This window comes from Strix uralensis, chromosome 2 (assembly GCF_047716275.1).
Source record: "Strix uralensis isolate ZFMK-TIS-50842 chromosome 2, bStrUra1, whole genome shotgun sequence".
Classification (NCBI taxonomy): Eukaryota; Metazoa; Chordata; class Aves; order Strigiformes; family Strigidae; genus Strix; species Strix uralensis.
In genome coordinates, this window is record NC_133973.1 from 115,210,985 (window position 1) to 115,283,073 (window position 72,089).

At 39.4% G+C, this 72,089-nt stretch overlaps 1 protein-coding gene across 1 annotated transcript; it reads left to right on the forward strand.

Annotated features, from left to right (window-relative positions):
* The first annotated feature begins 12,450 nt into the window (after positions 1-12,450).
* On the forward strand, positions 12,451-49,253 carry USP12 (ubiquitin specific peptidase 12). Its single transcript, XM_074859927.1, has 9 exons — positions 12,451-12,705; positions 24,023-24,103; positions 29,800-30,013; positions 33,729-33,955; positions 39,105-39,181; positions 39,385-39,468; positions 41,854-42,051; positions 44,484-44,562; positions 46,620-49,253. Exons 1-9 carry the CDS (start codon positions 12,658-12,660, stop codon positions 46,719-46,721), a joined length of 1,110 nt encoding a protein of 369 aa, XP_074716028.1. The 5' UTR covers positions 12,451-12,657; the 3' UTR covers positions 46,722-49,253.
* Positions 49,254-72,089: the final 22,836 nt, after the last annotated feature.

Genomic DNA, 72,089 nt, shown 5'->3' on the forward strand with positions numbered 1-72,089 from the left:
AGGTCCCAGGCTGGTGCTCCACCCATTAATGTATTCTGGAAATCTTACTACACCATGGTAGACTGTGTTTCCCTCCTACTCTCCCTTGCTTGGAGGTAGAGCAAGACAGGGAAAGCAGCTTCAATGGGAGCCAATTCAAAAGTTGCTTGGGAAAGGAGCTTGAAAGGGAGGGCTCATTAGAAGTCAGGGGAGTGGGGACTAGATAAACATCACTTTGTTTTTCAGAATGGAAAGTACCATGCCAAAAGAAAATATTTCCAGTCCCCAAGCTCCCAGAGTCAGGGTTCTGGTATCTTCTTTGGGAGAGCCACATTTTTTTTTCTGACACTTCTCTGCAGCATCTGTCTGGACGACAGCTCTCTCTAAAGAATAAATGTGCTATGACGATTCTGCACATGGGGTTGTCAGGAATCCTTCACTGAAATTTTAATGCTCAGTGGGATCTGGCTTGCTCCTACGCTCAGAGGACTAAGTGATACACACAGAGATCTCGAGTGTGACATTCCATTTGTGTTAGGTTATTCAGCAGGGGTGTGGAGGGAATTTAAATTAATGAGAGTTTGTAAAGGGCTTTGAGGTGAAAAATGAAAAATATTCCCCTTCAGTAGGGTGTAGGTCTCCTGTGTCTCACATAATGCATTCATTACAGGAAAAAAAAAAAAGATAGCTGATTATGACTGGAGAAAAACTTGAACAGAAATAACTGAGAATAGGTGTTAAATAAAGAGGATTGAAATCTGCAGTTCCTCAGATGATAATGCTGCAAACCCAAGGGTCTAAATTGAAAATCAAAACTCTGAAGTTAATGGTTACCCCATGGCAAGCTCCCATCCATAGAAGCACAGCATCTATCCTGTGCTTTTGATCAAAAAGTTACTGACCAAAGTCATCTGTGTCGCCTCCTGAGTTGACCTTGTTGTTCCATTGTTCATGCTTTCCAAAAGCATCATGTTATGTGGCATCTCAGAGTCGTGCTTCTGTCCCCTTTCATGGTCTCTTTAGCTCGCCAATGATTCTAGCTCTAACAACCTTTTTACTTCTGAGAGCCAGTTCAACTTCTCATTCAGAAAGCCCATTCTGTAAATATAAGCTTGAGCCTAGTTTCATGGGAGTTAAAATCAATAAGATTTGTGTCTAAGCAACCAATCACCTTCCAAAAATGACTACAGACAAACTCCTTGAATGGGCTCACAGTGGAATCGCAAAAGTGCCAGTACAGGTGGCTGATGCTGATGCCAGTGAGGTGTTCCATGGAGAGAGGAATGGAAAATAATGACTGTGTGCCTCTGAGAGAAATGAAAAGGCAAAAACTGTATAGACCAAGAATTGTGATGGGGCCCAGCACATCACACATGGGTGAAAGTTTTTGTTATACTAATGTTACTTATATATTAATTCCTAATTCAAAATGTTGCTAGATGCAGGTAGATTGATACTGAAGCCAAACAAATGGCCTTTTTTCCATCATTATCTCAACTGCCACATAAAATCTGAAATACTGAACAAGTTCTGTCATTCAACTACTTATTTGAATAACATGGCATTCTACTTGTATATGTACCTCAGTGAATACTGCATTACTGACCATACAGAAATCATCATGAACTTTCAAGGAAGGTGTTATGTAACTGTGAGCAGCTTCTCACGTGTACAAAATAATACAATCCATTTATCAAACTTCATTTTTGAAATGAATTAATGCCCCTTAATGCAATTAATGTCCCTTTCCTCCCTTACTAACTAAGTGGCTTCTCAGGAAACTGGTTTCAATAATGCAGTTTTCTCAAACTTCTTATAAGTGTTACTACTTTTTTGAGGTCACCTGTCCCCGTGTAACCTCCCCTGAGTCCAACCCATCTAGCCAGGAACAAGCAACTCCTCATATTGTTAGCATCAGCTTCCCTGTATATTTAATTGTTTTGACTAAAGGTGATTAGCCACTCGTTGGCTGACACAGCTGGTAATTACAGATACTTTTTGCTCCTTTGTCATGGAGGAACTGAGCTGCTGCCAGCAGTAAATCTGCATAATCTGGGGATTTGGGAGGGGAAATTTTCTTTTGATAATGTATTGAATATAAGTATAGAACTAGTATTAAAATATATTTTACAAGAATCCAATCTCTCACAATTCCCCTTAAGCCCTTTGCTAGCCCTCTTGGGAGCTATCAGCTACAGTTTAAGAAATAACTGTCTTAATGATTAGGAACATACTGCTATTTTCATTTGTTTACATCTGATCTTATGTGTACTTATAGCTGGAAGAGCAACAATGCTTGCCCTTTTCCTGTAATTATTTACACAGACAAATATCTGTTTTACACTTTCATTTTACTAAGCTAAATAATCCAGGCTCCTGGAGCCTCCAGACACATAGCAGGCTCTGTGCATTTGCTCCCATCCCACGCATCTCACAAGTATCAGTGATCGGATTTGTACACAACAGTCCCAGTTAGCTTATTTACTGTGCACCAATTATTCCTGAGATACTTCCTGTTACTACTGAAGGTGATCACAGTTCACACAACATGAATCTCCTGGGGTTGAATTTTTTTTGCTGGCTGTAAATGTTTCAGTGCTTGTCCATAACCTGCTAGCTGGGAACTAGGAGACAATTTTTTAATCTAACACTCATGCAATGGCAGGCATCTCGGTGATTTCACTGGCACAAAGTCAGTTCTTATGTAGTGATGATTTTGCTCAGCCAAAACTTCCAGTGTTTTCAAATTTTTGTCTATAAGGAATAAACAGGACAGAATTTGCCTTTAATCACTTTAAAATAGATTGGCCAAAACAAATACACTCTAGGAGAAACTGCAGACTGGTGAGGGCCAGACTTAGCTGACCTTTTCCTTAACTGATTTCGAGCATGTGACTATTTTATTCACTATAAAGTATAATTTTAACAGAAGCTCCACCTATGCCAATTGGTTTTTCAAGACAGGCTTAACTTTGGAGGGCGAAGAGATTAGCTTTAAGTGGATCTGAATAGAAGTTTTGCTGCTGAAATGTAATACCTGATGTAAAGTATCATATGTAAGAAAAGTTTATTGTAATGGCACACTGGGTTTGAACTGATGAAATCTCACTGTAACTATATTAGAAAACAATTTCTTTGGTGCAAATTCTCAGGTGAGTTTGCAGATGATACCTAATTGTTGGGAGCGGTCAAATCACTGGAGGGCAGGGCTGCTACTTAGAGGGACTGAGACAGGCTGGAGAAATGGGCTGACAGGAACCTCGAAGTTCAGGACGGGCAAACACCAAGTCCTGCACTTGGGTTGGAATAACTCCGTGCAGCAGGACAGGCTGAGGGTTGGCTGTATGGAAAGGGGCTTTGCTGAAAAGGAACTGAGGGTCCTGGTGGACGACAGCAACATGCTCTCGTTGCAAAGTCAGCTACATCCAGGACTGTATTAGCAAGAGGTTAGCCAGCAGGGCAAGGGATTCTTCCTCTTCATTTGGTACTTGTGAGGCCACATGTGGAGTATGCATCCTGTTCTGGGCTCCCCAGGACACAAAAGACATGGACATACTGGAGCAAGCCCAGTGGACGGCCACCAAGATGGTCATGGGGCTGAAGCGCTGGGACATATGAGAAGAAGGTGAAAGAGCTGAATTTGCTCAACTGGCAGACAAAAAGGAAGTCTTGTACCTCTCTTCCACTGTCTCATGGGAGGGTGCAGAGAAAGTGGAGACAGACACTTCTCAGGAGTACACAGTAGAAGGACAAGAGGCAATGGACAGAAGTTAGAACATGGGAAACTTCTGCTTCAAGATAATGAAAAAGTTTTTAAAGTAAAGGTGGTCAAAAACTCAACCAGGTTGCTCAGAGATGGTGGAATTCACATCCTTGCAGCTATTTTAAAACATGGCCCTGAGCAACCTGATCCTGAGCAACCTGATCTAGCTGGACCTGCTTTGAGCAGGGGATTGGACTAAAGACCTCTATAGGTGCCAGAGATTGTTTTAAGTCTGTGATTCCAACTTCTCAACACCAGGTGCTATAGTTTAAAAAGGCATCATGCCTGATGGATGCAACAGCCTACGTGTGTGGAATCATTCTCTATTCTATAAATACTCTATGGCATTGCATTAGCATATTGGCATCTGAGGTAGCCATTTGCATTTCTCATTAATTGTTCTAATCAGAGCCATTAACATAATTGTTTTAAATTGCTTATAAAATGGTAAAGAACCTTGCTGGAAGGAATGCGCTATATAAAATTCTGCTAGTTTTATTTCAAGTATAGGAATGTTTTCTACTTAGTTGAATTCCAGTAAGAATATCTTCAAACTACCCCAAATTAAATTTGTTTTTCTGTATGAATACATGAAGACAAAGTAGAATGTTTATTATTTTAATAGTGCTATAAAATGCTCTTTTTAATAATGCATGAAGTAAGCAGTTATTGCAAACTCAAGTACTGAGCAGATTGTAACCATCTTTCAGGAAACATTATTGTCTTACTCTAGTTCTACATATCTTCTGGATGCTAAAAGAAAATCCTATCCTGTCTTCATAGCCTCTTCTTGAACAAAAAAGAAGGCAGAATCACATACAGAAACTACAGGAGCAAAAAGCACACTGTTCTCTGCATTAAAGCACTTCACATGAGATTATCATTCCAATTATACATGCTTTCCTAGGTGCTTTAGCAGAGTTTGAATTTGTGGTCAGAACACGTCGACCTTCACTGCGTGATTTGGTTTTTGCAGGCCAGCCTCTTTTCCAAAATGGGAAATGGTCTGTAGCTTCTCCAGTGTTACACATACCAGTATCTTAAATGAACCCGAGACAGACCCTATGACATCACAAGGTACACATGCTTTAAAATAGTAATATTTTTCAAAAATATGTGTTTTTATTTTCACCCTGTTTTGAACATTTTCAGTCCTGCCATCACATTTTTCAGTTTTCTAGCTTACTGAGACATAAACTTGTCAGAATAAGCAAAAGGTGAATTTCTCAAGTAATCCTCATCACCTGAACCCAGGAACTGTGGTTGCAAGGGAACTATCAAATATCACAAGGCTTGTGATAAAATAATGAGAGTTGGCTGTGCTCTGACAACCCCTGTCAATGAGACAACGGCTGCTCTGAACAAATACTACAGCCAGAAAAGAACAAATTAATGGTCAGTCAAGGAGAAATGAAATGGAGAATTAACAAAGGATAAACTTGACCAAGCTATGACCAAACAAGGATAAATTAGACAAACTTTCCCATATGTATAATAGGAATAATAACGCATGTTTATGGAGCAGGGTTATTGTTAAGAATCAATTCATTAATATTTGTGAAATGTTGTGGAGTTCTTCATGGAATATGCAAAATAGTAATGTGAGCTAATTAGCATGTGTGCTGCTCCAAGGCAGCCATAGCTTATCCAAGGGAGAGAGGCAGTGCAGGTGAAGGGGCAAAACAGAGAAAAACAAATAGAGGGCAAGTGGCAAGAAGTAGTGCTGCAGGGGGAGAAGAGGAAATGAAATCGCAGGGGAAATGGAAGGAGGAAATGAGGCCATATGGGACCAAGGGGTAATGCCTGCGTTACTGCAGTGTAAAGACACAGGGCACAAATCCATATGAAATTGAGCTTTGTTAGTTCTGCTGCTCATGCAATAACCTGTGGTTGGTTGTTTTGGGTTGTTGGGTTTTTTAATCTTTTTTTTAGAAAAAAAAAAGTATAACCAGATGGGAATATTTAACTGACCACCTGCAAGTACAGAGGGGAACTGTGAGTTTTCCAGAATATAAATCTTTCAAGAGAAGAAACCAAAATCATTCTACTTCTGTATTGCTGACAAAGACAGCATTGTTTGAGAACTGATTGCAACATGCACTGGAACAATAGCTTTAGATCAGCGGAAGCACAAAATATTGCTGTGACATACGTTTCAATTAAAACAAAAATAATTAACCACCCATTAGTGTCATGAAAAACACAGGCTATTAACAGTAAATGCTCTTTAGCAATTTTATTATCTCCACAAAGCTGCTTCCAGTATTTTTTTCTACCTCTTATTGATAATTTTTTCCACTGCGTAGCTATCTGCATGTGTTTTACATATTGCTTCTCAGCTTCCTTTATATCTTGGTACAGTAGAGAACTGATTAGTGGGGGAGTCTGTAATGATACAAAGACTCTTCACCTGGAGGCTGCCTGTTGTCATATTGTGCGTCACTGTTGTTATTACACGACAGCTAATCCTGCTTTTGGAGAACTGCTGTGAAGATCACAAAAATACTATCTTGCTGACTGCAGTGGGAAGCTTTGCTTGGTATTCTGGTAGAGAACACAGAGGCTGAAGAAGCGTCTTGCGCTTCTCACCCCTAGTAATGGATTTTCCAACTTAGCGTTAGAGCACTGTCACTGACTCCTGAGGTTTTCATAATAAGGAGAAACTGGAGTTACTGAGACACTGGTTTCCCTTGTGCCTGTATGAAGGATCAAAGCCATTCATTTTTTAACAAAAGTTTTTATGATTGAAAGTATTTCATTACAATATTAAAAAACCTTATTTCTAAATACACTTGTGGCATTATTTTTCCAAAAGATTCTGTTCAGAACAATGTTTAAAAGCACAGTTAGTATATTTGTGCCTCGCTCATGTCCTTTCATATCAAGATCACTGAGACCCAAACTATACACATTTCTCTTGCAGAATACAATATCTTTCAAAAGAATTAGCATTTTGAAAATGGACTATTTTTTTTAAGAACTGTAACTTTATTTTCAGTTAGAATTCCACCTGCTTTTAGGAGTCTAAAGACTCAAACAGTGATAACAGTTTAGAAATCTATTGTTATTTTCAACTCAAACAGTGATAAGAGTTTAGAAATCTATTTTTATTTTCAACACAACTGATTTCTTATATTTTACAGTCTTATTGGACAGCTCTCTTCACTGATGTATATTTTCAGTGCTGTTGGTAGCAATTTCTATTCAGTTTAGTAGCATAAAACTTTTTATTTTCTCTTTTAACTTTTCAGATGCTGGTAATCCTTTGTATAATAACAGGTTAATTGTTTGCCAGCTATATATATGTGGCAAGACGCCCAGTATCAGCTGAGCTGTGAAAATGAAAGTATCAAAATATCCCCATGTGTGAACTCTGCAAGAAACAAATATAATCCTCTGCTTTACAAAAAACAACACAAACCAACAAAAACCAACACCCTTACTGAGAAAAGCTTTGGTCTTCCAAAATGGTGTAAGGGAAAAATAACCATGAGCAAATTTCACCCTATCAGAGAACTCACCTAATTTACTCTGTTTACAGATTTGGTCTAATAATGATTATTTCTCACACCTCTTTGTAAAATATTCTGAGATTTACTGATGAAAAGTGCTAAGGAATAACATAATATTTATCTGTTGTACAGTTACAGTATCATCACTTTTACAGTTTGTATAGTTTTCTGCGATAATAATTTATTAATGTCTTGCTTATGATTACAACTAAGAGAGAATTTATTCTTTTGAACCTATGAATAAAATCTATCACTTGTTTAACTACTTGCTCAGACCCTCCCATATCCAGTTAGTCTACCATCACCCCCTTGTCATGGCTCCCAGAGAGCATGCACAATTGTTTTGAAAATAGTTGTATTTTCTGAAAATGTACCATCAACATAATATGCAAAGATTAATCTACCAATATAGATGTTTAACTACCTGTCAGTCAGTACAAGATGGTTTGATATAACATGACTTGCCCAATATATTTCCTGTTTATCTCTTCTGTTCCCCAGAAGGATCCAATTTCACTCCAGTGATGTGTTAAGATTCCAGTTCTGTATAATTGGATGCAGCTTCAGGTTTTCTTGGAATTACAAAATACAAGTTGGGGAAAATTTCTTTTATGTCTTATTCTCTATTACGTCTTAGCACAAATCTTGCAATGCCTGTTGCCCACAAAGTAAGATGCATTTCCATAGCAAGGCCGGTTAATATATCGTGAGAATGGTGGATGACCTTCACTGGGCTATGTGTCAATTAAAATACAGATGGTGACATCAGATGGTTTTCTTGCAAACCGCCCGCTACCATGTCTGGATCTAAATTTAAGAATTTCCTGAACAAGTAAAGAGGTGTATATATACACAAAGCAACATTTCTGACCTCAGATCTGACTCTGCTATGAGCAGAAGGTTGGACTGGAGACCTCCAGAGGTCCCATCCAACCTGAATTATCATCCTATGTATACTAGTCCAACAACAGATGTGATACCTCTGCATTCAGATACTGCAGCAATAGTCCAACCAGTGAGTGGTTTGACTGGTTAGCGGAGGGGTAAATAGATTCATGGGATCAATTCTGTTGTCAAGCAACATTAATAAAAACCTGACATGCCCCAGACTCAGCAAAACCATCTGTAGTCACAGATAGATGATACAGGCACAAACACACCTGTACCATGCCTACTCTTCAATTTCTAAAGCCAACCTACCCACACACCCCAGAGTAAGCTGGGCGCCTGCCAAACCACAAGATTATGAAACAAGGAGAGGCACAGGATGAGCAGCAGCAGCTTACACTTGTTATATTTTCTCTTTGCTTCTATGTGTCTATTGGTGCCTCTGTACTTTTGGAGTATAAGTTCTTCAGAAGACGGAATGGGGTTTTCTCGTAATGTCTTAAGTAGCAACTAAGGAGGTGAAGCACTCTGGCCTCTGACTTGTGCTTCTAGGTGTTACGGTAATTCAAATACTATGTAATAACAATAACTACACTCTCTGAGAGACTTTCAGGGCAGGGAATTAATTCTATCTGTTCAACTAATGTACTTCTGTGAGAAAAGCATCTATTCTTTAAAGCCCTTAGGAGATACCAGATATGCCACTTCTCTTGGCAGCATATTCCAACCATTAATAACTTCCACTGCTAAAGAATGTGCATAATTTCTAATTTTAATTTGTCTGATTTCAGTTTATAGGTATTTTTCTTGTTACACCTCTCACTGTGCAAATTAAAGATCATTGTAACCACCTTCCAGCCTTCTTTTTGATAAGCCAGATTGTCTCTCCACGCAAAGAATTTTCTCCAGCCTCAGATAATTTCTCAGCATTCTTTTGACAAGAACACCAGAAGCTAGTGCAGGATTACCAAAACTCTCCCTAATGCCATATGTAGAAGGAAAATAACATCTCTTCCTATTTGCCACATCCCTGGTTATAGTCAAGGATTCTATTATTTGCTTATACAATAGCATTAGACTGGAAATTAATTTTTGCTATCCTGTTAGCTCTTGATTTCTTTTCAGTCACTGCTCTCCACAACACAGCCCCTCTGCAGATGTGATCTGCTCATTGTATTTTTAAGTGACTCTACTTATGCCTGTATTAAAACACACTGTACCTGAGTGGGATGAATCTACCAAACTATATAGATCTTATGATAACCCCAGCCTGAATTTAATTTCCCATTTAGCCACTCTTTTTCTCTTCACAGTACATCGGTCATTGCTGAAAAGACAAATACATCTATTTGGTTTTCTCTGTATGAAGATCCTTGTGCTCTCCTGCCAGCTTTCCTGAGCAACTTAACCCTTTGGAGCTGCTGCTAAGTAGATCCCACCTACAGTTTCCTGAATAAACTGGTCTGTTCCCCTAAAGCCAGGGTCTGTAGTCTGCTGCTCTCCTTCCTCAGCCCTCACAGGATCATGAACTCCACTCCTCAGTCACTACAGCCCAGGCTTTGATAACCAAGCCATTGATTACCATATGCCCCAGTTCTTCCTTGTTAGTGAGGAGCAGATCCAGCTGCAAATCACACCTGGTTGGCCCGGCCAGTATCAAGAAGTTATCCTTGATGTCTCAGAAGTCTCCCTGACTGCTGGTGTTCTGATGTGTGGTGCTTGTAGCAGATATCAGGCAGGCTGAAATTTCCCCAAAATCCAGGGTCTGAGATCAAGAGACTTCCTTATTCCTAGTTAAAGTTCTCCTCATCGCGTTGGCTGGCCAGTTGGCAAAGACGGTCTTGTCGCATTTTGTCAGGTGGATCTTGTCTCTCCCCAGTGAATCAAGATATGACTGATACCTTCTCTCAGACAGGGCTAGTTACCATGCTGAGCTATATGCATTACAGTCACTCTGTAACTGCTTTCAAAGCTCTGTCTCCTCAAGTGTACACAAACACATGCACAATTCTGGTCTACCCACCCTTTTTCCTCAGCTGGTCAAATACCTGGAATACTTAATTTGTGAACAATTCCAATCACCCCAAGGGGCTTAATGATGACAATTAAGTGATAATTTCCAATTCTCTTGTTTCCTCATATTTTACCTCATTTTAATGGTTGATGGTATAGAAAGTGTTTCTGTATTTCCTCATTCTATGTGGCATGAGTTCAGTTCGCTCATAACACAGCACCTCAGTTTACATGGCATTTAAAAAAAAAAAAATCAGTCTCTCGGTATGTTACTAATTTAGCATCTTCCCAGCTCCTCTGCTTAGTCTCCAGCCATGATTAGCCCACACCTGTCAGATGCAGGCCATCATAGCCATACATCCCCCACTCTTTTTGAAATATGGCCCAATACTCCACTATACCTAAATTTTCCCTCAGAACTACAGACAGAAAGAGCACTTCACACTACATATATTTTGCCTTCTTCCTCCAATTTAGGGGCAGGAAGAAACTTCAATGCGATCCTGACTTTCCATTTGAGTGCCTTTTAAGATTCCTGCAGTTTCTATGGCCTGTACTGTTCCACTTGATGCCATGTTATTGGTTCCAAGCTGAATTATCTCCCTGAGAATCTCATAAGCTTCTGCAATAGTGCAATTCCTTTTTGTGTTTTTGCTTCGGGGAGACAGCATGCTATCGTATTTTCCTCGTGTCATTTTTTGAACACTGTCCACTCTGGATTATACAGGGCTATCTCTGGTAGCATGTCTGATTAATACTGTAAAGAGTCATATTGCAGATGTATCTTGCAGCATTGCATTTCAGTAGATGGACTGCTGGATATCTGAAGGTTTGACTCTTCTAGCTGGCCAAATACCCGTTCTTGCTTTTTTGCACATAAATGGCCAATCTACTTCTTTTGTTTCTATTCTTTCTCATTCCCCTGATACTGTCCTCCCCCATGGTTTCTGTGGCAACAGTTTCTGAATGTAGTCATCCAAGAGGCATTCATTTTCTCAAATACTATACTTTTGAAATATACACTTCTAGACCACAGATATTATATAAAAGAATTGCTTGAGGATATTTCAGGTTGCAATAGAGTTCGGTTATAAAACTTTCTAAAGTCATATTCTATATGTTTTAGTTGAAGGAAAAACTTACCATTTCCATTAATTGCTCGAGAATGTTTACTTCTGAAGATCATAGAAAGTATCATGATTTAACATTATAGATACTAAAATATCTTTTTTACAGTGAAAGGATGTGTTTATGATCTAGGCCTTATGTGCGTAGACATTATTCTTAATAATAACGCATCTCAATCTGCTAGATGCTTCCCATATATGAAAAAAAAGAGGGTGGGACATATGTTAGCTAGCTTTAGGCTTCTTTAATGCAGACATCAACATCTCAAACGAGTCATCCAAATTTCCGTTATAGTCTGCAGACAAACAGGCATATTAGGTGATTCATCTCATTCTCAAGTAGACACCTCAAGTAGTTGACATGACTACTCAACAGGTCAGCTTTATTTTCAAGATGTCTGAGGCAGGCACATCCCAGACTCACCAAACCCAAAGAGCTGATAATCTAGAGACAAAGCAAGAAAAAAGGAAAGACAGGAGGAATTCATAGGTGTGTGCCTCTCCACATCCCCCTCTTCCTGGGAGGGACCCTAGAGGAACAGCTTTGACAAGACAACCACTGTTCAGATGTCAGAAGTCCCTTCGGAGTTAGCGTGGCATTAGAGCAATTAAGTTGATAGGAGGCAGAAGTTTTCTTAGTTCTGTTTTTTAGTTTGCCTTTATTGTTTAGCTACAAGTTATGCCAATCCACTTGCACCTCTCCTGGCTGCCAGGGAACTCTTTCCCTGGAAGCAGCTCAGCACTCGCATTAAGGAGATGCGTATCCTCCCGCCAATTCTTCCATTGCCAGCACGCACCCAGTGACCGCCCGTTAGATTTCAACCCTGCGGCCACAGAAAAAACAAAAGAAAAGCAAAGCCTGAGTGCAGCCTACCACCTCCCTCACCGCCCGCCACCATGCCGGCGCGCGACGGCCCAGCCCCTTCAAGCGGCCCTGCGCGCGCCCCCGCCCCGCCCCGCCGCGCCGCGCCGCGCAGGCCCGTTCGGCGGAGCCCTGCGCCGCGGGAGGCAGCGGGAGGCGGAGCCAGGCCCGGGGCGCGAGGCGGTGCCGAGGGGCGGGACGGGCCGGGGGGGCGGTGCGGCGGCGCGGCGCGGCCGGTGACCCGGCGGCGCTAGGGCCCGGCGGGAGGCGGGGCCGGGCGGGGCGGGCGCGCGGGGTGCTGGCCGCGCGCGGGGCGAGGGGGAGCGAGCCTCTGTGGCGCCGGCGGGGAGCCGCGCGCCCGGCCGTTGGGGCCCGCGTGCGCCCCGCGGCTGGCGGGGCGGTGGGGTCTGCCCCGTCGCCTGCCTGCCCTGCCCTTCCCTCCTACTCCCGCCCGGCCCAGCCCGGCTCCGCTCGGCTCGGCGCTGTGATTGGGCGGAAGATGGCGCTGGGCGGATGGAAATCCTAATGACAGTCTCCAAAATCGCCTCGATCTGTACCATGGTGAGCGAGGGGCCGGGGCCGGGCCGGGCCGGGGCGGCCCCCTCCTGCCCGGCTCCCCGGGGGTGGGGACGCGGGGTGGTGGAAGGGGTCCGGCGGGGCGTGCGAGGGGCGGGCTGCAGCGGGGGGCCGGGTTTGCGCAGCGCCCGGCGGCGGGGGGCCGGGGCGGCGCGGAGGCGTCCCCGGCCGGGGAGCGGGAGCGGAGCGGGGTTAATCGGCTTTGGAGACTCAACCTTGCTGCAGACGCTGAGGGGATTGGGCTGGCCGGGGGCGAGGGAGGAACGCTGGCAGGGACGGGATAGAGGCGCGTGGGGTTCGAGCGCAGCTTTTCCCCAAAGTGTGCCGAAAGCTGGGAGGGGGAGCTTTAGGACACGGCCTCGAGTTCGAGGTTGCTTATTGCAGGTGTATTGGGTTTAGGGCAGGGTTTCTAGAAGCGCCCGCCTTCTCCCGATGGTGCCCAGCTCTGCGAGCACTTGACTCGTGTGGCGGGGCTGTGACTGCCTCGGCTCTGCAGGCGGGGGCTCCTCTGGTTACCCGGAAAAGTGTGTGCATCCCGCGTGATCTGTGCGGCCGAGCGCGCTCCACGCCTTGGCATCTAATTTGACTTGTTTGCATCGATCCAAGTCCTGATAGGAGGCATCTTACAGGGATTGCTTTATCATTACCCTCTCTCTTGATAAATCAGAGCTATAAGCAGATCCACAGATGTGATAAGGCTCTCTTGGGGTTTTTTTAAAGTGGGGTGGGGAGCTCAGTAGATTCACTGATGGAAGAATGCTGAATTTAAGGAAGGAAATATCCCTTAGTCAGTAGAAGTTACTACTTGTCATGGAAGAGATGTGTTGATGATTTGTAGCTGAAGATCTTGCATGTGTGCTCTTTTCTACCTATTCCAAGGCCAAATGAAAGTTCTTGTTCCCAAATCTCTTTCCAGGGGAAGGGAAGAGATGGTTAAGGGGCAAAATGGACTCTTGTCATCTCGTTTGCTGGTTTGCGATTACAATGTCTCATAACGTCAAGCAGTGGGAAATGCTTATGTTTTATATTATTGGAAACTGATTTATGGTTTTCATAAATTTTGCTGTGAAAAGGCTTTAACATCTCAAACAGGCATTGCAGAGGTGGCCCATGAGAATTTTGAATGGATGTCTGTAAGCCCATGGGGTGAGATTGCTCAGGTGGTTGCTGATCAGCTGGACTAATGTTTTTTGTGATATGGGAGATCACATCTTTTCATTTGGACTTGTAGAGTCTGGCTTCTTGAATTCATGAGCTGTATACCAGCATCTTCATATGGCCAAATGTTGTAGGACGTATATCATGTACTTCAGAAGTTTTCATTCTCTGAAGTAGTTAGATTTTAGGTTAGACTGTTGAGGACTGTCATTGGTCCTGCAGCTAGGATGATCTCATTTCATTGCAGTTCTAGCTAACATCTTTTCACCTATGGTTGACTACCACTAGCCTTTTTGCAACATAAATTTAGTCCTGGCCTCTTGATTTAGGTCCAGTTTAGGACCTCACTTTTCTGTTTCTGGACAGCATAGAAGTTGTAGGTCTGGACTGGCCAAGCAGTTAAGATTTTTTCTGTATGTATGTTTATTAGAAATGACATTATGTCATTCACATTATGTCATTGACAGGTCAATCCCAAAACAGTTTTTTCAACTAAAAATCTTCTTATGATTAACTAAAGTGTCTATATTCATGAAGCTGAAATTTCGATGGCAATTAGGTATTATTCATTCAATCATAATCGTGTGTGCTGAGATGGATAAACTCCAGGAGTAAGATCTTTCCTGTGCCTTTCTGATGCATGAGCTTCAATAGAACTGTGAGATGGGACAGCTAGCATAGGATACCTGCTGTGAAAGTTTTTTCAACACTTAACAGGTAATACAAGATTATGCTTATAAACATTTCAGTAAAGACAATGTGAAGAAACACTTGGTATTTACTTTGGAGTTGTTTAGAACACTGTGGTTACGGTCAGGCAGATCTTTTTCATTTTAACAAGAGTCTTGTTTTAACAGTTTTAACAGTACTCTTGTTTTAACAAGAGTATGTTTAAGCATATATTTTTGCAAAACCAAAAAGGAATATAATTGCTGAGTAATACTATTTTTTTTTTTTTTCTGGCAATTCTTCTCTGTGTCAACCCACTGTTTGATAAACTGCCAGACAGCTTCCTAAAAATTCTCACGAGTTTTTCTTGCCTTTCCCCATGCCTTTTACAAGAACTCTCAGGCTGTTCCTTCTCATGTTTGGTTAGTACCAAACCAGTAACAAGCAATTTTTGTCAAGAGACAGTTTGTGCCTACACAAACCTAACATGCACATACACTTTTTATTTGTAACAGAGCAGCCTGGAACTATATTGAAGACGCTCTTTCATTGCAGTCCTGCATTTCACGACTTCCTTTTTTATATCCAAATTCAAGTTTCACTTCTGCTGACTCACTTAGATTTTATGCATCTTATCCTTGTTGTTCAAGCTCTGAATACTAGAAAGCTATATATTACATTTTACAGTACTGGCAGGTTGTGTGGGTACAGTGAAGAGTGATATCTAGTATTTTTAGTTTGTTAGCCATGGTGCCTTTTGAGATGATCTTACAAGAGCACATTCTGTCTACAAATGGTTGGTTCTTTTGTATGCTTTACTAGTTCATTGATCTATGCTCAGTATAGATATTGTTTGGTTGTTTGGCCAAACAATATTGCTTTGGCCTCAATATTGTTCATACCAGTGATGGCAGAGCTCTTCCTGTAGTACTGTCTCCTAGTGTTGTATCCCTTTGAGCTTCCTTGGACTTCTTTGCTCTACAGCACCACTCCTATGGTTCCTTGTCCTGTAGTAAGTCGTAATTACAAGGCTGGAGTTTGTGGAAAAGCACTGGAAAATACCTTTGGCCTTGAGTGCTTTAGCTACTGTTCTTGTTGCAAAATGCATGAAGTTAAAACTGTATGATTGTATGATCTTTTTTTTTTTTTTTTAATGTTTTTTGCAGTAAAAGCAGAACTTGGTCTCTTACCCTCATCCACGCGTTAAACTGCAGTCAAAGTCTTACCTGACTGAATTATAGGGGGGTTTTATGCATGGCTGAGAAATGGTAAAGTAACCCATGCTAACTGCGATGAAGATGTGCCCCAAACTATACTCACCATAAAATAGAGATTGAATCTAGTACTTCTGACTTTTGCTTCTGTTGTCTAGAATCCAGCAAACACTTGCCAGCAGTTGAAAGGTATCAAGTTTTATAGTAGCTGAAGCAAAGAGAAGATAGAAATTATCTTTGTAGCTTAAAAGCTACAAAGATGTCAGTCTCATACAGGAAGCTGAAATGGTAGTAGCGCTTGTTTTTCAGTGTTTCGTCTAGAAACTGGTTGATTATGTTAGCACAACCTGAAAAAGTTTAATGAACTTTAAAAATGATGCTAATCTAGAAACTGTAGCATTAGACATGAAAATCTTTTCTTTGTGTTTCAGGTATTTGTCTACACGTTCCCTTCTCTGTCTGCCAGTTTAGCATCTTATATACAGGGTCAGTGACACTGAATGTCTTCAGTGATCGGTTCAGCTCCCCAACACTGACATCAAATACGTAGTTTGTAGGTAGATGGTGATTGTATGATGTAACAGTGTGTTCTGCATGAGGAGTCTGTGCATACCTTACAATCCAAATTTTTGTTTTGTTTTTGGAAGGATTAAGACTTGAGTCATACTGAATGGCTGGTTATTGTCCTTTTCCTGCTTGTCTCCTGTCTAAGGGTACTGTCAGCAGTACCCTTTTGCCTGTTTGAGTCGCATTTGACAAGGGTGAAGAGGTCTCGGGTACTTAAGTTCAAACAAGCATGTGGGGGGAAAAAAAAGGCAGATTAGGGGAAACAGACCCTGGAAGTGCCCAGCTGAAGGAAGGTTGCAGTGCACCTACTTCAAATGTCAGAGCAGAGGCTTTATACAGACATTTCATTGCAGGAAAATTTTATAACTAACTGTGAGATAGGTATACATATATGGACTTCATTACTGCTTAAAGAATTATTTGTTTACAACAGGGTTTTCAAACCTGATTGTGAAATCTGCACTTAATGTAAACTGATGTTTGCCAGAGTTTGCAGTCAGCCAGAAATGGCTATGGTGTACTCACTCCTGTTCCTTCTAATTGCAGTGTCTCCTCTGAAGCACAAATTATAATACTTAAACATTAATTGATGATCAAGTTAACAGATTCCACAGGAAGGTGTACAGAAGACACATGCTGGAAGAAGTGAGAATTGAGAGTTACAGCAAGGAGGGAAAAGTTGTGAAAAAACATAGCTTCAAAGTGAGGACGTGATAGAAAAGAAAGCAAAAGAGGAGAGGACTAAAGTAACACAGACAAAATAGCCATGTTATGGTATTCCTTTATCCAGTTGTCTGACTTGCTTGTGTAGCAGGGTTGGCAAGAAGGAACATGTGCTGTGTCTCAGCCACTGCGTTTCACTCTGGCATCATGACCTGAATCCGCCTTGATCAGTGGACTGGGGTGTTCAGGCACGTGTTTTGTTGCGGTGATTCTGTTGCAAGCACATTAGATTTTGGAGTATTTGTTAGACAGTTTGGGTAAGAGCTTAAACCACAGTAGGGAGGTTCACTGATCTGCTGGAGTTCTTATCAGGAGAATATTTCATGATAAATATGACATTAAGATTCAAACATGATTGTAGCATTTGTCATCATCATTTTTGTAGATGTAACATGCTACAGTATGGTAATAAAAGATGAGTCTGTACATTTGCTCTTTAAAATACTGGGTTTGTGATGCTGCTTAGTATACTAATTAATTTAGACAAATTTGTTTTAAATTTACATCAAAATATGAATTTGACTAAATATAAAACAAATGTCAGATATGAGACACGAAGAAAAAAATCCCTGAAGTTGTGTAGCTGTAAAGCAATATTTATACCAGCACAGAGAATTATTTGGTTGGCATATTACTTAGTTGGATAATTCCAATTATGTAAATGTTCCTTTTTCCTTCTACCAGTATGTATACATATATTCACCTTGCAAGTTCTGAGCATGAAGAAACAATGAAATACAAACTTGGACTGTAGTCTGGCTGACAGAATTTTTAGCTGTGTCAATGGGAAAAACTGATCCTAGACAAAGCTTGGATATTTAGATTGGTCATTTATATAGTCTTTGTATTTACTGTTTAAAGTACTGAAGCAACTAATTTGCATTGAAACTTCTAGGAATGATTCTGTAAAAATGTGGTAGAAGGATGTCTGTCCATTAATTGATATTGTCTACTTTTCTCTTTCAAATTTGTTGAAGGAAAGACGTATATGAAAGCCCTGCATAGGGGGTAACTTTTGTTTTCCTAGCTTAGGAAGTTTGCTAAAGTTGAATGCTTTTAACAAATTACTTATTTCAAAAAAGGTCTATCTGATCTTTCAGTTGAGGGCAAAAAAAAAAAAAATCTAGATCATTTTGTAGTGTAGAACCAGAATGATGTATTAACATAAGTAGACCAGAACTGGAAAACATTTTAACCATTTTTCGTAAACTCAAATTCTTTTTATAATTCCATGAAAATTAGAAATTATAAAAGCAACATACTTGTTCTTACGAAACAGGAATTATGTGGGTTAAAAAAGCATGTGAAACACACCACAGTGTGCAGTTTATCAACAAAAGCGATTGAGCAAACGTGTTCTTTTTTTCTTCCCCGCACATTTTGGGTGATTAGGTTAGTCTGATTTTTCTAAAAGGTTAATATAATGCAAATAAATGAACAACGAATCCCACTCAGCATATTTCACTTCTGCTTCCTGGGCTAGAAACAATATGAAAAACGCATTCCCATTTTGTTTGCAGTAGAAACAACAGATAAGAACTGATTTAATATAGCTATTCTGTTTGCTCTTAATCCTGATTCATATAAATACATGGAAAAGTATGAATTCACCTATTCTGATAAAACATAACTGGAAGAGTAGAATTTTGTATTTCTTCTTTAACAAAAGATTCCATCAGTCAGTGCATTAATTAGTGTAGACTATGACATTCTGTATACCTTCACTAACGGCACAGACAAGGAAGAATCTTCTAATACATTGCAAAAAATATAGCACTAGTAAATAAGTGCTTCTATATCGAGCTTTATTTTTATGAAATTAATTTTACACTTTTAATGTTTTATTCTTGTTCAGGAAAACATTGCTCTTCCCAGTTACTGAGTTTCCCTTGTAATGTCTTTCTGTCGCTAGGAAGAACAGAAGTTCTGTTTTGTGGGTGTTGACGGTGGTGTTGTTCACTTACCTATAGCTAAGGTCATGTTTAAAAAATTGGGCTTACATAGACCTATGCAACACGGTTTAGTTATGTGAGTCACCTTTTATCTTTATCGTTCCTTGTTTCTCGAGGGAGGTGGAGAGCATTGTAGTATCTAGCATAGTGCATGTGTGAAGGGAGAAATGGATCTTCAGAATTTTGACAGCAAATGCAAGTTTTGAGATAAGAAATTTCTTTTAAAGGGGACATTTTTGGTTTTACTCAGGAAATTTACAACTCAAGCCAGAGGATAAAGCTGTTACAGCAAAATACTGAAAAGGTGACCCACCAAGTTATCAACTAATTCTAGAAAGGGATAGATCAAAGCCCCTATCCCACACCAGTAAGACTAATGCCAGTGTAATCTTCAAGGCACATTAGGCTGGTTATGAATCAAGTCTTTGTAAGAGAAGTGCTGCCTACTAGGTTGGATGATAACAACAAGGTAAGACACTTAAAACTGAAATTGTTTGCCTGCTTGCTGACATTTTTTTAGACAGTATTTTTAATATGGGGTGACATGTATTTTTTTTCTTTAGACGAAGTGCCAGGTTAATTTTTGTTAGTGTTTTAGTTCAGGTAAGGTGTATGCAGTTCTGAAGTGATTCTCCCCGGCATCCCAATTTACCATACTTTGGTTTGCATCTTGAAGTAGTAGAGTGCACAAACTAGATACCTTTTGGAGGAAACTAAATCAAGCAATATAGTTCAGCTGCAGCTGGGTGTTCAGTCACAAAGCCAGCCTAGAACTAATCTAGCAAAAAACCTCTGAAACCCAGAGTGTGTATGTCAGGATCAGAAGCAGCTGATTTGCTTGACAGATTGGCTCCAGTTAGATTATCCATATGTTAGCTGTCAGGGTGTCTCAGGAGTACTAGTTCAACATGTAGCACCACAATAGCATGACCTCTGAGGCAGTGAGAAAAGGCAATAATAAAAGTGGAAATGGCATTTAACGATATTATTACTTTAGCAAGTGAAAAACTAAACAAACAAAAAACCCCATCAGGTGTCTGCACTTTATATTTTTCCCCTTTTCTGTTGAAATGTACAATATCAGAACTTTTTTTAGTTTGTTTTAGAACTTTGGGAGAATGTATATCTGTAAAACTTGAAAATCAGGAAAATTCAACTGTACTTAATTAAAAGATACTACACTTTTCTCTCCTGCTGTGTTTTCTGGGCTTTTATTCCACTAAACTGAAATAAAACAGTCATTTGGTTTATGTTAAATGTGTTAATTTATAGAAACCTCAAGCTCTTTTGGAAATAAAAGTTGATTAAGGGCCTTCCGTGGTAAACACGGATTCTCATCCCTTCATTAAGAACTTAGCATCTAAGGGGATCTTTGAAAAATCCAGCAGCGTAGCGTTTTTCTTTAACTTGGTGGGGGAAGTAAGCAGTAAATGTTCAAATGATTTGAACATGGTTAAACTAAGGTTACGTATGATTTATCTCATATCAGTTTGAAGTTAAACCCAGGATGAAGTGTACAGCAGTTCAGCTTTACACTTAACTTTTCATTATGTGTGAGGACTCTTTTGTAATCATTGATACTTTGTTTCCAGGATCGTTTTCATTAACAAATAAAAGTTAAGCAAATCTTGATTTCATATTGTGTTCGAACTTGATAAAGCTGTATTACATTAACTATGACAAACATGCGTTCTGTATGCTCGTATAATTATCTCTGTGCTGGAAGTGGGGTTATGTCAGGCAGTGTTTGGTGATTTATAGGTTTTATACTAATATGATGCAGAAACTGATAAATGCCAGTATTATTGCAGTATTAGTTTTTTTAGACTTCTGTTGTGCCTCTGTTCCTTCCCACTTTGGGGTAATGACCTCGTGTACTTCTGCTCAGAAGGGTGGGGGAAACTGGAGGTGGGTGTACTAACCAACGTTGATGATGTTCCTTTCTGTCCCCTGCACAATGTCAAAACCAAGTTGCTGTGTGGGGACTGAGCACCTATTGTATGGCTTGTTGAGTAAGCCCTCAAAAAAACCAGAGATTCATTTTGGGATCCTCCCACATCCCGATTAAGTGGCAGAGGAAGAAATTCCATACTTTGCAGCATACAGCACAGACTGAAATCTCCCAAGTCTAGATCCCAAGCCCAGTAAGTCTGTCTTGGCTGATGGAAAGAGATAAACTCCACTTAGGCCTTAAACCTCTGCTGTCCTCTTGTCCAAAAGATGATATGGTACCGTAATAGTTGGTGGTGTTGCAGTGCTTCGCCTCTGCACCTGTATTTGCATAATGGAAGGGTCAGCTGGGATGGATAATGTGTACTGTAATAATGAATGGGAAATGTTTTGCAGTGAGGAATAGTTAGGTTTAAAAATATCTTTTTTGGGACAGATGTGAACATGCATTTTAGCATACTCTTTAAAGCCCCTGCTGCATACTGTGTTCTCACTCTCTGAACCAACACACCGTGCACAGTATAAATGATTACTTTGGGTGGAGGAATAACATCCTTTATGACAGACAAAAAAGAGAGCTGTAGAGGGAAGTCTGAAGTAGCTGGAGGGTTTTTATAATGGTGTAAAACATCCATGCTGGTTTGTAGTAATAAAACATTCATAAACAACTGCATTCAAACATAGATAATGCAGTTGCTTTGAAATCATGTGAAAGTCTAAGCCTTGAATGAAACAGCCTTTAATAATCAGAAAACCAAAACAATATTGGAGTATCTTAACATGTCTTTCTTACTGCTAAGTCAGGATCTTTACTGTGCTAGAAGACTAAATACAGTGTTCAGGTCTGTACAAAGCAGAAACATCAAAGTTTATACCATAATATTCTTCCTTCCAAAGATAGAATAAAGCAGCTACTCCACCCTAGCTTCGAAAAGAGAAAGAATTTCCTAAAAGCCTGCTCTTGAATTTATTTATTTTTAAAGAAGTAGAGATTTTAACAACAGAATAAAAAGGCCTCCACAGTTCTTTTTTGTCTAGTTTATTTGTAAATAGCATCCACCTCGCCAGAGCTCGTGGGTGTATTTCATAAGGCTGCAAAACTAAATATTCAGAAGTTGTGGAGTGCTTTAATCTTAAATGAGGGTTTATACCCCTTTTCCTTACCACCAACATTGATATTTGAGAACTGCTTCTAACGTAGTAAGCCCTGCAGCCAAATCCCTAGTAAAGGAGAGGCTTTCTCATACTGGATAATTGCAGGGGATATGACTGATGAAAAAGCAGCTGGGGCTGTGTTGTGAATGGAGCAAAGCTGTACTGTCTCAAGTGTGGAGTTTTGCTGTCTTTTGCTCTATTCTGATTAAAGTTGTTACTTCCTAATGGGCCTTTGACCATGTGTTTCCAGTTTCAGAACTACTAAGCTAGATCGCGTAACCACTCTTAAGTTCTGCAGTACCACAATCACGTCATGGCAGATACCACATAATAGTTTCATTTTAATTTTATACGTTTTGATACAGTCCTAATTTTAATTCTATCCCCCTTCCCTCTATCTGTAGTTAATCTGTGAATGCAGTTTGTGAATTTGATTTAATTTTATTGTTGTAATGTCCAGGGCTATTTGCTACATCTTTGGTGTAAAGAAAGAACTTGTTGGGAGGGAATTGCATCTGTTTTTAAGATTCTTTGCTGTATACTATGTGCTGTTTTAGCTTCACTTAGGTCTGACTTTAGACTGGAATATTCATGCTCATGTATTAGTTTGATAGAGCATCTCTCTCTCTGTGTTGTTGTGTGCAACAAATGGGATTTAGAGTTGGATACATTTGCTTTTCTCTAAAAGCAATCAGTGTAAGAGCTCATAGAAAGCTAGGGGGTTTTGTTCTCCAAATTTTCCAGAGTAGAGGTTTTTCTGTCTCTAAATAAAAACCTCTTTTTCCTTTGAAACCCAATATTTATTGCACCAGTTAAATCAACAGTCATCAGCTGGAACCACAGAGTAACCAAAGTTACCCTCTCTGATTTCTTTTTGAGGATCAGACCCAACAGATTTGTTGGGCAAAGGCTGCAGCATTTGTAATGCACACCAACACTAGCTGCACTATGTTGTCTTTTAATTTTACAAAGTTCAAGGTATTTAGCAAAGCACTTTCAACATTTTATATTTCCATTCTCTTTGCTTCCTATGAACAATCTGCATTTCTAAACTTTTTCTGAAATGTGCTATACAGTATGAAAATTACACTTGTTAAGAGGAGCTCACCATTTGGCCTTGTATCACCTGCTTTGCAATACTGTATTAATGCAATTGTTATTAAAGAAGATCCACTCTGAAATAATAAATACAGAACAACAAAGCAGTGTAATTGCATGAAAATACATTAAAATGATATAACTTTGAAATGTTTTGGAAACACATATCTTAAGGTATTTTGGATTATGTTGAAATAATTTTCTTGTGGTGAAAGAGTGTTAAGTTCTTTATTATAAGTATGTAAGCATTAAGTTACGGCACAGAAGACTTGCTGTCTTCTTTAAGACCTGTGTGAAATGGTTTTGTGAACAAGCTAAACATCCTGAGAGTGCAAATCAACAGAGAACTTGACTGATTTTTCTGCATTCATAGCTAATATTATCCTGCCTACAAGTTTGTCTTTGCGTTAAGCAATAGACTAACTGAACAGGTTTCGTTAATTTGCCGTGTGTAATTGTTGAGCTGGATCACAAACTCCACTTTTTTCCCCCCTCCAGGGTGCAGACAGGAAGGTGTTTCATCCATTTTCAATATGCAGTCTCTCATTTATTATTGTTTTCCTCCCTCCTGACTAGAGAGAGCCTCAGTGTAAGTAAGCTTAGTAAACCCAAAGTCTTATGGTCTGACATCTGAAGATACCGCTTTGGTGTTAGCAAGGTCTGTAGTTGTGGCCAGGGTTTTGGGGGGTTTTTTTGGTTGGTTAATTGTTTTGATCATTTATTCATGCCAAAAAACTTCATCTTTTTTCTCAACTAGTTAAATTCACTGTATGCGTAGTTACAACGCTAATATTTTACTGCTTTTGTTTTATCTAGGGCGCGAATGCCTCAGCTTTGGAGAAAGAGATTGGTCCAGAACAATTTCCAGTCAATGAGCACTATTTTGGTTTGGTTAATGTAAGTTTCAGTCCATACCTTCATTGCTTTGAAATGCCATGCACAAGTGGATTTGTTAAATTACAAGACTGCAACTGAGTGAATAATTACACAACTGAAAGATATAGTCATTGAATATACATACTTACTGAAATGTGTTTCAATATTCAGTGTATTTGTTGAAATATGCTATTGAAATAATTGTTGAAATTGGACTGTGTATTTAATAGTTTATTTTACTAATTGTAGGGTATTTTTAAAATTACTTTCTCGCTTAAAATGTACGTCTAAAAATTTAAAATAGGTAACTTGTAGTTCAGAATATGCTAATCTAAGTGAATCAATACAGTGAAAGAAAAAGATCTGAAAGACTGTTGATATGAAGTGTTACATCTGCTATTTGTAGTAAGATTTTTAAAAAATTCTGAGCTCAAAGGGGAAAGCAGTGATGGAAAAAACATACTGAATTACTCGATTCAATCATTAGTTTTAAGGAATAATTTAAATTTTAATTTCTGGTATTATCCATGAAAGTGTATCTTGTTAGAAATTGAATTATTCTGAAATGAAAAAATATTGTCTTTATTGGGGCTTCAGAAAGTATATATTTAAACCAAGCTGATTTAATGAGAGCTATCATCTTGCTTTTCTTAACAAAACTAATTACTTCTAATGATGTCCTGCTACTGTAACATGCATCTCTACCTCTAGGTTCTTAGCACAGACAGGTTCAAGAGTCTGCAATCTGAGTATACGCTGTGCAGTCAGTAAACACTCTTAGTGATAAGATGACTTACATGCATCTCAAATGCCATGACTTAAATTAGTCATTTTTTTCCTTTCTTGTGAAAGTTGAAATACATTCAAAATGGCACATTGTTTCTCTGAAAAGAGGAAATACAGTAGTTTAGCTGTTAGTACTTGTTTTTAGTTCTGTAGCAGAGCTTAGGCTTTCCATTGAAGCTGTTCTTATCTTTTCTCAAATCTCTTATTCTGTTGAGAGATAACCTGTTTTCCTAATTTCTTGTCCAAGTCCAGAGAGGATTTAAGATTTAACAGTAAAATTGTATTGTATACCTAATCTTGAAGTTTTACATATTTTGTACCCTTAAGAAAAGTTTCAGTAAAGGACAGTCTTCCTAATATATAATGAATATCAACAAATTCTGTCTTTCTGTAGTCAAGAGGGAGTAGGAAATATGAGGGGAGATCTGTCTTTAAGTCACTGCCTTCAACCATACACATAGGAGTCAGGCAGCTAAGATATCTCAGAGTGCTCTTAAGTTTCTGTGTAGTACAGGAATGTTGCTTATTTTAGCTTCAAACAATAAGGTTTTATGCATCAATATTCTTTGAATTGTAACAAACAGTAAAATGGAATTTACATCTATGGCACGCTTAGTGCTGTGTTTTTCAGACACAGTGGTTGGCTAAGGAAATTCAGTCATATTGTTGCTTGGGTGGTTTTCGGATCTGTTCTACAAATTGTGTTTGCTAACACAGTATGTATATGCCATAAATACGTAATAAGCTTGCAGAATTTAAATCTGTCAGGAAAAGGAAAGGTAGTGACCTTTTCATTAGCAAACTATATGTGGCCAGTGGCCATTCAGAAAGAATGACAGAGATAATGATAATTAAAATAAATATTAGATAATTAGATTAAATTAAGAGTACTATTTTAAATTAAGAGTACTATTAAATTGAGAAGTGATAGAAATCACAATTTTTGCCTTCATTGATTTCTCTAATTGTTTTACAGCAATTACAAGAAGTGAAGCTCTTAGATGTTCATTAACATTTACTGCTAACTTTTTCTAATTTGTTTATTGATTTTGTTTGTCCTAACTTTGTCCAGAGTAATGGAAAAAGTGGAGATAATGTGGAAATCAATAGCTCTCTTCTAACTGTGTGATAGCTAGCTATTTGAGATGTCTGGAATGCAGGACAGGATTTTAGATAAAGATGACAATTCTGAAATGTAGCATTTACCCAGAGGTGGTGTAAAAGAAGGAAAGGTAGAAGCACTGTCTTATCTCCTCTCCAGCTTTGTGGCAGCATTTAGGGATTATTCAGAGGATGTGCTGAAAGAACAATTTGAGAGGTAAAAGAGGAATTAAGAAAGGACAATTATGAGAAGCATATGCAAGACCAGGTGGTTGATGGGATGTTTGATTCTGTCAATGAAAGCTCTAAATGGAAAACTCAGCTTGGGCTTGAAAGGACAATACCATTCACTAAATCAGCAGGAAATATTTAAGATACATGGTAGGATGAAAATGTTAGTGGTATGATGTCCCATACACACAGACAATCAGGCATGTCAAGTCTCCCGATCATTCTTTCCCTCTACAGTGCAGTAACGCAAACTATTTAAATCTGCGTGCTTCAGAAATTAAATCAATTATTTTATCCAATGAGTATGAAATAACGAACGTTTTTCATCTCATAAGAGCTACTTTAGTAGCTCTTCATCAGTTTACCAGATTTGGTTATTCGGTCTCTTGCAATGGATCTGTGTGTTTCGGAGAAATCCTATTTACTGGCGTGGCCCATTGCAACAAATAAAAGTTGTCAGAGCTGCCAATGCATCAGAGTTGGGAGGAACCCTAGAGCTGCACAAAGATGGTATTTTAAGCGGATCTAAGTTCTTGTAGATCTGTTGTTCGTTTTTGTAGATCTGTGGAGTTCAACAATCAAGTTTCTTCCCAGTTGTATGTTGCATCGGAAGAGTAAACTATAAGGCTGTGGGTCTTAGTGAGTGTGTGGGGGTTTTATTGCAACCTTCCCGATTGTCTCTTTCTTTTTTTTTTTTTTTTTTTTAATTTCCACACAGGTTGGGGTGTTGTAACTTTGATTTCGGAATAAATAAAAAAAAAAGTGGTGTGTGTGGGAAGCATACAGAGTGCAGTATTTTTATGAAAGGAAATAATCTGATATCTCAGAATTTAGAACAGAACAATATGAACTGAAAAGAGAAAATGTGGTTTTTTCACTTTTCCTAGATATGCACATCTTAAGATGGTCCTCACAGAAACAAGGAGACAAGCAATAAACCAGTTGAAAACACGGTTTGAAATAACTCCACTGTATATAGTCTCTATTACCTTCCCCTGAATGAGATAGAGAAGTTTCAGTATCCCGTACAGGCTGGCAGTTGTAAGATACAAAACTACAATGATGGTTTTTCTTACAGTTTTCTACTGCTATTCTGAGGCAGACTTCACAAGCGTTTCATTATGCAGCGCAGTGCTTGCACATCTTGCAAGTGTTGTGCTTCTGAGGTAGTGCTAACTGTAAAGTAAGGGGAAAATGAAGGTGTCTGCTGGCCAGGTTAGCAGAAGAGCTGAGTATTGAAGAAGCAGAATTAGAAAGAGAAGTATAAGTTCAGTAGGTGGTGGGAGGATGGGGACACCAGAGCAAGGTCTTGGGTGTTTTCTAAATGAAGGGTGTGCTTTTGTATTGGATGGGAAGTAAAGTAATAATGCTGGTAAGAACAGCATTTATTCGTGTAACAAATTGCTGTTTGCCTAGTCTAGAAACCTCCCCACCTTTTCTCCCTTGTTGTTTTGTACAGGTACCATTATAGTTTTTTAATGATTGGAAGCTTTTATTTTAAAAAGCTTTTAGGTTTTGAAGCGATAAAGATGCTTTAGATAGAAAACAAATGTTGAACTATTTAAATTTTTTTCAGGAGTTTTGTTTTCAATCTTCTATTGCCTACTGTCTTTCTGAATTTGGTTGAAGGAAACCTTTTATGAACTTAATCTGCTTGCTTTTATTTCCTACCCACAGGCATGTAGGTTAACATAAATTCATATTAAATTAATCTGAATTTTGTTCAGTGTTCTGACTTCTCTGTTGCTTCTTATTTTGGTCATCTCTCACTGCATGTTTGCCATTCTAATTAATTTATCATCAAACTATTCCTTTTTAAAATAAGAATGTTATGAAATTTCTGATTTGCCACCTTTTCGTCTTTTGACACTTGCTGTAGAAATTTTGGCACTTCTATTTGATTTAATTTTAAGAAATTTCTTAACATTTTAATGTAGTTATCTTTTTATGGCTATTTCTAACTATAAACTCATAAATAGCTTAAAATATTAAATGTTTTGACATAAACTGCTGTGTGATTTCATCTGCTTCCTTTAAGGAGAAAAGCCCTGGTTTTCCTCAAGTTCATCGACCTACTTGAGTGCAGATTTGGACCATGAAGAAGCCAATATAAGCATTTTCCCTAGCTTAAATAAATAAAAATAGCAGGTGTTAATTTCTTCACTTTTTAATATGAAGATCTTAAGACTTCTTAATATCTTTTTAAAAAATAAATTTCTTACTCATTCTTTGAGTGTGTCTTGGGTATTTAGAAAGTAGTTCTTCATATTTCATTAATTTAAAATAAGGGAAAACAATTTACTTTCCAGTTTTGTGATTAAATTGCATGGTGCTCTTGTTTGTCTCAGTCAGAAGAGAGCAAAAAGCAGTAATTTCCCTGTTATTCCTAAGATGTAAGAGCTTTTAGTTCTTTTTTTCTTGAAAGAACCTGCACTTAAATTATCTCTAAATGCACTCTTTTTGCTATATAAGAGTCTCCCCATCACAATATAGTCTTAGAATTTGCTACCATATATGCTACTATCTTTATATAAAACGTAAATATGAACATTATTTTCACATTTTACAGAGTGTGTGTAGTGGGTATGTGGCTCAATTTGCAGGTTGAGTGACTGCAGCTGAAAGGTTGGATTGCTTGCTGAGGGCCTTATAAAGATTTTTCTCACACTTTCAGTGTTAGATAATAGGTTTCACTGGAGGAGGGCAGCATAAAATGAGAGTGTCTCTATCCACTGACAGCTCATGAGGGCTTCACAGAGGTGATGGGGAGGTTTGCAGTGTTGGGGTGAGCTGGAGACTGTCAGTGATTGCAAGACTCAAGTGCCTGAGCGCTGTAAAGAGTCTGGGGAAGAGGGACATCTGGAGCATCGTGGTACAAAGGGGGTTACAGATGCTTTTCTTGCTGACTCTGCTTGCCCCCTTTAAATTCAGTGGTGTGTCTCCTTCAAAATGCGCATGTCCGAATTGTGCATTCCTTTCAGTCTCGATTTGAAACTACCAGCTGTGCCATAGCTTTGAACCCTAAACAAGCCATGTTGCATTGTTTTAAGAAAACTCCCGAATGCCAATCCTGTCACCCTAAAATAAGAATTGAAAATGTACAAACAAGTTAAAGCAGTGATTTCTGACTTTGATCACAACTAATAAGGTTTGGAGAATCCAATTTCTGAAGTGTCTGAGAAGCTCGCAATTTACAGCTGAATTTCTTCACAGTACAAGGTCATGCTGTGCTTGTTCCTTACTGTTGTGGCTGACTTGTGGTAGATGGATAGATATTTTTACCTGGGCATATTTTGGGAGCTGTGAAATGGTGTTATTTGTTGAACATTTTGACCCAAGTAAATGCAAAATATTACTAATAAATTTACAGATGAGACAAAATTATATAGTATGGTTCAAATTTACATAGGTTTTTCTTGCATTTAAATACAGTGTGTTAATCCTTTGCAATACAGAAATAGCTTTACTGTTTTAAAATCAAGAAGAAATGATTTGCATAAAGTTTACCCCTGCTTATGCATTCTCTTATACTTTGGATTTAATTTTACCTCTCTACAGTAATACAGTGCAACCTAATAATTCTCTCTCTTATTTTATAGTTCGGGAATACATGCTACTGCAATTCAGTTCTTCAGGCACTTTATTTTTGTCGACCATTTCGAGACAAAGTCTTAGCATACAAGAGTCAACCAAGAAAAAAAGAAAATCTCCTTACATGCTTAGCTGATCTCTTCCACAGTATAGCCACCCAGAAGAAAAAAGTTGGAGTAATACCTCCCAAGAAATTTATAACAAGATTACGAAAAGAAAATGGTAACTTTTTTCTTTTTCTTGTGTAATAATCATAGCAATTATGATTTAATTCTGACATAGTGGAATACCTACATATTTGTTACGCATGGAAGGTGTTCTTGGTGCTGCAGTATAAAGAAGAGGTGACCCTAGAATAAGGGTGTAACCCTGGAGCCATTTTGAGAGAGAATCCTTGTCTCTCTCTCTTCATGTAGAACTGTAAAAGTTCTGTGTTTAAGAAAACATTACTCTTTGAATGCAGGAATCAGTCTACCAAACTGAATGTGTGGAAATGATGTTAAGATGTCCTGCAAGAATCTAGCTTAAAAAGGATTAATGAATTTTAAAATCACTATGTAGTTTTGGCTTAATTTTTTTGAGTGTAACTGATATCCTAAATTTCAAGAGATTTCCAGAGATTTAATATTTCTTGTTTCTCATCTGCAGGGCTAATTGGTCAAAATGTTTTAGAAAATAATTCCATGTTAAAATATAAATTAAACCTTGTAATCTACTTACTCAATTTGGATACATTTTTATAAAAATAATTAAATTTGTTTCTAGAAAATAACCGCTAGATTTAAATAAACTGTATGAGGTACCATATTTAACACTGCTGCAATAGACATGTTCATACTATTGTAATCTCTCCAATACTATATATGCAGACTAAAAAAGTGTTTAAATGTTATGATGACCATCTCTCCAGTAAAAAGAAATAAACCATTATAATGACATTCCTAATTTGAAGTGACTCCTCCAGCAAATGCACGCTAAGGGCTGTAATAATATTGTTAAGAAAAGCTCTCAGGTAATGTACAGTCTCTTATCTATGCAGAATAGAAAACTGTCATTCAAATCTTTGGTAAGTATACTTGAGTAAGTATGCTCTATGTGGATGCATTTACAGAAATAGTTCATTATGTCAATGAATGTTGACTAACTATGACAAATGTGGAGAATGGTTCAAATGGAAAGCGGAAAGTAAACCACAGGGGCCAGTAAGTTCTTTTTAGGAAGTGTTCTTTTTAATGCTTAATTATGTCATGACACTAAATTTCTAAGCAGGATAAGGCAATTGGAAAAATCTTCATTAGAGAAATCAGATGTGAAAGTTCAGCTCTTGTTGGCTTTTTGGGTCTCTTCAATAATGATACCTCACCTTTTCTACAAATAAATGGCTAAATTGTCAGGCAGCAATTACATCATATGTGCTATTAAGTGCTTATTGTAAAGGTATATAATTTTGAGCTTTAAGGAAGAGTCAGTTAAAGAATCAGCTAGGTGTGCAATACCACTCTGGATTTTGTTCCAGTCAGTATCCAGCTATATCAGGGTGATGACTGAGAACATAATGTATTCCAGACTACAATGCTGCTATTCCATCCTTACTTTCAATGTCTGAATACAACATACATATATTAATGACCTTAAAGCTTAACTGGCTGGGAAGCAGCTGCTGTCTTGAAGTCAGATGAAGGTATACTGTTGTGTTTGCTTAAATTTCTTCTAATCATAAACCGAACAATGTGTAGCTTTCATTCTGTTGTAGTTAATGCTAATTTACTGACTGGGCACATAGCCCTGAGAGGTCTGTGATGTGATGCTGTGAAGAACCTCTGAAGTGTTTTACCTCAAGAGACTTGTAGCTCTTGTTCTGCTTTGGTTTACTTGATTAAATAAAGACCTTACAGTTGGTTAGATTCAGAGCTGAACTTGGTCTTCTCAAAAATAGTGTAGTAGTTCACTAAATAAACTATTGGGTTCATACTCTTGGCTGACCTATTGCGCTACTTAACTTCTCTATATGATCTAGATTAGCCACAAATTCTCCCTACTGTGCTAATAACTCAGGATTATTTTTTTTTTCTATTTGAAGTTTACTCCTGGATGCCATCATGGGAATGATAATAAAGCTTCCATGTAGTTCCTGCAGGCACTTCAAAATTTAAGCTTCACTGAGTATCTTTTTCATTCATCTTTCCAGTCCTGGGAGCTATTCCTCCACTAAAGGCCAGCCTCTTAGTATATTCTTGTGCTACAGGCAAATTGCAAGTTGTAATTAATTGAAGTAATCGCACATTAAAAGACTTGTATGATATTAGCCAGTGATACAGAATGCTTTTTAAATTGTCGGGTAAATTTCCTTGTAACAATTCCTGGTCAGAGAGAGAAGAAGTAACTATAACTAAATCTGATTCAATGCCTTTATGGTTTTCTTAGTCCCATTCCTAATATGAGGATTTGTAGCAGCAGAGAATTTCTTAGGTTGACATCCCAGGGGACTACAGTAAATGATGGTTTCAGGGTAGTACCAATTTGAACATAAACAAGAGAGTAGACTTGTAAGAAAGAGAGTTCAAGTTTATGCTTTAATCTGTATCATTTTTATACATCGCAAGTACGTGCCAGTGAAACTATTCGCCTTCTGCTGGATTAAACTTAAAACTATAATGCTTAGAAATGTTGACAAACTGAGGACATGAAGCGGAAAGCACAGTGGATTTATTATCATCTATCCAACAAGTCCACCAGTAATAAAAGTGCCACATATAACAATCTCCAGAAGCAATATTTCAGATCTTGAAAGACAGATCTATTTATCACTTGAAATCCTAATTTGAAACCTGTTTGCTTTTGCTCTGGCTAGAACTTCAGGCAAATATTTCCTTACTTAAAGAGCTTTGAGAAAGAAAGTAGTTTAAAAATATCAGTATCTTTAAGTTTTTAGTCTTAATCTTATTTTTATTGTTAATATTGATGACACTGTGCTTATGAGAGAGCATCAGTGGACTTAAAACCCTAAGAGTGAAAATAAATAAAGCAGTGTTTTGAGCATTTATTGTTCATGTTCTTCCTGTGATAGAACATATAGATAATGAAACATTTCCTGTTATAAGTTCTCAGTTTGTTTCTGGAAAATACCAACATCTAATGCCACTTGAGATGCCCTGTGTGTCCTGGTTTAACCAGGATAGGGTTAAGTTTCCCCAGCAGTGGGGCGAAGCTCTAGCCGGGTTATTCAGATACCATGCGGAGGTCACATCCTGGCAGGTCACATTTTTTCCTGGCGGGAGCACGGTGCACTCGTGGTTTTGTACATCGTGCTTCAAACTGCTGTATTTGGTAGCTATTTTGCTCTGTTCATTGCTATCACTATTACTGTTATTGTTGTTGTTGGTTGTGTTGCTATTGCACTGTTGTATTAAACCTTTCCTTATTTCAGTCTTGGGGCTTTCTATTTCACTCCCTTTGTGGGGGAGGGGTAGCGGCCGCGTGGTCTCAGACCCCGGCAGGGGCTAAACCACCACACCTGTGTTATCCAAGACATTGACCTAAGCTTGGCAGAGGTAGCGTAGCATCTGTAGGAGATCCAAATCATCGTGGAGGCTGGATGGGATGAGCTATAACATTTCAGGTGGCACTACATGTACACCTGTGTTTAGGTAGTTGAGTCATGCCCTAGTTTTCTTGCAGACTGGTTCACTCTTCTGTTAATTCTGATCAGCTGAGAGAGATTTCTGTGAATGTAAGCTGACTTACCCTCCCCTCTTCCCACACCCTATATTTTTGGCCTAGTTTATGAAGTATGTGTTTTGGATTGGTGTTGTCTTGCATGAATAATTCAAGATGTGAAATAAAGACTGGTTTTGAAATTCGACTTCTTTTAAAAACTTTTTTGTAGTATGGCACTAACCAATTAATTAGAAAAACCTTCTGTTGTTTTATCTTGTAGAGCTTTTTGATAACTACATGCAGCAGGATGCACATGAATTCTTAAACTATCTATTAAATACAATTGCGGATATCTTGCAAGAGGAAAGAAAACAAGAGAAACAAAATGGTCGCCTACCTAATGGCAACATCGACAATGAAAATAACAGCCCGCCAGACCCAACCTGGGTTCATGAAATCTTTCAGGGAACATTAACTAATGAAACCAGATGTCTTACTTGTGAAACTGTAAGTCCACATATATTTTGTAAAATAAATTCTTCTGTGTTTCAGAACTTCATGTTTAATGATTCATTTATCTCAACAGACTGACATACTAGATTAGTTTCCTTCTTTAGAAATCTTACATTCTTATGAACATTTGCATTTTTTCTTTGTTAGTAAGAAAATTTCAGCAGCTGATGCATGAATTGTAGGAAAAAGCTTTTGGTCAATATTAGGAAAATGGCCAATTGAATTTTTGTCTGTGTGATTGTAATCAACTTCAAAATTTAGGTGTATTCCTGAGAGCAATGAAGCCTGCTACTTGGGGATGTGGAGTTCTTCTCAAATTTAATAATAACTTAATGTCATGCTTAGTGATATATTTCATATATGAGTATTCTGAATCAGTTTCCACTGATTTCTAGTTTTTAAATTTAAAGCCATTGAAATCAAGATACTATGGTTCGCTTTTGTCACTGAGACAGGGATTCTCAAAGAACATAACTTAATGTGCAGCAAAAGTAATCCTTTCCTAAATGTCTGTCCACAGGAATTCTTCTAATACTAGACCCTGAGAAATAAACTCCTACTTTAAGTAAGCTATACTAATTTTCTTTGAGAAATTCTCAAACTGAGAATAGTTCTACCGTAAGAGAAAGCATATATTTCAGAAAAACTTATAATTGAATCTTACCTGCTTGAGAAAGAGAAAAAGCAGCACGATTTGAAAATTAGAGTAATTCTGTCATGATCTATGCCTTAGATATTGTAAAAGCTAAATGACTGTATTTTTGTATGACTCTTCATACCTATTTTCCTTAGCTTAATTAGGTAATGCACTTATTTCAGCATAGCATTGGAAAGGAGGAATTAATCAGATTAAATCTGTATATTTCACATGTAATTTTCTCCATTTTCTAGAAATAGCCACCTCTCTTCATTTCAAAGAAAATAACTTCCTAATGTCATGTGTAATGTAACTACAGACTTCAGTAGATCATGGTATTTTGAGTAATTTAGGTGCTGATTTCTAGCTGCCATATTTTCTTTCCTGGTACATTTCCCCTCCCTAGTAACTATTTCATGGCCACTGTCAATTGCTTCTCTTTTAGTTGTTCAACTGGTTTTTTTCTTGTTAAAACATGAGTTTAGCTTAGTCTTTTAACATGACTGACATCATTACCTTTCCTCACTATGGCATAATGAATTACTGCTGAATGGATTTTGATCTAGGTACAGTCCTTAATGCAACTTTAAAACGCTAATATGCTCTTTGCCAATATGTTTTATTACTTATCAGGCCTAGCACAATTTTGAGAGTTTTAGTAGTATTGCTCAGTTCTATTTTTGTTAGCTGTTGCTAAACAGGATACGCCATGTCTGTTTGCCACTGTGCCTCCTTAGACAGTTGAATTTTAAATTCAGTGTTCTAATACACATTGTTTTTTAGTGTATTAGGGCCTTTGTTTTCCAAGCGCTAATAATCTGGAAACTATTTTATCAGCTTCTGTCCATTCAGTATATCAGCTCGTGTCTAATTAAAACACAGTGACCTGAAAATGAGCACTTGGAAGCACATTTAGATACTTTAAATAAGTAATATTACTGTGATTAGTGTCGTATTTTCAAATATAGTGAGCGTGTATGATTGTTTGTGTTTATTGGAAGCTGTTGGCATTTAAAGTCTTTCTGTGTTTAAAAATATAACTTAAAATATCAGGTGTACTTGAATATAGCTCGTGTAGAAGATTACACAGCAATAGTGGATGAATTAGTGCTTCTTAATGATAAGACAGTTAACCTCAGTATATTTCTTTAATTTAAATTTGGCACTTAATGCATTCTTAAATATAAAGCATAATATATCTTTGCTTTAAGTGAGAATGATTATCTTCTAACTGGCCAAACCTAAATGTTCCTAAAATCAGCATGTCAAGATTTTATTCTAATTTCAATTGTCCTGATTATAGAAAATAACTTATTTCCAGGACATATTGTCTCATTAGCCCCTCTTTAAGATTGAAAAATTAACTGACTAAAGATTTATCCTCAGTTTAAGTATGGACAGTGAAATAAAAGGAACATAGATACGCTTCTTTAACAAAGATTTGTGTCATCGCTCAAGCCATACTATAAAATGAATGCTACAAAATGGATTGTAAATTGTCTTTGCATGCTTTTAATGTGATTTCTTGTTATGAAGCTTTCCCCATTCCTTGATAGAGGCAGTATGATGAAGTGAATGTTACAAAATTTTATGGCTAATCAATAATAATGATCTAGAAGTTCATTGGTTTTATAGATTCTCTCACAGTTTCTGGTAAACCAGAAAATAATGTAATTGACTTCATTAAGATTAAATTTGAAATGGCTAAATGTGGGCAGTACTTCTACAGAGAAAAATAGGAAACTGTCTTGGGTCAAAAGGACCAAACACACCAGTGTTTTTCTCCTGCTGATGGTCTTGCTCTTGTGTTTAAATGACTCTACAAGGCATAAACTCTTTGGCTCAATTCTACTTTGGACTGAGAGAAGGCAATAAGGAAAATCTCAGTGGTCTCTCTTACAGGAGTATTGTAGAAGCCTTAACTATGCCCTACTTTTTTCTCTTTTTTTTCTTTTGAAACGAAGATAAATCATGCCCTTTGTTTCAGCTTCATTTAAAAGTAGTTTCTGTCTTAGCACACACGGGATCCGACAGTTGCAAAAGCTTTTTTGTCAGTGAGCTAATTCATGTTGCTAGTGAAATTCCAAACTGAAAGAAGTACAGATTCCATGAGTGTTAACCTTCTGAGTTTTCTGTTCTGGGTGGCACTGGTCATCAGCTGACCTCTTCGAGTGCAAATTATGTCCTTGATGTGAGAACAACATACTATCCCCTTTAGCCAGAATACTGGAACACCCAAAATTTCACTGTTATTCTGATTTTCCTGTTAGGAGCACTCACATGGGGTTTTGAACACATCAGGGCTTAATTCTGCAATTGATGAGGTTTTCTAACTGTGTCCATACTTTTTTCATTCTACAGATGATTGAAATATATAGCATTGGTGACTTTAGTCTAAGGAACTTAGTGCTGTTTCTTTGAAATAGAACCTCTACAGAAGATGGGGGTGGGCTGTTTAGCGTGCAGGGTGACTTTTCAATAATTTTTCGGGTTTTTTTTTAATTAAACCTGTATGAGTTAATGATAAAAAAAAAAGTACTGTTCAAATACTAATGTTCAAAAAAATCTTAAAAAATAAGAACAGCAATTTCTAAATTAGCAACGTAGATGGAAAAAATCCACTTGGCTGTTCTTTCAATAAAGCCTTTAATGGTTCCTCATGATCCTAAGTGCACAACGGACTGGCTAACCTGAGAGAGGTTCTTTAAGTAATTTTCAGTATTATCACTAAGAATGGAAGAAATTGCTTTTGTGAACTTCTGGTTTCAGTACCAATCTCTTTTTAACCAAGTACAATACATCCCTTTCCGTCTCCTCCCCACCCTTACAGCTTCTGCGTGGGATAAAGCTGCCTGTGAAACCTTTATTGTTTCATGGAATTTTCTTTGATTAGACGAAGAGAGGAAGAATTATCTAATTGCGTGTCTGAATAACACTGATCACATGACTTCTTAATTCCAGCTGTCCTAGCTGGACTGCAGCAGAGTATTTTCTAGAACTGTTTTTTTTTCCTGAGCCATTCTTAATCCCTAGGCTAAGAGGATTTCCACCAGAGTTCTTAGTTTTATAAACTTTGAAAAGTTTGATAATTCCAAAAGCGGTTTGCAATGGGATATTTTAAAGAATTGTCCACACAACTAAACTGTAGTACATCCCTGAAGACAGGAAATGTGCAGCACACTGAAGATGCAGGTGACTTTTTTTTTTCCCCACCCTAAAACGTCTTGGAAGTTTTCCATATATGTTCTGTGATTCCTTTAAAAGTATAAACATTACACTTCAGCATCTTAATGATGTAGTAGATGTGATGTATACTGGCATAGTGACATATTTTTTGTACATGTACGCTTACTCTTGGAAAGATTAAATACAGAAGAGCGGGAGGAATCCTTGCCCATTCCTCTCACAGATATTAACAGAAGCTTTTAACTTAATTTCATAAGCTTGTGGATTTGCCCTGTGGTATTAATTCTCAAAAATAATTGTCTTGACCACCTGTATTTTTGTTTTTATTTTCTGTGTATGCTGCCCTTAGGAACTGTGTGTTTCTCATCTCTTGATAATCAGAGAACAACTTTCCAAATTTATTTTTATTCTGAGTTGAAAAGGGAACATAAATCTCGTATGTTCTAAAGATCAACTTACGTTAGTTTTCCTGTTTAACTTTTCCTGCTTTCAAACAAGAAACTGCAGCTAGGCATCTTTTCTAAAAGCATTTATTTTTGTACCTAGGAGTCGTATAAGTCAGAGGACGTTCTTACCAGTGGCATTGAGTATCGCTAGATACAAAGAGGAAACATTAGCAGAAAAAAGTTAAGGTTGCTGATCGTTCTTTCCTAAACCTTTTAATAATGTAGTTGATTTGCAGGGCAGGTGTGGATTTTGTCCATCACCATTTTTCAGGATTTGTGGTGGAATTTATTCTCTGGTTCTAGGAATTTCTATTTTACTTTAATTGTTATTCTTGCATTTTTGTAAGAAATGGCTATGCACTGTTCTGCCTCTATCAGACCAAGTCCCATGCTCTCATTTACCAACAGATTTGCTATCTGCTGCCCATTTAAGAGTTTGAATCTAGCCAGGAAGAGGCTTTAAAATATTTGTGCTGTTTATTAGGGACACTATGAGATGCAAATACATAAGTTTCAGTTGGAATAATCATAGGGGAAGAACAGAGGTGAAAGCACTAAATAGAAGAATCCCAGTTGATTGTATTCTTCTGAAGAGTGAGGTGTAGAAGGAACTTGGCATTAATATTGTTGAGCTGAAATCACAGTATGACAACTGACATTATATACCTCCACAGACACATATACACTTCCCTCTTCCTGAACAAAATCAGAGGGATCTAGCACATCTCTGAAATAAAAGGGCTACTTGTAACAGTTTTTAAAAGGCTGTTATAAGGTAAAAGATGCATTCTGCCAATAGAAAATGGTACTGAAAAACAGAGGTAAACTAATATCATTTGTTTTAATATAATCTATTGGTTCCTTTTTCATGCAGATAAGCAGCAAAGATGAAGATTTCTTAGACCTTTCAGTTGATGTGGAACAGAATACTTCAATCACTCATTGTTTAAGGTAGGCAGAAAAATCTTAATTTTTGCAATTTGTCTTTTATCTGTTACCTAGAAAGCAGGAAGTAAAACTGAAAGCTCACAAGCGTGGCAAATTCTAGCTTATGTAGACTTAAGAGTATAAAATTATTTTTATATTGTAAGCATTTATATGTATATTTCAGATAATAAACTAGTATCTATAGCATTTCTTTTTTTTTTATTCAGGGGTTTCAGCAATACAGAAACTCTGTGCAGTGAATACAAATATTACTGTGAAGAATGTCGCAGTAAGCAAGAAGCACATAAAAGGTACATCAGACTCAGGGAGGGAAAAAAGCAATGCTTACATTTCATGAAAATACACCTGTATTTCCTTGTGTGTCTGTATGAGGCAGGGGGAGAACGTTCTTTTTCCTTTAATTTTTCTCTCTCTTCTTCCACTTAAGAGTAACTTGGTTGCATACCTCTTGCTTGAATTCAGTGACCCTACTTCCACAAGTAATGAGAATCCATGTAAAGGATTTTGGGACTCCTGATCATTATTTATTTTATGAATGAGAAGAAGAATGGTCTTAAGACCAAAAACAAGTTAAAAAGACAAGTTAAAACAAACTGCTGGTGACTAGTCAAAGATTATGGGTAATGATAAAAATTCACTGATGTCATGTGACTTTTTAAACTTGGTTTTGTCTTGATAATAATTTTTCCAGCTGCTGTAAGAATCAGTTTGATAGCACTTATTTTCTGATTCAGTTAGAATGAGGATTGTAATTTTTTTTGTTAACCGAGTTTCTGGTTTCTTAAAAATACGTAGTTAGTTGTGCTAAACTTCTGCTTGACAGTGCTCCTGAAAAGCATCAGAAGCTCCACGGAAGCCTGAAATTAATTATGTTTAAAAACTATTCTTGTCTGCCTAATAATTCTTCTAGTCTTGTTTCCACCTTTGAAAAACCTTGATTTTGTGTACTGTGTGGTATTTATTATCTGAGAAAGCATATGATTGAAGGGGTGGCAACACTGGTGTTCTCTACTGGTTATACCACTGATTCTGGTTATTTGATTTACCATAGATTCAGCACATGGCTTTTGGCATATCTCATCTGCAAAGCCTGCCTTCGCACATTGCCTAAGCTTACTAATTGGAGTATATTAGAGGGTTGTGAAGCCAGGTCTGTCCTGGTGTTTTCTGTTGCCTTAGCTCTTTTTCTGTGTGGGAGGTAATGTGATCCCTGACCAATATAAGCTGTGTTGACGTAAACGTGTACTGTAGGCACTGCCATATTGGCAAAACACAGCTTTTATTGTGTATATTTTGCTTTTCATGTGGGGCTTAAGTTCAGTTTCACTACAGTCATGATGTTCTTCCATCTCTATAACATGGAGCTTATCTGTGTGTCTACTCAACTAGCAAAGGTGGTGTACTGAATTTCTTCACCAGTGAAAGAGCTCCTGTTACCAAACACAGTTGCATTATAAGAAGCAGGCTCCATTTTGAAAAAAGAAATAGAGCAGAAATTATATCCATATCTCAGTAATATATTAAAATGTAACTCTCCATAAAAGTAGTTGCTTCTGTCATCTTTCTGCCCTTCTCCTGCTTTTTTCATTTCCTAGTTCCCTTGCAGGCCCTGGAGAAAATCTGAGTCTAGCAGGGTTTCCTACAGGTTACTGTCAGTCTTAAGTTTAATGCGAAAAAGGGAAGGAAGATGAGTTTTCAAGGATTTTGTCCTCAGCCCCCTATCTTTTGAAAAAAAGGATTGTCTTGTACAAACATTTCCTGACATTCTGAAAATGCAGTCTTAGTAGATATGTCTGAAACCTAGGTTGTATTGTTGAGGCTTTTGAGACACCTTTTGGGGCTGAAGGCAGTTTGAAAAATTCAGCACAGTGCTGATCTAAGGCAATTAGCTGTGCCAAGAAGCAGAGCACTCTAGCTTGGTTGCTGTGTTAGTATGCACAAATTTATTGCCCAGAGAGTGGAAGTCTCTGCTGCCAGGCTAGCTGTGGTTGGCTGGTGAGGATTTGTAGGCACTGATGCAAGATCTCAATACCTCCAACTAGGAAACGGGCCAGTGAGCCCTCAGTAAAACTAGATTATCACTTTCTGACTTTGCCATAAAATGTGCTGCAACATTTGTACAAAATTATTGTGCTAGAGCACAGCATTATCTTGTTTGGGTAGCATGAGGTAAGGTGAATAACAGCGAGCTATTTGTATCCCTTGGCAATGTTAAATGAATGGCTTGATATGAAAACTTGGAGTAATACATATGTGTTGGTTTACTGAGAAATTCAACTGGAACAGGATCCCTGGAACAACTTTGTTGCAATGACTCCACTGTATACCAAGCGGGATCTAGGTTTTGCTTTTGGGAATTCAGGAAAGCTATTGAATTCTCTGCTATGTGTTCATTATGTCTAAATTATTATGTGGGTTCATCATGGCTATTCTTATTATATATATTATAGCTTATTATTTTAAATATATTTGCAGTTCTCTCAGTTGTTAAAATCTACCTTTAGTTTAGCAACACAGGACATATCTGTTAAACACCTGATTATTTAAGCTTCTTTTCGTGCTTGCAAAATTTTGTAAAGACTTCAGTAAGATAGGTTTCCTGTTTAATATCAACTGAATGTTTTGGATGGATATTGGAAATACTGTTGGTTTGGGGTTTTTTTTGTTTTTTTCAGGATGAAAGTAAAAAAGCTGCCTATGATTCTAGCTCTCCATTTGAAGAGATTTAAATACATGGATCAGCTGCATCGATACACAAAACTGTCTTATAGAGTAGTTTTTCCTTTAGAGCTTCGTTTATTTAACACCTCAGGAGATGCCACCAATCCTGACAGAATGTATGACCTTGTTGCTGTGGTAGTTCATTGTGGAAGGTAATAACTCTATTTTATGCACAGGAATTTCATATATGTGTAACTATGTTTAAAAAAACAAAACAAAGCACCCAGTATCACATAACTCTAAGATCATTTAAAGACCTCTTAAAATAAAAGGTTCTTGGGAAAGAAAATATTGTGGGGAGACACTATCAATCGACAGAACATACGGCTTTGTTGCTGTGATAGTTCATTGTGAAAAGTGGTAACAGTGTATTTCACATCACAGATCTTTGTATGAACTTAATTATGTTTAAAAAAAACCCACAGAACACGCAACGCCATGTAACTTAAAGATCATTATTAAAAAAAGTTTCTTGGGAAGGAAAACATTGTATAACATTCCTTTATAAAGTGTTTCCTTTAGGGTGGGGGTTTTTTTTAAGGCTTAAGCAGCATTTTCTGAAATATATCCATATATTATGAGTTTTGCTGATAACTTTATTTCCTTGCTTTCAAAATATGTTAGATTTGGTTTGATTTTGCAATATTCAACAAATGTTCTTGTGGCTTCAAGTCTTAAGGCTGCTCTACAAACTGCTTGTTGAGTAGATAAAAGCCCCACGGTTGAACATGATGATTTAACATCTAGAATCACAGAATAATTTACATTGTGAGGTCAACTACTTAAACCTCAAAGCAGGGCTAACTTTGACATTAGATTAGGATGCACTGGGTTCAGTTTCATGGCTAGGAATGCTGATTTCACTGCCTCTTTGGCAATATTTTCCACTCCATCAGTGTTCTTACAGTGATTTATATTTTTAAAATTTTTTTTCCTATGTCCAGTCTGAATTTCTCTTGCTGCAGTTTGCAACCGCTGCCTCTTGTCCTTTCACTGTGCATTTCTGAGAAGAGCCTGGCTCTGATTTCTTTATAACTCTTCCTTTTTGGAGTGGAAGACAGCAGTTGGATTCCTCATTTAGTTTTCTTCAGGCTCTCTCTTCATCCATCTGGTGCTGTACCCCTCTGACAAGTGTAGTGCCCTGCCACTGGACTTCCTCCAGTTCATCAGTTTCTTACTTAAACTGACAAGGTCATGTCTGGAATCCCATGTCCAGTTGTGGGTCCCAGAATGCAATGTGGCAGGGATTATCGCTTCACTGCTGGCTCTACTGTTACAGTACAGGCCCCCCATACTCTCAGCCCTGTCACCAAAATGATGCACTGCTGGCTTGTTGACCTCCTGGCCCACCTAGCCAGTTGGTTTGCAGCTAATGCTGTTGGATGGAGTTAATCTGACACAAAACTTCGCATTTTTACTTGTTAAACTTCATAAGGTTCTTACCAGCTCATTCTTACAATTCTGATGTCCTTCAAAATGGCAGGCCTGCCCTCTAGTTGGTAGTCACTGCCCTTTGTTCCACCTCCACCCCCGTTCCTCCCTAGATGGACCTAGGATTAGAGTAGAGATAAGGTGAATAGATCTCAAGTTGGCCAGGACAGTTTTGGACAATAAGTCTGTGCCATAGTCTTCTGGGACACTCTTTTTTCTGGATTTTAGGGAAAATATCACCTGTCCATTTCTGACCATTCTGCTCAATTCTGACCATTTCTTTCTCCGTCATTCATCATGCAGTCTTAGAAACTTACCCCTTTTCAGACCTGTGGAAGAAAAGGAACCCTGTTTTCACTGGGTTATGTGATTTGGTACACAGACGTGTCCCTCACAGATGTCAACCTTCCCTCCCTGATGTAGACATATAAATTGGTTGAATGCTGTTAGCCAGTTAAGGGAGTTCCAGTTCCAGTTGTCCACTTTCAGTTGTAAGGTTCAGCTATTTTGGAAAGTGTATTATTTCTTTACTTGAAATCTGATTATAAATAGGACACTTTTAAAGGTTTGGGTTTTTTTTTTTTTCTGTTGTTGAGAAATTTTCTGGTCTGTCATAAACTGAAAAGTTTTACAGTTTTAATTTAATTGGGAGCCCTTCTTGTTGCTGTGAGGGTTTTTGAGACTTCTAAGCCATCAGTTTAATTCAGTTTTGTTTACAGTGGACCAGATAAAGAGATTTCTGATTGAGAGTGTAAATGAACAGCAGCTCTACAGCTTTTTCTTTCTGAAGATCAGAAATAGTTTGGGATCTGTTCTGTCCCTGTGAAAAATCAGAATGTTTTCTTGATTTCACTTCTCTGTCTCTTTTTTTAAATTTAATTTATATTTTAAATGCCTGTTGCTGCTTATTCTCATTTGAAATCATAATCCTTTTTTTAGCACGATATTAAATGTAGAGATAAGTAAGACCTTATTATGAAAATGGGGTAAGTGGAGGGGAAAAAAGAAACGAAACATCCAAACAGAAATTGTACTGGTAACCATTTTAATTACTGTTAAGTATTGCTTTTCTACAAGAAAAAAAATTTAACGGAATACATTTGTACATACCTGTGTGTCACTGTCTGTGTTCTTTTCTAACTTTATTTTACAGTGGCCCTAACAGAGGACATTATATTGCAATAGTGAAGAGTCATGATTTTTGGTTGCTTTTTGATGATGATATTGTTGAGGTAAGCTTTGTGTAACCCTAGACTTTTTTCTCATACCAACCAGAGTGCATACACCCCCCTTGTGTATATGATTACTTAAAGTAAAAGAACTGGTATGCTAATGAAAAGAGGGTTCAACCCTAGTCTAAATGAGCAGTAACTGAATGAAGAGCTGCTCCTTATGGTTTGATGGTACAATACTTGGAATTGCATTTTATTTTTTATACTTTTTAAATGAAGCTGCTTTGTGTATGGCCACTTTCACCTTTGTTTAATAAGCTATTCCTGTGGCCAGAAGACATGGCAAATTAAGATAGATAAAATGGTTTTACTGCAGTTCTTTTCTGGGGGCAAGTTTTTTGAGCAAGCCACTCATTCTGTTTTTTAGGAGCTTATGATTTAATGGAATGGATCGGTCTGGTAGTCTGTTTTATCAAGTATCCTGGATTGTTTCAGACAAAGGTGTAATAAATAACAAAATAGAAAGAAACTTCAGATTTTTTAAATTTTAGGGCAAAAAATCTCAAAGTTAATCCCTGAAACAGAAGCCTTTTGCCTCTGGTGGTATTCTTGCTAATATTAGCCATGCTTCCAGGAATTCTTATTATTTAAAAAAAGGAAGTTTTCTAACTGATTTTCTGGAACAGCAGAATTCCCTTCACCAGTTTTGATTTTGTCACCTCTCTGTTTCATCAGTTATCTTCTATTCTTTATTGAGAGAAGGGGCAGGAACTGCTGGTGTCCCTATAGTATATCATCTCAGGTTTTTTGCTTGTTCTGTCATTTTCCTTTTTTTTTCCCTTGCCTGTGCTCATGCATGAACAGAAATATGATTGTGCTGCCCTTTTTCTTGACTTTTTTTTAATTAATTAAATCTATAAAATGAATAGTTTACATTTTCCTTACAATACACAAGAACTGCATAATTGAAAAGAAGAAAAATAAATGAGACTTACATTGTTAATTGGCAGGATGAGTCAAGGGTGCTGAAGAGTTCTTATCTTCAAGCCACATTATGGGCAGTTTTTCACACAGGAATGACAAACATGGAAATATACAGAGCTGTTAGGAAAGTAAAAGGATTGCCTCTGTGTCTTATCAAGATACACAGTAAATTGAAATGTCTTGATAGGGTCAGAAGTTCATTTTCCTCCAGGGAAAAAAAGAGAGCACTGTAGTAGATCTCCTATAATTTCACAAACATCAGGGATGATCCCTCCAGTTCCAAAGCAGTAACACCTGGCAGTAATGTATTTTTTTTTTCTCTTAGCCTGTCTAAAGAGGAAGGAATGAATCTTTTTGTTCTTAAATCTAAAACATCTCATTAACTTTCAGGCCCATGGTTCATCAAGTTGAAATGTCTCACTCCTTCCTGAGAGAGGTTTTATTCCAAATAGTGGGAATGAGATTAAATAAAATCTGCCTAAGTGAAGGAGAATTTATCTTTCCACATTTTTTGTTGTTTGCAGCCTAATTGCCTTTGTTTTCAAATGAGGCAACAGAACTTGCTTTCAGTTTCTTTTGTAGCTGAAAATGATGACAATGAAAACTCTTTTCACCTCTCAACAGAAGTTTTGCAACTTTCCCCCAAAATCTTGGTTATAGGGGGCTTTCAAAGCTAACAGGATCACAGCAAACATTCTGTGTGGAAAACATAGAAAAAGTTAGCCTTTATTCTCTGCTCCTTGTTATTCTCTTCTGCACTTGATTGGCTTACACTGCTTAGATTTAGAAATGATAGTTTGTACTTACATTCTTCATATTGATGTAAAGTCTCAATGGGATATTGTTGTCTTTAAAATTTTTCTGTGTGAAATTTGCACAAGCAGTGCATATAAGATTGCACTCATAGTAGGTTCACTTAATACTTAAAAATTTATATATGAAATATATATAGCTGCTACCCTCTGTGCAGTTAATGGCAGAGGGGAAACCAAAACATAACAGGTTTAAGAATTATTTATTACTTTGTAATTATGTGAAAGTTATTTTTGTTTGACAATATTTTTTGGAGTGGAACTTAATGTCACATATATGCAAGATAGTCTTACTTTAAATTTTTGGGTTTTTACATACAGAAAATTGATGCACAAGCTATTGAAGAATTCTACGGGTTGACATCAGACATCTCAAAGAACTCTGAGTCTGGTTACATCCTCTTCTATCAGTCTCGGGATTGAGGGGGATCTGTAGTGAAGAAAGATTTTTATGCCTCACATCTTCTCTATCTTGGAATGGAGCAAGCACTGAAAAAAAGGAAAGCAGGGAGCTCCAGGGGCAGTAGCACAGTTTGCACACAACTAAGCAAAGAGTTTGGGATTCTTAAAACCTTTGTATCATTTTCATTTTATTTGCTCAGGTATCATGCTGACTACACATCTCCACTGCATCCCATAAGCAAAAAGAGAGATACCAGCCACTCTTGCAGGAGCTTTCCGTTAGGTAATACTATCTCTGTGGTCCTAATTCAAAGCCCGTTAAGGTCACTGGAGAACCTTTCATGGACTTCAGTGGAATTTGAATCAGGTTCTAACTGCACTGCCAGATTGGTGCAATAGGAGCATTAGAAATCTGTATTTTGTACAGCCTTTGTATATATAAAAGGCAAAGGACTCTTTGTGAACTAAGTTTCCTGAGCTTAAGTTTAAAAGAATGAGGTTGGGAGGGTTAACATGTAAGCAAGATCTGTCTGGGCCCAACACAATTGCCTTCTTGATGGTAGAAGTTTAACTGAAGATATAAACTGGTGTCAGGGAGGCAAGTATGTTTTGCTTCTCTGAAGAAGCTTATGTTATTTATAATGTATGATCGGGAACAATCAGTCAAGATTATGGCTTTTAATCTCCGTATGGGGAAAGATTTGGTTTGTAATAGTTTATTTTTATTTATAAATTACTGTAACTTAGGATCTTGTGTATTGTCCTTTATTCTAACAAGTATTGGAAATTTTATATATTCATTTGAGTTAAAACTCATTATGTTTAAATGCTAAAGAAGAGCCAATATAAATTCTAAAAACTATGCTACAATATCTGTAAAAAGTTAATAACACAGAATAGAGATTTCCTTCTGGAGGAACTGGTATCTAAGTGAGGTACTTTATTTAATTAAATTAGAATATCCTTTTTCCATTAATGGGTGAAAAAAGTGATCAAACTTACATAGAAGACTTTAAGAATGCATATCATAAGAAAATGATGGTGCAGTGGTGGTATACTGGTCTTTATAGTTCTTTAATAATTTGTTAATAGTTCATACTGCAAGCAAATTGGAGTGATTTGGATCAAAGTAAACCATTTTAAGAATATTATTCCCTCTCCTAAAAATGGATCCACTTCTGTTCCCAATGACATGGGTGACTATCTCAAAAACCACTCAGTGTCTTGAGTATAAATCACATCTGAGTAATAAGAAGAAATAGGTTTGGAATTTCATGAGACTGAAGATACCCCATTCCTTTAAAAGTAACAATACTTAACTCCTGTAGAGTGAAAATTGAGGTTTATGGAACAGCATTAAGAATTAAATCTTGACAGAACACCTGATCTGTAAGAAATGTGAACTATTGTGATTTGACATTCTTCGACTAACCAGTATGTTGTCTGACAGTAGCTGAATGTAACTTCTGGAAAGTCATGGGATGTGCATTCCAGATTATGGCAAATCAGGTCTTGGATGTCCTTGTCACTCCCTCTTCAGCTAGTGATTTTTACATGATTGTAATTTTCTAAGGTTATTCTATTGATACTGTTACAACTTCTAAAAAGAATGTCTCCTGTCTGCTGCTATAACTATTTACTTACCTGTATCTTTTAGCTCAGGAAATGACTTCACCTATTCACTCAGTTGAACAAATCTTTAACAGGGTCACTAAATAAATTGGGCTATTTAGCAACTGTCATACTGTAACAAACTGCTTTTGTAAAATGCAAAGTTTCTAAAGCCTTGGTTTGGCTAGAATTCTTTTATAGAAGATTCTGTGTCATGATTAAACTACCAGCATTGTAAAGTAAAGCTTAAATGTTGTGGGAGATGCAGAAAATATGATTGGATTTTTCTTAAAGGATTCAAATAATTTTAAAACCTTTTTTCAGCTTTCAGTGGGAAAGGGTTAAGGGGTGAATCAGTTGGATAATGGTGCATGTTAGAAGGATGAAGTCCTTTGCATACTAAAGGTACGGTATTGTAAAAGAACTGTCACATTACTTTTTGCTAATTGAAAATGTTTGGTCTTTTTTTTTTTCTTTTTTCTTTTTTTGTTTTGTTGTAGTTAAAAGCTGAAGCTAGTTGCTAAATATTTTATATCCTAACAAAATTTTTGTTGTTTCACTGGTTTTACTCCTGCTATGTATTTTTATAAGATACTGACTTTTATTTTGTATAGGGTTTTTGAGATAGTATTCCAAATGATATATTTCATTTTTCTTTTAGTGCAGCTGAAATAATTGTAAGTTCTTAATTAAACTGATATCAGAAACTGCAACTTAAAGAAAAGAGGCAGGGAAGTACAAAATATAACTGATTGGTATGTAAAACATAGGATTTTTTCTTGGCTGTAATACAGTGGGGAGTGTGGGAAAGTCATCAGTTGTTGTAAATGGTGGAAATTATTTGCTGTGTAACTATGTAAATGTTAATTGGGACTACAGTCCCTTATTTTGTATATTGGAGCAAAAAACTTCTATTAAATAAAGTATGTTCTCTAAAGGTAAGTACTGTATCCTTTGTGGAGCCTGAATGGTCAGTCAGCTGCCTTTTGTGCTTTTCAGTGTTTTCAAACCTAAAAAGTGTCTGTAATTTCTTGTATTAAGTTAATTGCCCTGAGACATGGAGGGAGAAGGGTGTTTAAATACACTGCATTATATATCTTTCTAGATGTGTTGTTATGAAAATAGTTCAGCGGCAGCCGGTTTTTGGTGGTGTGCTCCTCTAGAATTAGTTTTTAAGTAAGTTGATGGTTTCTGAGGTATAGGAGGAAGGAGTGTTTTGAAATACTGTTCTTTCTGGATTTCCATTTCCTCCAAAAAACCTGTACCTCGCTATAGAAAATGCATCTGAGTTACCTAAGGGATTTCTTGGATCGCCACCTTGTGGGAGGGAAAACAGAAGGAAAGAAAAATAGGAATGTTTACAGCACTAGCATATGAGAGACTGACCAAAGAGCAGTAGTCCAGCATCAGAAAATAAAAAGATGCAGCTGGTTACAATATCCATGTATGATTTGGTATCAAGTCATTCTTCACTTGGAGTATACGCTACTGTTTGTAATGAATATATGTACTTACAGTTTTACAAACAGTTCATACCCTGGTGTATTTGTAGTTGTGATGACCACATCCATAGCCTTTCATTGCGTGGAAGTAGTGAATTTTAGGTGTTCAGGTACTTGTATGAATGGTTAAATCAAACTGTTTTTAGAAGTTAGTCATAAATCAGTTTGCATATCTTTAGGTGACATTTGGATGTTAGCACATAGGGATTTGATGCCGCTTCGGGTCTTCTTCCTTACTCTTCAACATCTGCATAGGACTGGCAGGTGTAACACAAAATCTACAGGAGATCTGCATCCTTCTGGAACAGCAGCTTGAAGCCAGACAGGACATCCTGGCTTGTTCCCCGTGTCTCTGTCTCCGTGTTTCCACAAGCGCTATTGCATATGCGCTATTGGGATCACACACAGACAAAAGTCTCTATTGCTTGGTTTCTTTTTTGTGGTGATGTTTGTAAAGTTTAAAACCTGAAGTATCTGAGGCCTCTAGTTACTTTTGGAATTCCCTTATTAAAATTAAAGGAACTTTATCTTGTGCTATTTGGTCCAGTCTCTCAGCTGTAGGATTAAGATGATAGTGTCTTATTATTAAGCTCATCCTTTGTAACTAAAAGAAATTTTCATATGTGAAATATTCAGTCTTCATTTACTAAAACTTACTTAGCTCTGTTTCTTCTCACCTTTTTCTACAGAAATTTCCAATTGCCCTTACCAGAAAGATCTTAACTGTGTATAGTTAAAGTCATAAACAGATCCTCATAAGTTTCTTCATAACTGTTCATTCAAAATTAGTAGTTGTCACTTAGTATACTATATGTCCACAATGTGGATTATAAAAGAACAGGGATGAATTCTTTTACACACAAAGCTTTTTGTCTACTAATACACATGAAGAGGTGACATCTTTGTTTTCTGTTTAACTGCTGACTTTGTTCAATGACAGAGTTCAGCTTGGGCTGAAAGACTGAGAGTGGGGACTTTTAGAAAGTGTTGAAAATACATCAACAACTGGAGATGCCAAAAAGGGTTGGGGAGTGGTTTGTTTATTTGGGTGGATTTTGGGGGGTTTGGGGATTTTTTTCATTTGTTTTTTGGTGTTTTTTTTTTTTTTTTTAAGTTGCCTGAGAGTAGTTACTTGAAATTATAGATTAAACCAGCACTACATGTATCTCTTCAGTTACCTTTATCTGTAAGAGGAGAAGACTTCATTTCAGTACATGTGGGCTGCAGTATTCCATTGCAGATACTTTTATGACTCTCTTCTAAAAGTTTAAATAATCCAGATACGGTTTGTTTGCTTTGAAAGAGTGGCTTTACAGTGTAAGCTGTCCACTTTTCCCCCCACATTTGTCTGGGTTGATCTTAAACTTGTGTGTCTTAGAAATTCAGTCTTTGTTTTCCCTCTTGATAAGCAATATGCACATTTTATGGTTTCTGTCTTGTAAGGCTTCAAAGTCCTGACCTCTCACAGCATAACGTGAGATGTATAATACATTAGTCTCCTTACACTCTAGCCTCCAAGTACTCAATTATTACTGAAATTAATATTCTACATAATCTGTATTCAAGGGTTGTTCATTTTGCAGCAGCTTTGCTACTGATTGTTATAAATGAACTATGCAAGTCAACTACCATGCAAACAAACCCAAGCTTCATCTTCTAAGTACAGAGATGTCTGCAATCCATTGTTTCCAGTTTTAACGATAGAGTGTGGTGAGACAGAAATAAACTTTTTTTGGTCTGTATTAAAAAATGTCTGCAAAGTTGCTTGCCATTTTTTTTTTAAGTGAGTTAATTTTTAGGCTAAACCTAAGAATCTGCTGTTAGGGTTGATGAATCCCTTTGGGGGAACTTGTGTAAGAATGTGTTGGATATATAGGGAGGATTGTTTGCAGACATCATCAGTTTTGAACTGAGTAATATCTTCCAGTTTCTTCCCAAAAGTACAAATAAATTACATTCTTTCTTTCTAATGGCTTGTGATTGCTGTCTGCATAAGAGATTATAAGGGCTCGGAAAAGGGCAAGGTACTTTCTACCTAGCTCTTCGTACAGAACTCGTGTTGGCAGCATTAGGGAGCTTTAATTACAGAAGGATCATCAGTCATGTCCTTGATCTGCATTCCGCAGGTTACGTCATCCAGGAGAGAAAGCACACAGCAGGATCAGTTGGAGAATAGAGAAGCAGCTTTACAATTATTTACTAACACACTGGATACAAAAGCAGCATTTCCCAAAAAGACAAAATACTACATTTGGTGCAGATTTCTGGTGTTTGGAGAATTTAGGGGGTGCTCAAAACATCCTGCCATTCTAGGCTTTTGTTGCTTATTAAAGTGTCATGCCTTTGTGTGTGTGTTTAATTTGCTATTTAAGCCTATATTTGAAATTTCCGTCTGTACACAAATTTGTTAGGTTGATACGATTGTATTAATGAGTGCTCCTCCAGAAACAATTTATGCATACATGTGAATCAAATGGAATATAATCTTTTAATGGTCTGATCTACAAAGCATTTTCAGCTGTTCACTAGGATTCATTTTTGTATTTTCTGTTACTGATTTTAAGTTAGAAAAAAAATTGAAGATCTCTGAATACTTTATTAGCATGCTATATTATTAAGTGATTCAATATCCATGGATGCCTAAAAATCTCATTGCTGTCAAGTATTGGCTGTTCAGAATTTGAATATCATCATATCGTAATGCAAGTTGATATACATCAACAGCTTTGAGCTGTAATCATTACGTTAGTTCAACTCTATTTCACTAAATCTTGCTTTATTGTAATGGCTGCTTTAATCAGCTCTCATGAGATGTGCTAACGACATTCAGCTCGAGTTACATACTTTCGTGCGTGCACATTTATTTGTGTTTCTAGAAGCTGATGTTATGTCACGTCAGTCTTCTCTCTGCATCTTTCATGTCAAGAAAGACTGCTGATACGCAGCTACAGGCAATGTTTGCTAAATTACTGAGCTGTATTTCAGAGATGAGATCAATGTTTAAGATTTTTGCACTGAAAATATCTGAAGCTTTTTGTCTTCTAATTGTCTTTGCCTCTCTGGTGAAAGTACTCTTCAATATCAAAAACACTTTTTGGATTGAAGAAATACAACATTGGTATATCCATTTCTTCCTCTTTTTAAGGAGACTCTGAAAGGCATTCAACATTTCTCCCTAAGATTTTACAGAACCAGAAACCTATTTGAAAAAGGAAACATTTGTTTTATAGAAGATACCCTAGAGGTTGTTTACTTAGAGTTCAGAGTGGAGGCATGGTGATATTACACAGAGAACTATCAGAGTGAGAAGCAGGTTATGTTAGGACCTAGATGCCACGGAGGTATCACTGTGTTTACTAATCCCAGTGTATTCTAGCAGGACCCAAATTTTGCAGAGCAGCGACCAAGAACCTTCAGTGAATATCAGGAGAAAAACTGCATTCAGCAGAACTGTACTTGCTAAGCATATGCAGGACTCCCAAGATTGGCCACTGGTCCTTTTCATTTCCTTTTTTTTTGGTAAAAGGGAGACCATTTTGAAGATACGTAGCCTAATACAAACCAAAATTGTATTCACTGACCTTTTTTTTTGCAATAAAGTTCCAGTAACTTTTTCTGAAGTGCAGAGCATTAGGGGGAGAGACTGTAGGTTGAGATAAAGAAGTATGTTTCACACATATATTACAACACCAATAAGGCTCTTTTTTCCATATATATTGCATATAGAAAAATTCATAATTCACTAGAGGAGAAAGGAGACAAAAATGACTATAATTTCTAAGCTGTCTTTTGTCTTTATTACTGGATTGTGTATGAGATAATATATATTTGGGGTAAAAAAAGATTAAAAAAACCCTTGGGCATTAGAAAAAATGCAATGCATGATAGTTTTGTGCTTCAGTGAGTAATACAGAATCATAGAATGGTTTGGGTTGGAAGGGACCTTCAAGATCATCTAGTTCCAAGCCCCCTGCCATGGGCAGGGACACCTTCCACTACACCAGGTTGCTCAAAGCCCCGTCCAACCTGGCCTTGAACACTGCCAGGGAGGGGGCAGCCACAGCTTCTCTGGGCAACCTGTTCCAGTGTCTCACCACCCTCACAGTGAAGAACTTCTTCCGTATATCTGATCTAAATCTACCCTCTTTTGGTTTAAAACAGTTGCCCCCTGTCGCTACATGCCCTTGTAAAAAATCCCTCCCCATCTTTCCTGTAGGCCCCGTTTAAGTACTAGAAGGCTGCTAATAAGGTCTCCCTGGGACCTTCTCTTCTCCAGGCTGAAGAGCCCCAACTCTCTCAGCCTGTCCTCACAGGGGAGGTGCTCCAGCCCTCAGATCATCCTCGTGGCCTCCTCTGGACTCGCTTGAGCAGGTCCATGTCCTTCTTATGTTGGGTACCCCAGAGCTGGACACAGTGCAGGTGGAGTCTCATGAGAGCAGAGTAGAAGGGGAGGATCACCTCCCTTGACCTGCTGGTCATACTTCTTTTGATGCAGCCCAGGATACAGCTGGCTTTCTCGGCTGCGAGCACACGTTGCCAGGTCATGTTGAGGTTCTCATCAACCAACACCCCCACGTCCTTCTCTGCAGGGCTGCTCTCAATCCACTCATCCCCCAGCCTGTATTTGTGCTTGGGATTGTCCCAACCCATGTGCAGGACCTTACACTTGGCCTTGTTGAACTTCATGAAGTTTGCATGGGCCTGCATCTCAAGCCTGTCCCTCTGGATGGCACATCCCTTCCCTCCAGCGTGTTGACTGCACCACATAGCTTAGTGGTGTCAGCAAACTTGCTGAGGGTGCACTCAATCCCACTGCCCATGTCGCCGACAAAGATGTTAAACAACACTGGTCACAACTGACCCCTAAGGACGGTTTCCACATGGACATCAAGTCATTGACTGCAACTCTTTGAGTGTGACCATTCAGCCAATTTCTTATCCACCAAGTGGTCCATCCATCAAATCATGTCTCTCCAATTTAACGATGGTGCAGGGTAGTGTCAAATGCTTTGCACAATAGTAATTGTTAAAGAATATAAAGCAGTGAAACACTGATTTTGTCCAAATTTGGTCACTTTAAAAAATAATAGCATACTGAAAATTTATTAATAAGGAATAGAGTGAGATAAAAAAAAGCCCCAGAGCCTTGAAATCTAAAAACAATGACCATCTTACCAGACTGGAAGAAGAAAAAAAAAAAAAGCTATTTGTGCCGGTTGATGGGGGAGTCTGTATACATAGATTATCAGCCTGCAGTATGAGTCCGTGTGTCCAAAAAATGGCATCTCCTGGTGTTTGTGCTTTATGTCAGATACATCTACATACATCAGAAGGCACAGCTGTTCATTCAGTGGGAGACTTCCATAAAGAACATACCCGTTATAATAGTTATAGCACATGAATATTTGTCTTTACTGCACAAACATCAACTGGAAATTGAGAAGGAATAATGTGAAAACAGAGCTGCCATGTGTCTCAAAAAAAGAGAAATCTTTGGGTTATGGGGACACTGACTGTCATTCTCCAGAGTCCTGGATAATCCAGTCCCACCTCAGTGTTTCTCTTCAAGAAAATGTATGTGTCGCAAAGAGCTGCCACAAATCTTCCCTAGAAGGCCTCTCTGCCATTTACTCCACTGTAGTCTAGTGTTGCAGCCACCTACATGAAGTGCACATAAAAATTCTGTTTTACAAAGTATTCCTTGCAAAATTAGAGGTAAGAATGACTAGAAGGCTACATAAGCTGGTTGCCTGCTCTTCCACTTATGTTGAACAGGTACAGCAGCTTCTAGGACTTATGTGTATCCTTGGTGTTTTTTATATTCAAGTCATCCTTGTTCTAACTTGCTCTGTTTGGTGGTTTCTATCTGAGGGGCATTTAGCATCTGCTTATGAAGATTATCTCATTAAACCATGATCTGACTCTAATTTCCATTGCTGGCAGGGCACGTTTAGAAAGCACTTCTTGATGTTTCATGGCTATTTATGTAAGTACTAAGAGCAGCACTGCATTTTCTGTTTAGTTCCCTCAAGGTCTGGGTAAGATTGTAGGGGTCAGCTTGCAGGGAGATTATGAAAATCCAATTGATCATTAAATTTAATAGGAGTTATGTATTTTAAATACCTTTGTTGATAAGGACCACAGATAGTATAGTGCAAAAGCCATAGTAGTTACTGCAGAAGCAAGGAGTGCTGAAAGCTTGTAGTCTTGAATATCTAAGAGAACAAACCTTTCAAGTGCCCCTTAAGAGCATATGGACCCTCAAAAAGCAACATCTCTCCCCAAGCATTGCCTTGGAGATGCTGATTCAATGACAATGACTTACCTTTTCTGGTGAAATTAAAAGTAATGAAGCATTTTTCCCATTCTGTAAGCAAGGTCTACATGGATTTTGAAACTGGAAATGTTTTTATTGAAAATTAGTTTGATGTTTTGTGATTAATAATTTACTGGAGTACTTCTTATAGATGATTAAGTTTGGTGAATTAAAGTTCTAAGTCTCCTTGTATCAATGTTGGTTTCCCACTGTTGCTGTTATTTTTTTAATTATAGTAAGAAAGATGTGCAGATTAGAACTCAGCTGTCACATTAGCATTCCACTTATTTGGCAGATTGGTCTGTTGTGGATGTCTAAATAATTATATGTAAATCACTGACTCTTGCTAATGGCCAACTTGAGGTTTTTTTCCACAAATCTGTCAGTTCTTGAGTGTTTTTCCTAAAGCATGAGGAGGAATTAAAAAACATTTTGACATACTCGTGTATATGTAAGCTGAAGTAGACATGCAAATGCTTAAACTGCAGTATCTAAATATGGATGTTTTCAAACTGCTACTTTTATACCGGAAAACAGGCTATGTATTTAAAAACAAAAACTTCAGAAATGCAAGTGCCTGAAGAGAATGGTCTCAATATGATTTAAAATTCTACTTGTCTTCTGAATATTTTTTCAGTGTTAACAGTAAAAATCCCCTGAAATGAAAAGGAGCTACATAATCTCAATATCTTTGGAAAGGTCATTATGTAGGTGCCTAGTACAGAGTTGGAAGCCTAACTTTTTACACAGAATTGACAATTTTGGCCTGACATTAATGGAAGTTTTCAGTAGCTTCACATACGGTAAAGAATCCATCTCATGGATGGTGATGAAAATCTATGGTTCTATGTAATTGAAAAGAAATTTTTGCATTATTAAATCCTAATTTTTTAAGATCACTGGAGGTAGTAATAACAATGGTCAGAGCATTCAGAATGTTCTAAGTGTGGCATAACAGCATAGCATGTTCAAACCTATGTGAGCGCAGATCTGGGTTTGTGGATGATTAATGCTATTCATACAAAAATACTAACATCAACAGCAAGAGCTTTCACATACTAAGTGTGGGAGAGAAGTTCCATCTTCTTTAAATAGTCTTTTGAAAACAGTTTTTGCTCATAACTTTATTCAGTTAATTGCACAAATCTTTCACCAGAATGTAATCTAGTCTCCTAGAGGTGCTTGCAGAAAACATTCACAATAAATTTGGATGCCTTTATAAATTTAAATGAATGAGTTTCAAACTAAAACAGAGTTGAAGAATGCAGCCAAACATAATTATGATTAGTTCATTCACAGTTCACTAATAGCTCTCTTATTACGTACAGAATTTAAAATCTTCAGAACTGGATTAATAGTACTTGGAGAACTGTGCTTATTCTGTTTTCTTATACTGTTGACCTTATTTTTTTTGGTTTTGACAAGCGTACATGCTATTTGAGAAGAAAAGCCCCCTTTTATGACATGTAATAAGTTAAATTACAAAGTAATATAAATATATACATGTAATTCTGTGAAACTGTGTATATCTTTCATAAAATAAGAAAATAAACATTGATGATGATGTTGATTAATAAAATGCAATTCTGAGCTGCAGAATGGCCAGCTGACTGGAGGGTTTGGGGTTTTTTTGTTTTATAAATCATGCTTTAGTTACCAGATGTAAATATTTTCCTTTCCCTCATGCCTTTTCTGTGCTCTTTTCAAAGAGTCCTGAAAATAAAAACAAAATCTGGTGTTCCTGTTGCTGGATTAGAACTAGTAAGCAAAGAGGAATACTGGCCACTGTATGTAATATGCGTACTTAATTTCATACCAACTGTCGTTAGTGTTGCCCCGTATTATCAAGAACAAGGCAAACGAAAACACTATGGTTATGGAACAGCTTTATCCAAATTCATGATTTCATGAAAAGGCAATTGAAAGTTCACCCTGGGACTAACCTTCAGTGGCTCCCAAGTGATGCTGACTGGAGAGAGCAGGCAGTCCCACTGGGATGCCCTGTTACCTCAGCTCCTGGTGCAGCTCTGGCTGTCTTGTGGGAGGACAAACATCACACTCTGCCACAGAATTCAAACACTCTCATTAGACCAGTCCTCCCAAGGCAACACCACATATGATATGTGCTGAGTATTTGATTGTCATCAGGAATTTCACTGATGACTAATGGTGTATTAGGAATTTTTTTGTTTTAGAGTGCTGTTGTGAGGAGAAGTAATTGCATTTATGTTGGTAATACACGCTTTTAAAAGCAGGGCTGCAAAAGTAGGTTTGTGAGAAAAGGGAATTTAGTTCTGTTGAAACATGTTTCTCTTTCCATGTCAAAAATGTAATCCAGCAATTTGCTTGGGCAAACAATGGGATTGCAGGAGGAAGCTTTGAAGGAGTTCCAGCTTGTTGAGCTTGCAGTGGGCCACCTACCAAGCAGCACTTGTCACAGTAAACATAACACCCTGGTGCTCTAAGCCCTGTGCTAGCTTCCAGTGAGATACTGGCTCAGATCCATTGTGTTACTCCTGGTCTTCAGAGTGCCAATGGAATGCGCTTCAACTTCCTCAAATCCCATCCTTTTCCTCTGATTAGGGTCAACAGTGGAGATCACCAAACGGTCAAGGGCCAGGGTAAAATCCACTAGTGGGGTACGGCACTTTCTGAAGAAGGTCAGCTCTTATTGTATTTACGCACTTGTGTCTTCAAAGCTACAACTGGGTAGGAATTTTCCAGCAAAGATAATTTTGTTAGAAATCAGTGATTTGTGAAAACTGAAAGGTTTTGTGGCGATGTAATCCACCAATTTGTGGTGAAACAGCTGCAGAGCAGAGAGAGCAATCTGTTTGCTTGCCTGCCAACTCATCAGACAGGTTTATGGGGAGACCAGATTTTAGGACTCAAGCATAACTTTGCTATGTGAACTCTTCAGTGGCAGGACTGGTGGACCCCTTAACCCACCAGGCTACGGGGTAGTCATGGGGGTTTAAGACAACATAAATATCTTGAGACTGCTGTAGTTCTCCACAAACTACAGTGGCTTCAGTCTAAGCATTTGGGTGTTATTGCATATGCACTAGGAGGCTGGATTAAGATTTCCTTCCTTCCATTTCTACCCTTTGCATGCTTGACATTACAAACTTGGTAATATTCACTGGGGTTGTTTGTAGCTTTCTGGATTTTAATGAAAGGCAACAGAGAGAAACAGAGGTGTTTTCTTGTGCTGATAATTTATCAGTATTTAGAAGGACCAGAAACTTTGGATCTGTCTAAAAAAAAAATGACATTTGAGCTAACAGAGCAAGAGTTACAATGGTTATCTTCTGAACAGTTTGGTATGAAAAGAAATGAGTCATATGAGATGGCAAGTGGGCTTCACAGAGACTTTTTCAAGAACATAGGCAATCTTGGAGTGAGCTTCTGACTTCTTAGTCTGGAGGAAACTGTTTCCCACTTAACCCTCCATTGTCTCACACCTGCCCATGGCAAGTTTTTTGAGTCGCTTTCCCATGCCATCCTCTTGTTTGCTTTTAACTCTGGGGAATTGAACAGTTAGTTAGTGAAAGAGCACAAACTATTCCATTCCAAAAGCTGTGTTCAGACAGCATCTGTGGTCAGACCAGGTTGCTCAGGGCTTTCTTCATTTGAGTTTTGAAAATGCCCAAGGCAGAGACTCTACAAACTATCTGGGCAACCTGTGCCACTGCTTGACTGTCCTTGCTGTGGAAGTTTCTCCTTGCGAGTCTGAACTTCTCTCTCCTCAATTTATGATGATTATCTCTCATCCTCCCACTGTACCACAGAGAATAGCCTGGCTTCCATTTTCCATGTTTTAAAACCAAATAACTATTATTACTTAATGCGACCTCTTGTGTATCACAGAGCTATAAATTTCATCCAGCTGCTCCTGTGGAACACCTCTAAGTGATACATGACCCTTCATTTGAGGTGCCTCTTGCTGGCATTTCTAACTAGGCTACTTACTGGAACTCGGTACCCCTCTCTCCTGCTGCTTTCACACTTCTCATGTTACCTCATATATGGTCAATCTGAACCAGCAGTTTCCTCCCCTTCTATCTGACTGGTCTCTCCTTCCCCATGTTTCCCTTCACCTCACTCTCCCTGACTCTGGTCCCAATTTCTCTGTGCGTGTGAGTCTCATTTTCCATATGACCTTCTCCCCACCTCCGAACTCTACCTGCATCTCAGGGCAGGTGTCTGCACCCACGTGGTTCTGCTCTCCGTTCCTCCCTCTGCCTTTCTCAGCCTCAATTCTCAGCCCAGTTCGTCCCACCAGCTCCAGCCCTGCTGTTCTCTTGCTCTCTCTCTCTCCTCCTCTGGGGTCAATCTGAGCCTTGTTCCCTCTGTATTCAGACCAGAAGCCTCTCCCTGCCCAGGCTCAGCAGCGGGATGCTTCTGCTTCAGATTCAAGTCCAACCCCCAACACCAACCACAGCATTTGGCTGTGACTCATGAGTTCCACCTTTGGGACTGCAGATTCACAGAATCAAGGTAGTCCATGTAACATGGGGTTACCCTTTGCCAGGGCCTGAAAAATGCTGCTTGGCAGAGGGGACATACCACTTCACTTTGTTTATAGCCTGGAAACCTTCTCTTCTGTGCAATGTTTTTGTTGTACTATACAAAAGCTACATGCTTTAGTTCCAAGACTTCCTACCTGTCAGTGGTCTGATCCTCATCTCTATCTGCACTCTGGCTTGGACAACCATGTCAGCTTAATTTTCCTAACAAATTCACAATACCTTTTCCTTCATCTCCATTTATGCATAGTATGAGTGCTCTGCTTAAAATTTAGTCATTTGTAAACTAAAAGCATTGGCAAGATGACTTCACTTCATTATCTCCTTCCTAAGCAAAATTATCCTTGAAACTCACCTGTAAAGTCATCTGATGTACTGTGTCTGCTGCTAATAATATCATAAATTTTCTCATTTTCTAATTTTAAATTTGTACTGCTCATACCCATTTTTATCTCCCAGTGAGTTACTGTGTTTTCCTGAAATTGTAGGGGGTTATTACTACCTGTTTATACAGTATGAGTCCAGTGGGGCTGGGGCCCTATATACTGTGGAAGGTCAATCATAGCAATCATTATCTATGGAGGATATTAGACTGACAGGAGGCATTCATTACTGTTGAGCTAGGATTTATACTTGTATTCCCTGTGACAGTGATGGAAACTACACTTTTTATTTTGTGATTAAATTAGTTCTGTATTATTTTTAATTTCTTTATTTTTTTTCCTTCCTTTGGTGGTAGTGGGGATTTCCATCTGCTGTGGGTTTCCTCATTCTCAGCTCCATGTAATGCATTGACATTTTAATGTTCTGTCCTGTATAGCGGGCACATTGGGGTTTCCTGCTGCTGTAATTAAGCCATGGCAGTGGAGTCTGGGGGCACTGGGGGGGTCTTGGGGAGGCAGCTGTGGGGCACAGCACTTCGACTGCCCTGCCATGACCCCCAGCTTCAGGGCAGGCAGCTTGCCCAAACACCATCACCTGTGAAACCCAGCAGATGCTGGCTAAGGCAAGGAGGAAAAGCGACGATGAAACAGACTGTATGTTATAACAGTTTTTCTGTATACAGCTGTCATACTGCTGCTGGGTTTAACAGCAGGCCTGTCTCATCTCTTCTGCAGTAACAAGCTGAGCTTGCTTGAGGACCACTTTCTGCCTAACAAAGGGCATGTGACCAGCACTGAGAATTTCTAGTTTTCTGTTGACAAGTAATGAGAGGACACAGGATGGACCCCTGAAAAGTTGTGCTTTTGTGCTTCTGGTGGGGAGTAAGTTGCTACCATCCACCCAAACAACACTCCTGTTCAGTGCACTGATTTTTATGAGGAGAGATGGAGTTTTCCCAGTTGATTGCTGAGCAGAAGTTGCTCATGGGATGCTGCTGCTCCTGCCTTAGGTGGCAGCTCCCTCTCCAGCCCGCTGCTACAGAACCACCACCTCGGGGGGCACAACTCCCCAGCACCCTCAACCTCCCTTTTCCTTGTCAAAATATCAGCTCTTGTCCCCCCCAAGGGAGGTGAACAGCTTGGCAGCAACACAAAAAAACTCAGAAACAAACTCCTGGAAGGGTTTTATAAACATTGTGCTAATTCGGAATGAAGCTGTAATCAGGAGTAATGAGAGGAGGTGCAGTTCCAGCATGCTGCTAATTAGGTACTAAAAACCTGAGCACAGTTGTCAGCACCTCTCTCTCCAGTGGTAATTCAAAATGTGGTATTCCTCCCCTGATACGTCCCCCTTGATGAATAAATAAAGTGACATTCAGTTATAATCACCTAAAGTTATGGCAAAACCCACTTTAAGCTGTTACACATCTAAGAACAGTCTCTGGCAAAGTCAAGAGGACTCATTCCAATTACACTGAAACATGAAAATATATTGCTATCTTTTTTATAAACAGTTACTGAAAATTGCACTTGTTATTTCCCCACAGCCGATGGTGGTAGCACTGCTTCCTCGCTTGGCCAGGCTCCAGCCCCAGCCTGTGCTGCGTGCCTGCCATGGCTTGTTTGGGAAATCAGCTCCCGAGCTGTAATTTATCCCTCCAGCTGGTGCCTGTGCAGCATTACTGTAAGGATGTGCTAATTACCTGGTATTAATTCAAGCAGAGACAAGCACACTGCACTTTCTAATTTGTCGGTAGGATGAAGATGTTGGGCAGTGGTCTTGCCTCTAACACCCTTTTGGTTTGCTTTGGTGGTTGTTGCAGTGGGCAAAACAGATGTTACCAGCTTGTGGGAGATTTTGATATTTGGATTTTATTTCTTCTCTATCCCAGCTGAGAACAAATACACAAATGTTGGAAACTTTCTCCAAGTCAGAAAGCCTCAACACACCAATTTTTAGATTTTAAAATTTCCTGTGATGTGGATGTCATTTGGGGATTCATAGTTACACTTTATAGTGGTTTTGACAAGCCATGGTGCACAAGGGTGCAGACAGTCCATATTTATTACTGAAATCTTGGGGGAAGGGAAAACGGCTCCTTCTGTTTAGAAAATTCTCCTTTCTGGATCAGTCTTAGCTTCTGTGTTTCCAAAGGGAAAACGCAAGCACTGAATGCCAGGCCATGCAGAGAGAGATGCTGAGTGGCACTGAAGCTATCCATCAAGTGAGGTCTGTCTGCAAGGTGCCGGGGATGCTCAGGAGGTTGCTGGTCCTTGGCTGCTGCTGTGCTGGACCCTCCTGCCAACCAGTGGCTCCCCAGGGGCCTGGGGTGACAGCCTCCCCTGGCTAATCAAGTCTCCCAGCCTGGGGGAGACCTCACAATGGATGACAGGGAAAGGTTTCATCCTTGATCCCCAATGGATTGAAAATCCATGGAAGCCCTGATAGTTGACACTACTGTTTTGGTAACAGGTTGGATTAACCGGGAGGGCTAAGGGGGCTGTGGCTGTTCAGCATCCCTGCCCATGGTTCCCTGGTGCGCTCCTGGGGGCTCAGGACTCCCCTCCCCTTATCCCTGCTGCTGCCAGCCATGTCCTGGGGGAGAATTACATTTCCCAGAGCTTTGAAGGCTGGGAAACTAGAGATGAAGGTGTTTACTCCTTCCCATCACATTTGTCATAGAAGCAAGAACAAAATCCAGATTAGCGATGGCATACAGGTTGGCAGGAGGTGCTGAACCTGGGAATTCAATGAGCCGAGCAGATGGGTTGCTTTTGCTTCAGAGAGGAACAGGGTTTGGGCTCTTGGCCCCTGGTGACATGCTGGGGTGATGGCTGCCACGCTGGTGGGCTCTGTGGGATCCTCTCCTTGCCCTCTGTGCCCAGCGACTCCTCCTCACTGCAGGGTGGCTTTCCTCACCTGAGAGACCATACCATGGAAAAGCTTTCCCCGAATTTTGTGCCTTACCCACAGCCTTCCCTCTGTGCTGTTTCTCCAGCAACTTTTGAACCAAACCCGGGCAAGGCACAGGAGTCTCAAAGGTCATCAAGTTTCTCCATGCTTCATGCAAGCTGGTGGATAGGTAAAGGAGAAGACCCAAATTAATTTTTCCACTAGCTGTTTGTTTTCAAGTTTTCATAATTTTTATTTTTCTTGAGTTACTGGGGAGTGAAAACCACCTCTGAGAGCTGAAGATGGAAAAACCAGCTCCCTGCCAAGTGTCAGTGACTTTGCCCTAAATTCCAGGGATGTCTCCTTAACATCACTGCCCTCCCAAGCTCTTCAAATAGTTCAGGTTTTTATTATAGCACTTCCCTGTACAGAAGGGTCTATGCATGTTTTAGGCTGAATCTCATTTTATTTCCATCCTAGTTCACATTTTCCATTAAAAAATATTTCTTCCTCCAATAGCTCTATCAAAACTATCAAAACATTGGCGTACATTTTTGCTGATTATTTATAGTCCTTCATTACGTTTACACTGGGTCTTTTCTGAGAACCTTTCATTAGGGGCTCTCAAACCTCAGCAAAGGGAGGTTGGTCAGAGGTAGGGTAGGGTTAAATAATAGCAGGGTATTTTGATTCCAGGTATGATGTGAACATATTAACCCTGTTACCATTGTTGAGGCCTTAGTTCTGGTCAATCTGCCTTGCAGTACTCGGCTGGTGTGTAAGAAACATCCTTAACTAGGGCATTCTCTTGGTATAAGCAAATATCCCAGGAGTCTGCAGCTGAATTGACCTCCAAGCCTTCTGTTGTGGACAACGGCATTGAAATTAAGGTCAGCATCCAAGTGCAATACTTTGGCTGAGACTAACCCACCTGTTTTAGGGCAGCCTAAGGCTCACTACCGTGCTGTGGCTCTGCATAAAGCTGAGAGCCAGCTCTGCTTCCCACCTGGCTGCCCTGAGCAGCCATCTGAAGCAGCCAAATCCAGCCAGCGTTTGCATTTCTTTAGGTGCTCCTCTAACCTCTTAAATCACACTTCCTGCTTTGAGCCTAGACATATGTATTAAAGTCCCACAAATATTTCAGCTATCATCAAATGCAGAAAGAACTTGAGTAGGCAGTGAGTTATTTTTAGAGCTGATGATAAACCCATGGAAAGTGTTTTGCGGTTGCGTCCATGAATATCTTTCCACTTAATATGAATTATTCACCCACTCTGCTACAGTTTGCTTGTCTGGAATAGGCAGTGACTTGGATTTCTAGTCATAAATCCTCATTCGCCATGTCTGAGGATCCTTCCTGGCATGGTTTACACCAGCTGGTTTGGTGAAGGGCTTGTGTCAGCCCCTCAAGCATGTCTAACCAAGGCAAGGGAAAGACAAGAGGTCTGACAGCTCGCTGACATTGGCAGGGAGGAGGGGGACTTGGCACAGCAGAGACTGGGGACTGGGGCTCTTCATCTCTCTCCAGGCATCTGAGGATTGTGTACTGCTGTTAGCAAAATGGACCATCCTCCTCTTCTTTCATTCTGAAAAACGTAACTTGTTCTTCTGACAAATACTTCTAGAAAATCAGTGACTGCAGGGAAGTACCAGGGAGATGAATTCTGCAGGCAACAATATAATGGTCTCCCTAGTAGACAGGCACATTAGCATCTTGATGGCTCAGGTCCGTGTGGTTAACCAATCTCTTAGTTAATTGATTGATGTTTTACAAATTGCTAGAATATAGAGATAGATGTTTCTGTTATTGTAGGTAGACATACTAGAAAGAAAGCAAGAAAAGGCCTCTGGGCTGTGGTGAGCATCATGGGCAGTGTTCAACACAGCAGCTGCCAGTCATGTTTTCCCATGATAGTTAGGGCCTCTGAGAGAATCAGGTTGTACTGAAAATGCTAAAAACTGCATGCAAGCAGTCCTAACAGTGATACTGAAACCTGAGCAGAGATATGCTTGATCTGGAAAGAAATGAAAAGTCCTTAGGGGTGGGCATGAAGAGGGCCTTCACCTCAAAGTGCTCCTACCTCAAGCCCCAGAGCCTTGCCAGGGTTTTTTGCAGGAAGCGGTGTTAAAGACAACCAATGCCTCCCTTCCAGATTTGTTTCTACCCAGATCTACTATGTATAAACTATATAAAGAGACCAGGAACAGGACCTCTGTCCCTCTGACTGAGAGGACACCACCAGTTGGGTATGAGAAGGTTTCCCTTTTCTTGGTTTCCACCTGTGTGCTGGGTTATTTGCTGTACCATGCCCCAGTTCAGCAGGAGGAGTGCTCAGGCCACATGCTCAGCTGGTCTCCCATCCCCTGGCTGGTGCCTCTGTGTGAGCACCAAGCCATGCATGGACATGGGCATCACCTTGCAGGTTGGGGACAGGAGCCTTGAACAGAGATGACAGTTTTGGGTCACTTGCTCTCTGCAGCATATTCTGCTGGTTTGCTTCAATGCAGCTCCCTGCTCAGAGGGCAGGACTCTGGGTTTAAGTGTCTTTTCCCTGCTCTGTCTATGTCACCGTGGAGTGTATTTTATTCCAGTGGGGGAAGAGAGATAAGAAAGGGCAGATGTTGGAAGTCTGCCTTGCAAGTGCCATGGTCACTTACCAGATCTTTCTGTGAATTATTCCCACTTCACATGAAATGTTCTTGTTTCAGGTATATTATGTAAGAAATGTAATTAAATAATGAGAGGTGGCCAGGTGTGGCGGTGTGTCCATGAGTGCCTGCAGGGGAGAGCAGGAGGTGTTGCCTGCAGCCCTGAGGAGCTCAACGCCAGGCAGCCAGAGCCGGCTGCGGGCAAACACCTATAAAGCATCTCGCTATGGCTCTGCAGAGCCCCATGGCTCAGTAGCCAAGCTCTCATCTGGAAAAGAGTGTTCATGTCTCCTGGGAGACAGGGCAGAGGTAACATGACCTTCCAGAGGGTCAGCCAGAATTTTCCCAAAGACACAGCCAGACCCAGCTTGGGTTAGCTAAAGCAGCATGTTTATGTTAAGGCACACACAAGTAAAAGATTCAGCAAGACCTACAGGAAGGTTTTCAAAACCATTTTTTAAAATCCAAGTCTGTAGGAGGTGAAGATACTACATTGCAATGCTCACATCAGGCTGTTTGGTTTAGTAGGTCAGATTGAGCACAAATGTAACTTCATTCCTCCCTGTTCTGCCTGCTGTCCTCAGATATAGGCCAACTTCCCTTTAGATACAGTCGAACGGTAAAAGAGCTCATTTCCAAAGGTCCAACCTACCTGTACTGCCTGCTGCCTTCAGTAAAGGTCGGGAGCTCCTGGTGTGTGTGAAGAATCAGAGCCCTGGTACATCTCACAGACAGCCTTTTCTCTGTAGGTCTGTAAGAGCTCGAAATCAGTTGTCATGTGAGATCCCTATGGAGCAAAGGGTTCATCGGCTTCAGTGACTGGTTCAGGGTTGTCCTTTGTTCTACTCTTCTTGTGCCGCACTAAAGCACGTGAAGGGTGGAGGGGTGCTTACCTGTATGCAGCTGCTTGGCAGGGGAGTGTGAAGGGAAGGAGAAGCTGGCTCTGCTGGCAGGGGTGCCATGATTGCTGATGACTACAGGCAATCATGGGTCTCTGTGGTTATTTTTGGTGGGAATCACAGAATAACTTGCAAAAATAGCACCCAAACATTAGGGCCTGTGAGCTCAGTCCAGGTATTCTCTGGGGGTTCCCTGAGTCACCCCGCTTGTGTCTCCTTCAAGAAAGGCTCTTGCTGTTGGGCGGTTGAAGAGGCCCTGGGAGCTCTTCTGCTTGGGAAAAACAGCAACTGGAGAGAGAAAAGAGGAGCAGTACCTTAAAATGAGACAACATGAGTGGAATATCCTGCTGTATCTCAACTGGAGGAGCAGCAAGGTGGTGGGTAGACTTCACGCTACCTCTCTACACCCCACTCCATCATCCCCCACCTCTCTGGGGGAATGACTTCAGTGGGACTGCCTCAGAGAACTGAGTGTTTGCTTCTTCAAAATCCTGAGAAAAGCATGAAGATTTTGTGAAAGCCTCTAGCATTACAATCTCCATGTGGGGACTACAGGACAGCTCAGCAAGAGTGGGCTGATAACTCTTGCTTCACAAATTTGATGGAGGGCCAGGGATGGAGACTTTGCAGGGTGCCTGAGGGGTGTGTAAACATTTATGCCCTGATCTTCTAGGATGGTGGGGGCACTGGCAAGCCAGAGCTTTTGCCAGCTCCCTGCCAGCATGAAGCTTCTCGTTGCAAGGCTCTTGCTAAGAAGCAGTGCCTGCTTCTCTCTACCTGAAGAGCAATGTGCTCCTGTCTGCCTCCCTTTCCTCCCATCAGCTCACATGGGATCCTGACCTGCCTGGCTGGGGTGACGTTAGTGCAGCTACAAATACAGTAACAATATTACTTATTTCAATTAACCTGTTTTCTGACAAGAGCTATCAAGCCAGCAGTCACACATTTCATAGAAAGGGCCTTTAACATATTTTTTCCATCACTAATGCTGTTGGCTGAGTCACAGGAACCTGGGATCCAAGCACTGAAGTGCCCCTGGCTTGCTGCCTCCCTGGTCCTGTGTCCACCACAGATGCTTTCTGGCACCTAGCTGAATCAGTATGTCAGTGCCATCAGCACTGGGACAGCTGTGAGGAAAAACTCTTTTCAGCAATATCAATATTTTCATGTGCAATCTGTAATGCTCAGTATAGCACCCACTCAGCCCCTGGGCTGAAAATGCAAGTGAATCTTCATAGGATCATAGAATGGTTTGGTTGGAAGGGACCTTCAAGATCATCTAGTTCCAAGCCCCCTGCCATGGGCAGGGACACCTTCCACTGGACCAGGTTGCTCAAAGCCCCGTCCAACCTGGCCTTGAACACTTCCAGTGAGGGGGCATCCACAACTTCTCTGGGTAACCTGTTCCAGCGTCTCACCACCCTCATCGTAAAAAATGTCTTTCTTATGTCCAGTCTATACTTAAATCTCTTTCAGTTTAAAACAGTTGCCCCTTGTCCTGTCACTACAGGCTCTGGTAAAAAGTTGTCCCCCTTGTCATTTGCTATATGTGGTATGGGACCATGGTCCCTCTTGTGCACATAACAAAGTCAGTCCCTGTCTGTGGTTCAGATGGGGAAGGACCAGGAGGTGATGGCTGGGAGTTGTGGCAGCTCCTACCAGCACTCCCTTGTGGGGGGTCATCTGAGGCTGGTCTGCAGAAAAACCGTTGGGGTGTCAGGAACATGCCTTTTGCCTACAGTTGTGGTGAGAACCTGCATCTTGTTGCTTTTCTCCTCAACAAATTGTATGTAGGTGGAACCAATTATATGTAATGTACTTCAGCTTCCTCAATGCAAAGCATAGGAGGCTAAAATGTGCCCCAGATTGACGTCAGCAGTATTTCATGTGTGTATCTGAAGGCAGCATCCCTTTGATATCTGCCTATTAGTATCTGTTTTGCTGATGTCATGGGTAGATTTGTCTTCCATTTGTCTATTTAGAGATTTTTTTAAACTGTATTTAAAGTAATGATTTTCACCAGCAGAACGAAAGAGAATTAGCAAAGAAAGGGGGGGTGGGGGTGGGGGGGTGGCAGGGGGCGGGGCATGTAGCTGTTTCAAGAATATGATGCTGTAGAAAATACTCCTTTGAGCTTCCTGGATTCAGAAATAAGCCCAGAGTCACGTTCTTTGGAGGTGTGAAGTACATCACTCACAAGCTAGCGAACTTTAAACTGTGTCTGTGTCTCCCAGCTCTCGGGGATCCAGGTAACAGTTTTGCTTTCCTAAGCACATCTAGTCAGTAAGAAACAGTTTCTCAGCAGCTTCCAAAATGCCAAACCTGGCTCAAAGCTGTGCAGGCAAATTCATTTCTGTTGCAGGCAGCAGGCAGGCAGTAGGGAGGGAGGAGTGTGGGGGAGATGGTGGGGCACATATTTGAGGGGGTTGAGGATGAGAAATAGCCTTCAGTGGGCAGGGGCTGGGCTTTCCAGGGGCTGTTGGTAGGGCACATGTCTCTTTGCCCCACACCACCTCTTCCCTCATTCCCTCAGGGAAGAGAAAACCCCACATTAGGCTCTCCCAGGTCTTGGGAGACAGAGCCGCCCTTCTGCCCATGCTGCTGCCTCCCATCACCCTGCCAAATGAGCCCACAGGGAGAAGGTAAGGGACGCACAAGCAGTTGGGGAACACAGCCCCCATGCAGGAGCCTTCCTGCAAGTGAACACACAGCTCCTGTGAAGGGTGCAAGATGCAACCTTTCAGCAGCTCTACCACCTTCAGCCAACAAACGGGAGCACCTGGGATTGCACGGTGGGCTATTGGAAGATGCACACTTCTTGCTTGTATGGAAAATACTATTAATTCAGACAAGGCCAGAGATTTATTTATGAGATGCTGGGCTTATTTAGCACACTTGGTAACCAGCAATCTCTTTTGCACCAGTCAAGTTTTATCACCATTTCAGGCTGTCCCCAGTGCTCATAACCTTCATGACTACTGATGTTTTCACTATGTGGGGGAAAAGATGGAGAAAAAGAACAAGAAGATATGTCTATCTTCAAAAAAGGCCACATTTTCAGTAGCTGCTGACAACCTGCAGCCATATATTCATAGTAATGCTTCATGCTGTGGATTTGTTATAAGCAATAGTTCTACATATGCTGCTTCTTCAGAAAACTCATATCCAGCAACTAATAAAGTATAATTAGTAATGGGGCCTTTAACGATGTTATTTTAAATAGATTGTTCTCTATGGATGGTAACAATGTCAGTCCATTCTCTATATCAATTCCTTGAAATCTCTAGGAAGTACTTCTGCCCTCCTGGTAAGGCCACTGCTAGAGGAGTTGAGAAATGAGAAGCGAAGCTGAGAACACAGGCAATTAGTTGAAAGTACATCTTATCCCTTCAAAAGCTGGTCCTATTAAAGGGCACTCAGCTCACTATGCTCAGACCTTACAAGAAATACCCTAAGAGATCATTTGGGAAAATTTGTTATGCAAAAACAACATGTACAAAACCCACTCAGGTAAAAGAACATTCAGGTTCTTGAGAAGTCAGCAGCCATCACCCTGAGGGTTGTCTATGCCAGCAACTCCTGGCAGCCCCTGTTCCTCCCAGTGCCCCTCATTCCTTCTCAGCATCTCACAGCCATCGCACACCACTGTACCCAGTGTCTCTGTCCATCCCACCCCCCACCTCCCCGGTGCTACAGCACTGCCTGCCTCTGAATTCAGCCACTTCACCCATCCTCATGCCCGGTCCCCAGGGCTGTCCTCTAATCCCTGCCTGCAGCCCTGCTCAGCACTGGAGCAGTTCACTCCTGCGGCAGCAGCAGTTGAGAGACTCATGGGTGGCTAGGGAGAAGCTGCTGGCTCAGCACCCAAGTTCAGCCATGTGGGATGGAGACTGGAGCTGTGAGTGGATGTGGGGGGATGAAGCTGTGCAGAGGAATGTATCTGAACATAGCAAGCTCAGATAAGGAGGAGATGTGGGCTACTGAGACCTCTCTGCCAAACAAGTGCAAACTGAGGTCTAGAAGCTGACCAGAGCTGTGCAGGATTCAAAAGCAGCATGAGTACTCTGGGCATGCCAGTCACATCAGCCAGCAGCTTTGGGGGTGTAAACATTTCTTCAGCAGCAGGTCCTCTGAAGCCACTAATGCTGAAAAACATGTTTTTCCTCTTATTTTATGCTTGCAAATGGAGCAGAGCAATTTTGGATCAATCTGTTCCAAATCCACCTGAATCTAATACCTACCCTGGAAAAGTCAGCACAGAGTTGATGATGATAAATTGAGACACAAATAAAACCTTCATTGAAAGAAATGTCAGCCTTGCCTAAAAAGACTGCCCTGAGCTGGGGAACGTCTCTCCTTAAATAAGTAGGAGGAAGATAAGTAAACTGTACTGATGCAGATCAAGAAATGCTACTCTGCCCTTTCTCCTTGGGGAAGTCACTAGCTGTGCTGTGTTGCATCTGGGAGAAGTATCCAGACATAGGCTTGCACTATGTTTATTTTCTTTCTATTGTGTCTTTCTCAGTCCCATCCAGAAAATGTACCTCACACGACTGATAAAAACCACTGCAAAGCACACCACGTTTGGTGTTAAATGCAAGCAGATC

What these genes read in the sequence shown, in the direction of transcription:
- USP12 (XM_074859927.1), top strand. Translation starts at nt 12,658, where the DNA reads ATGGAAATCCTAATGACAGTCTCCAAAATCGCCTCGATCTGTACCATG. An exon ending in AAGATTACGAAAAGAAAATG is followed by an intron (nt 30,014 to 33,728) that starts GTAACTTTTTTC and finishes TTTATCTTGTAG; the next exon opens with AGCTTTTTGATAACTACATG. An exon ending in GATGTCTTACTTGTGAAACT is followed by an intron (nt 33,956 to 39,104) that starts GTAAGTCCACAT and finishes TTTTTCATGCAG; the next exon opens with ATAAGCAGCAAAGATGAAGA.